The sequence below is a fragment of the Mixophyes fleayi genome, chromosome 8 (assembly GCF_038048845.1).
Source record: "Mixophyes fleayi isolate aMixFle1 chromosome 8, aMixFle1.hap1, whole genome shotgun sequence".
NCBI lineage: Eukaryota > Metazoa > Chordata > Amphibia > Anura > Limnodynastidae > Mixophyes > Mixophyes fleayi.
This window is the reverse complement of record NC_134409.1, coordinates 32373594-32434541: the sequence shown is the minus strand read 5'-3', so window position 1 is coordinate 32434541 and position 60948 is coordinate 32373594. Positions and strand designations below refer to the sequence as shown.

The 60948-nt window shown below is 39.4% G+C and overlaps 1 protein-coding gene across 3 annotated transcripts; it reads left to right on the top strand.

The window, feature by feature from the left end:
- Positions 1-7204: 7204 nt before the first annotated feature.
- On the top strand, positions 7205-40854 carry ALG14 (ALG14 UDP-N-acetylglucosaminyltransferase subunit). Of its 3 annotated transcripts, none has more exons than XM_075182323.1 (4): positions 7205-7383; positions 8693-8844; positions 15616-15715; positions 38431-40854. In XM_075182323.1, exons 1-4 carry the CDS (start codon positions 7239-7241, stop codon positions 38679-38681), a joined length of 648 nt encoding a protein of 215 aa, XP_075038424.1. In that variant the 5' UTR covers positions 7205-7238; the 3' UTR covers positions 38682-40854. The 3 variants fall into 3 exon arrangements, with proteins under 3 accessions (XP_075038424.1, XP_075038423.1, XP_075038425.1); XM_075182322.1 differs by having other exon boundaries at positions 15593-15715; XM_075182324.1 differs by lacking the exon at positions 15616-15715.
- The last annotated feature ends 20094 nt before the right edge of the window (positions 40855-60948 follow it).

Genomic DNA, 60948 nt, shown 5'->3' with positions numbered 1-60948 from the left:
GCTCGCAAGTTTACAATCTATGGGATGTGATATCCCCCAAACAAACCCCTCACATTATTGGTAAATCTGTGATATCTCAGGAGAGCTCAACCGGGAGGACAGTACAGCTGTCTCCTAGATAGATGTGAAATGAAGGGAAATAAGTACACATGAAAATGTCATATTTTCTCAAATGTCATACATTCAGGAGCCTTGTTTGGTATGCAAATGCAGGGAAACTTATGCCCTGCTGTGTGGGTGTAATATCATCTTTATAGAACATTCTGGTATAAAGTTAGGCCAGTGTAAAGGAAACCTGACTGAAAGGTGTTTGAATATAGGTCATAAACAACTAATTTGTATTTACACAGAATTTCTAGTACTGACATCACAGGAAGGAGGCTGTGGGTATCTACAGCATGTTAAAATGTTCTGTAAAATCTAACAGACTTGTTCACTTTTTGGAGTCAATTTCATATTGAGAAGTATCCCATTATTCCTGTTTCTCCTAACAAACAGAAAGCGTTTCATTCGTGAGTTTACAATTTCTGTTGTTTATTATTTTTAACAGAAACTATTGTATTATATCTTTGTATGTAATTTTCTTAATTGTTTTTCAAATGATCCAAATGATCTAGATTGTCCTGCGCAATCCTCACATGCAGGTCTCCACACTAAAGGTTTCATCCAACAAAAAGCAACAATAAATAACAAAAATAACAGGGAAGTAAGAATTAGCGCTTGTGAATAAATAAATATTATCAAAACATAAATGTTTAAACATCCACAAAAAATTATGTGCAATCAATACATATAACATAAATATTAAAACATCCACAAAAAGTGACTTAATTATGTAACTAATATTTATAACTACTTATAAAGTGTCCTTATATTGTCTATAGTGTCTTACTGGTAAGAGTCCACCTACACCTGGTGTCAGTGATTTTATGAAGATATGTTAATGAATGTCATGTTTTATATAAAGTTTCAGCTTTTGTCCGGTAATAAAGAATATTTTTATAGTATATAAATTAGTTCAATATAATGGATAAGGGCATAATAACAGATGTATCCAGATTTTTTTTCTTGTAATTTATAAATGCAGGTTAATAAAAAATACCCAGATCTTTTCCTGGTAAAAGAAATATATAAGGTAAAAAAAAATTCTGATTTTGGGATACATTGCAAATTATTTGATGACGCACTATAGTCCCGTTCACAATTGTTTTTTTAAATATTAGTCTATAAGTACATACCAATAGATGTATCCAGATGTTCATCTGGTAAAAGAAAACATACTGTATGTTTTATTTTTATGGCATAAGTTACATTTGATAAAAGAAAGATAAATGTTGTTGTTTTTTTAAGGTCTGTGATGTATTACATTTGATATAGAGAACCATATTATCCCCTGGTTCTTTATATATACAGATTAGACTTTGATGGTGTTTTCTCTGATATGTTACATGTCAAACTGAAAAATATAAGAAAAAATATATCATTCACAAACAAGATAAAGATTTCACAAGAGCTCTATGGATTCCATTCTCTGAACTACAGACTCTATAAAAATACTTTATGAGTAAGTGATTATAAATACTAACTACAGAAATAGGTCATTTTTTGTTTCAATATTTATGTTATATGTATAGATTGCACATTCAGTTATTTTTTGTGAATGTTTAAACATTTATATTTAAATAATATTTATTGATTTTTCACACTTCAATTTATGTTCCATATTTAATTACATTTAATAAGTCTCTGTGTTCTTACGAATTCACGTGTCAGCCTTAGCTTGGTTTTAGAAGACTACATACATTAGATTTATGGTAACTCTGGGTCAGGGGAGATCATTTGGTTTATGATAATTCCAATGAAAGTAAATTGTGATAGATTCGGAAGGCTCCCTGAGTAATAGTGTCATCTCTACAACAAAGAAAACCTTGGTGGTGGCATAAATGGTAAGACAATGTTAGTGTGTGGGATAGACAGGCAAAGTTTTAATAATTTTTAAACAGATCAGGTGGTTGTTTTTATTAACTCTTTGTCACACATATCACATAGATTCAGGTAAGTGCTGGGTCGTGACAGTCCTCAAGTTTAAATTAGACTTCCTTCAGCCCCCTTTAATGTTTACATTTGCGTGTAAGTCCCGGCTTTTTAATGGATCACAGCAATCAGAGGTGTGAACAAGCGCTATAAGAATGAAGGTGTGAAAGGGCTTTTCATGCCTTCATCTATCGCCATCTCCTACTCACTTATCCTCAAGCTCCTGCTCGAGGATGACTTATTATCTACAGCCTTTATCAATGGGAATATATCAAGATTAAAACCTTACTACATTTTCTTTCATATTTTCTTTTTACTGTGGGGAATAAATATTCTTTTATATTTTAAAATGAATTTCAGTTTATGCTTCTCCCCATCACAGTTCTTCACACCCCCCCCTTCTCACCCCCCCCCAAAAATATATTGCTCCCTAGGCTGCAGCCTTGTCAGCCTATTTGATAATCAGGCCCTGTGGTAAAAGGCAAATTGTTGGACCTGTTACCAAAAAGTTTGATAACTGGGAATTGAACCATACAATGCAAGGATGAGGCATCTCTTGCTTGATATTTAGGGCATGTGTTTGTTTCTGATAGTCCAACTAAAGACCTACATTGGGGGGGGGGAAATAAACCCCCATTTATCTACTATCGGTAAGAAAAGTGAGTGGTGACTATTGACGTCAGTAAGGGATTGATTGTCAACCATCTTCAGCGGCTCTTGCTTATCATTATGCAGAAAAGGTTACGCTAATGTTAAGTAAAAAATATTTTTTAATTGAAGTGTTAGCATACAAATCTTTCATATGCAACCAATCGCTAATAAATCTGTATATTCTTGCACATTTTTTCAGTTTTTGGGGTAATTAATCCCTCCCTGTGTTGCAGTTTTTCAGAATTCCATATTAATTATTTTTTTCATCCTTGGGAGTAAGTATAGGTAACATCTGAATTGGACATAATGGGCCTGATTCATTAAGAAAAGAAAGGTAAAAACCATGTTACAATGCAAGGGGTGCATGTTAGTTTATTATTTTGCACATAAATTAAATGCTGGCTGTTTTTTCATGTAACACACAAATACTTGATAGCTTTGTTTTTACACTGAAATTTAAAGTTGATCTAGGACATGTCCTAACCCAACTATAAATATGTCCCCACATTTTAAATTTAGCTCCCCCTCCAATCCAACATGTTTTTGCTCAGGTGCAAAGTTACTCATTTTTTTGCTTTACTTTCCTTAATGAATCAGGCCCAATGAGAATATGGTCATATTACTACCTTGGCCCAAATATGACAATAAAATGTGTTTCCAACTAATCATCCTTTATATTGCTGCTTTGGTTATTTGTCTCATGTTGAGAACATAAAAAATATGTTCCCCCAAATGTGTTATGCCCTTTCCTCTCACTATTTTATTTATGTACCCCTTTACGTTTAACTTATGCAGTTAAAAATATAAATAAAAAATATGGATGCTTGTTGGTAGTTGAATTTGCCAAAGACAAATTAAAGTTGTACTTCAATTTGTTTGGGTTGTTGGGCAAAGGGACTTAGCTATTGATTTCTCTTGCTTATATGTAAAACATGATATTTCCACAAAATTTCTGATTTTATCAAATAGTGGGTGTAAAGTTTGGTGAGGGTTTTATATATATATATATATATATATATATATATATAGGAACATTGGGGAGATATAACCTGTGATTTAGGGAATGGAAGGGTGTTTGGGACCCTTGCTACTGTCATTTCCCCCCCCCTTGGATGCTCTTAGGGAAAGATTTAACTCCTTGCTCAAGAATCTGTACAGGTAGAGGAGTTGTTAGGATATTGGGATTGCCTTGTTCACTGGAAATGATAGAGACCCGAAGAGAGATTGTTGGTTCCTTCCTGAGCTTTTCACACTAATAGGTTAAAAAGTGAATTGCACCAATATTTTCTAGGAAAGCCTCATTATGGGTCCCATGACCCATCCTCAAGGGGGAGAGGGGGGGGGTAGGTACTATAAAGATATTGGGAATGCCTCTTCAACTCTGGTGAGTATGAGTCATTGACTGTGTATGTTAACATTACTTCTCTAGCTCTGGTGAGCATGAGCCATTGTACACCTGTCTCATTAAATTAAGGTGTGCTTCTCTCCTGACCTGATTGGATATTTGGAGTTTAAAAGTCTCTCCTGTTCTATGCAGCTTTGTAAGTAATAGGGTTTCACACCTGTACAGTTTTGTGACGATAATGGATGAGGAATGGAGGCTACTTGCATAGGGAGCCCTGTAAAAAACAGGCAGTATTTAACTTGTGTGCAAAACAGAAAACTAATTTGCACCACCTTGCATTGTAACATGGTTCAGGAGACTGAAATAAGATACCTCTTCATTTAAGATCCTTAATGAATCAGGCCCCTAGCAATGATTGGAATACAAATCACTTTTAATATACTCTTTGCATCCACAATGGGCACAATATTTCTTCAAGTCACCAGAAGGATTGCATAGAATTCCCCACCCTGCATGCATTATATAGCTTCTCAAGTCTCATAGAAATTATTCAGATACAATACTAACTTTAGACAGTAGATGACAGTAGTACTTTAATACAATCTAGTAATCTAAGTAAAAAATGTGAACTGAAGTGTCATTAACACACATTTAAAGCTTACATTATAAAGATATAATGCTTACATATTGCTTTTTTATTGTAGAACAAAGAATAATACATTCCCTATTACTATCTAATTCTAAGTGGTCTTATAGCATTTTAGTCTAGTTTATGTTTACTACATTGTCTAGGATGTGCAAATATTTACTTATTTTATCCTTTTAATGCCTGTGTTGCAGAATCTAAACAATAAATTAAGTCATACATAGAGTAGCAATACATACAGTAACAATGCATACAATGTATAGATGTATATTATTTCATCATAATTTTGCCAGCACTTGTTGCATAAAACAACCTGTGCTTAGATTAAAAAAAACTTGTTAGGGTTAAAGCACTTTAGATCAGCTCTGTGTCCTACCTCCCATATAATCATCTTCTCACTGATATAAAACAGTGGTAAATTACAAGATGGAGCCAAGGAGTGTTATCATACCAAAGACAGGGCTGTTTCTCTTGTTTCTCAGTTCAGCTGCAGAACCCAGAGGCCGTACTGTCTTGTACTAGTGATTATTTAGAAACATTGTTAAAAAAATTAGTGTCTCAGAGACAGGACCTCATTTTAATAATAATATACTATCCAAATAATAGTTATCCAATCAATGTAAATACCAAGTTAAACGCCCCTTTGCATAAGGGTGCCACAATTATTGCTTATAAAACATATGTGCAAATATATTATCATTACCCTCTGATCTGATTAGACTCTTGGTCCGTGTACACCAGAGTTAATAAACTTGACTCTATTTTTAAACAAATTATCTGAGAGTCCCTTCTTTTAAAGTCAGCTACGTCACCCCAAACCAACTATGCTGTGTAACTGGATTTTATAGTCCCTTCAATACCTAATTACACTGCAGTGTTGCTGGTCAGATATGCAATATGAGTCACTTAACCTTGTGTATAAAACTCCTATTTTCCTATACATTATAAGCCTGCGAGCAGGACCCTTTTACCTCTATGTTTGTTAATACACAGTCTTCTTTTATTACTATGCTTTTTCCCAATTGTAATTTGCTATGGAATATGATTATGATATATAAACAAATGTAAACAATAAATGCATGCACAGTAGTGGTCACACCTTTGACACAGGTGTAACATTGATACAGCGCATGCAACTGCATGTCCGGCTATGTCGCCTACACTTTAGAGTCTGTGCCAAACTAGTAAGACTTGAGGATCCTAGTAACCAGGGCCGGAAGAATGCAGTAAGCGGGGTAAGCAAGGCGGGGGAGCCATGCTGGAGAGTCGCTTCCCATGCCTGCTTTCCCTCCTTATCCACTGGCCCAGCAAAAATAAAAAGATCACTGGTTCAGGCTCCCTTTTCTCTCCTCCATGTTCACTGACAGTGTCGGGCGTGATGTCATCATGTCACGACATTATCAGTGAAGAGCCACATAGGGAGCAGCACTGAAGAGAAGAAGACAGAAGAAGAGAAGATTATAGAAAGGTAAGTAAAGAATGGAAGGCACAGTGTAATGAAGGAAGACACAGTGTGATGATGAAGGTGGGCACAGAATAATGATAAAGGAGGGTATAGTGTGATGATGAAAGTGGCACATTGTGATGATGGAGTATGCAGAGTGATGAAAGAATAGGAGCGGTGTGATGAAAGAGGGGGCGCATTGTGATGAAGGGGCAAAAGTGTGATGAAGGAGGGCACAGTGTGATGGAGAGGGCATTTTTTTGTATTCTATATTTCTCACCAAATTAAATTGCTAAAAATGCAAATTTTATTACAAAGAATAAATTTTCTTCATTTATATTATTTATAAGTATTCGCTGTTTAATGTTTTTATTTGTATTACTATACTAATACTATTTGTATTACTATTTATTAAAGTTTGTTATATGATTTGTATTAAAAGAAGAAAAGCATTACTGAATTAACAAATCATTTATTTTTTGCAGGGGGGTATTTCAATGTATTTCAAGGAGCGTAATGTGTACATGAGGAGGAATCTAGGAAAAAAGCAGCCTGCGATCCCAGGTAAGGATTATGATACATATACTCATTTCACTTAGTAGGGTCAAGGTAATATCCTTATTTCAGCGGAACTAAAACAAAAATACGAAAATGCACTATGTTATGTGCTGTCTAAACACCTATATGAATGTTTTACATGGCTAAAAAAAACCACACAAGCATTATCTTGCCTGTGTAAATTTGTGTTTATCTAGCACAGTACAATAGGAGGTATTGGTCTATATTTTCCTTAAAAACTTGTACGCAGCCCAACATACTGTTCTCTCTATGCTATATTACGGCATTTGGCATCTCTGCAGTAATAACCCGCCTATTGAATACCACTATGTTTCTGTTACAGAACTTTCTGTATTACGTGTACATCACGTATTTGCTAATCATCAGCGCAGCGTATAATGCTCTAATGTTATCGCATTCTGTAAGTGGGCGTGCCATTACGTCACAGACAGCCGCCAGCCAATGACCATCGGCGACTGTTTCCATGGCAAGATGCTTCCATTGTGACGTCACAAAGACGGAAGTGTCTTACTTTACGGAGCGGCCTGGTTGTGCCAGTGATGGAGTGTTTGCTCCCCGTGGTCACCGGCTTCCTGCTCACTGTCCTAGTGGTGGGGATCAGGCTATGGCTGGTGCTGAAGCGGCCCTGTGGGCTCCGACCTGGAAACAAAGGTCATGTTAGCCTGCTGGTGGTTGCAGGCTCTGGTGAGTGCTACAAACGCGCTGGTGTCCTGCCACAGAGCTGAAAGATTAGGTTAAGGACATGTGACTGTCCACATGAAATCACCATCTGACTGTTTACCTTAATGTCACTCAGTGTAGGTAACCTATGAGCCAGATATTAGAGCTAATTTAGGAAATAAGCAGAATTGCAAGTACCAGCATGTCTAACAGACTGGAATATATCTCAACAACACCTAGAGCCTGATATATGTTGCCTGCTTATGTGTTTGGGTCATGCTGAGTCCATAGATGGAATATCAAATTTGTAGTAAAATATAAGGTGCTTTAGCTTAAATGTTGCTTCTGGGCAACTGTATGAATAGTCAAATATAGATTTTGTGGAGTTTGTATGTTCTCGTGTTTGCGTGGGTTTCCTCTGGGTGCTCCAATTTTCACCCACACTCCAATAGCATTCTAGTAGGTTAATTGGCTGGTTACAAAATTAACCCCAGTCTGTGTGCATGTTAAGGAATTTAGACTGTAATCTCCAGTGGGGCAGGGACTGATGTGAATGACAATTATTCTCTGTACAGCGCTACGTAATTAGTGGCGCTGTATAAATAAATGGTGCTGTTAGATTGTAAACTTGCAGACAGGGTTCTCCTACCTCTCTGTCTGTATTATCCAGTAGTGCTACGGAAGTTGCTGGTGCTATATAAATAAATGATGATGATAATGTAACTCTTCTGAGGTATGAAATATTTATATAATAATAATGTACTGTATTAATGTTTTAAAAGTCCTTCTTATCAATTTAATGAATTCAGCCCAAGTAACGAATAGTAAATAAGCGGAAAGTTCCTAAGTAAAGCATTTTTTATCCGGTTGGAGAAGGTGTACTGGTACAAAATAATCATGTTATTAAGAATTGAAACAGTGACAAGTGACTGCAAGTGTTACAAAAGAGCTAATGTCACAGTCAATGTTGAAAGCAATTGCTACTAACTCAAATTAAAAATATTTGATATCAGCTCAAGGTTCCATTTCCTCTGTGAATTTATAATCTACTGCGAGATGGGGTTTATTTTTACTTGGTTCACTTTTTTTCCCACATTTTACATCTTATTCATTGATGTGTTTGTACCTTTGTCAACAGTTTGTTTAATTATCAAAATTTGTATGTATCCATTTGTGTTTCATATTATGTTCAAGCTTTTAGCGATTGCAGATTTTTATTCTGAGCTGTAATTATTGTATCTATTATCTATTTTTGGATTATAAGTACATGCATTTGTGTATTCTGCATTTACATTCCAGCTATAAGGAACTCTTCTGTTTATCTGCTTTTCAGGTGGGCACACAACTGAAGTCCTGAGACTATTGAGCAGTCTGTCCAAATCCTACACCCCAACTCACTATGTTATTGCTGAAACAGACAAAATGAGTGAGGATAAGATCCGATCTTTTGAAAATACAAAAGATAAGGGCTCCTCCCACCCATTGGTAAGTAATCTGTTTGGGGCACAGTGACTCCTATGGTTTAATTTACACAACATTTACATATAAACTCTGATCAGAGCTGGATATTAAAGATCAAAGATGAAAAGAACAATTATTTGTTTTCAATATACTTGTAATTAACTCCATTTGCCTTTGAATAATATTTGTCTTCTTAGAGGTCACAGTTTAATTTTCACTAAAGCTGGGTACACACTACACGGTTTTCGTCCAATAATCGGCTCAATCAGCCGACATACGACCGCTCATTCAAAAGTCGGGTCAGTGTGTGTAGTGACACGATGGTCGAAAGTCTGCCCAAATGGACGATTGTCGCCTCATTTGGTTGGTCGTGCCGTTTAATATTTTCATTCCAATCTCGTTTCCGTTGTGTAGTGTGTATAAACTTCCGACAGATCCACGACAATCCTCCGATACTTCCTCGGCCTTGGGGGCGTGTGTATGTAAATTTTTGATGTCTGTCCCAGTCCCACGTGGTGCGGAATCCGCACATCACTGACTTGTGTTTTGTATCGCTGTGTATTGCACCTGTCTGGCTGCAGACCATATGTATAAAGCACGTTTGTTATTACCCTTTGCATCTATATTGGCAATCAATTCTCATTTAACCTTTATAAAGTTTATAAACTATTAAAGTTATAAAGTCATATTAGCCTTTATTAACTAATATTGGTAAAATACTCTGAATAAACCACACAGTGTTAATGCAACAGTTTTATTGATGAGAGGGGTTACTAGTTGGAGCAGTTCCTGAAAAGTTGAATCATTCATATGAAGAAAATTCCTAAAGTCATCTGGGTTGTTGTCCCGTATCTCCTGTAGCAGGGGCATATGAGAGAACCTGTCTCTCCTCTTGAACCAATCTTTGCTCCAACAAGATCTACTCTTTCTCCTTCTTTCTCTTTGGTTCCGTACCTGCAGTCTTCTTACCACAGCAAGCAGGAGAAGTGCAGTTGCTTGTTCTTGTACTTCTGTAGCCATTGTAGGTTTACAAATTGGAATGAATGAAGAGACAGTGTAGCCTTCTGTTTTTATGCTGTTTTGGGAGTTAACTATAGCGAAAGCTCTTCCCCTTTATGCTAATGTCTTTGGTATCTCGTTACATTCCCCGCAAATGTTTCTTCAGTGTGTACGAAATTGCAATCATTGCTCACGACAACATGGCTGTAAAAAGTCTCTAAAGGGACGTCCGCTCTTTCCTTTATTGTCCTAAACAAGGCTAGTGTGTATGCAGTCCATGGACCGAACGATCGGACCATCGATCGCATGTAAAATCGCTCTGCATAAAAAGTTGGTTGACATTTCTGTAGTGTGTACCTAGCTTTAGGAATAGGGATTAGCATTGAAAGACAGCATGCAAAACGCACTCATTATATTATCAGACTCTGTTGTAGAATTAGTAAAAATCAGTTGAACATTTTCTCATGATTTCCTCATGATTTGATATAAATTAATCTGTTTTCAAAAACTCTGGCTAATTTGTCCTGAACCTGCATTCTACAAAGGTTTAATTATTATATTACTACACGTGTACTATTTTAAATAAGTGCATCATTTTTCACATAAGATAACGTACTTCCCTCACTAAGGCCCTACTTTGCATTTTAAAGTCCCAAATCTGTATAAGATCTCATATTAAGATGATCCAGACAGCTCGCATGTAGTTTTCTCACTGATTTTGTATTTTTTATTTTTTTTTTGCAGTGTGTTTCCTAAAAGTGGCATATCTATTTTACTTTAATGCAGTGAGTGCAACATGTTATCCTAAAGAGGCTTGCCATCAGTCCTCCTTGTTCGTTATATTGTCCCCTATGGCATGAAAGTGCCAGCCTGGTGCTTGTTCTGTGATAAACTGGTGATGTCCTCTTGCCCACTGTTTACCATACAGTGTCAATTATGTATTACTCTATTAATTGGAGAGTGAGTAACCCCGCCATGTAAACTTAATATAGACTGTATATTCGTGTAATATACATGAAATAAGTGAAGGGTTTATACTTAATATGTCCACCATGCTCTTTAACTCATCTGCAGCAGTTTGCTGCGTTATGAAGTGGGTGCTTCTGCAACTAAACAGGCAGAGACTGACTGACAGATTGGCAGACTTACTTTGTAGTAATGCATAGTGTGGGCTCAGTGATTGATATGTATGACCAGTGATGTCACAGAAACTCAGTCTCCGGTTTTTCACTTGTATCACATCCCATCAGGACACCGTTGTAGTGGTCTGTAATGAAGTGGAGTTTGTTTGACCGCTTGGCAGACTTGCTGTATAGAAATGCTCTGTGTACATTGGTGAATTCATACAGAGGGTTAGGATTTTCACAACTAAGATAACTGCATTTTTAGTTCTTCGCCCTATAAAAGATCTCATCAGGATTGAGTCTTATATATGTTCTAGGAGCTTCAGCCGTCTGTAATGGTGTGGGCCGCTAATCCTTTTTAACAGCGCTGTATTAGAAAGTCAGAGTACATCTATAATTCATATATGATCATTTTTAATCTTGGATTTGATTGTTTATTTAAGGTGTGAAGCTACATTCTTAACAGAAGATTGTGTATAAGCACCTTTGAAATGTTTCTCTATAAATGTAACGTTTAGCCCTGTACATGAAACCTCCATTTGTCTAACACATCAATCACTCATATGGAGCCATTTCCATCATAGAATTCAAGTGTTGTAGTGGTAGAGTAGCTTGTCACATAGCCTAACAATCTGGCAGTATTTATTAATAAAGTGTATTAAGTTTACTATTTCCCGTAAAATCATTTATGCCAATGTACAGATGGGATTGTGCAATAGCTGCTAACCCTGGAAGTTTTATTAAAAACAATTATTTGCATCCAAAATGTTTAATTATACAATCTTTATGTAATTCTAAAATGCAGCAAATAAAAATTGCAGCATCCATACTATGAAGTGTTTGTTAGTGCACATAAGGGCGTCATACTCTGATCTACTCTTGCAGTAAGTGATATGTGTATTAATATTCTAATTAACCTTTTTTTTTTTTTTTTTTTTTAAATTGATTTGTATTGTTTATCGGTAAATGTACTTATGGTTGGTAACAGGGTCATTTACAGCAATGCAAAAGCAGTTTTGTGACATCACCAGTTTTCATGAGTCTCCCCATAGGCAAACCAAGGGGAGTCGGGGGGTTCCTAGTGCCTGGAAACCCCCCTCCAAGCCTGGGGCACTGTGTGATTGAAGTGGCTGGACCCTGCCCTCACTTCACACGGCTCTGCTCGAAAAGAGAGAGCTGCATGCACCTAACAGTAGTGCATGCAGTATTGGCCATGTATATTATGGGGATAGGGAGAGTTGGAGAGCAGCCAAGCACTGTAAAATTATAGCCATGCCCCCATGCATGCTGGTCACACCCACTGGCGGCGTGGTGTGGAAACGAAACCCCTCTACAAATCCTGCGTTTGCCCTAGTGTGCATTCATTTGCGGAGGGCAGACATATGCAGTGGTGGAAAATTGAGTCCCATTTGATGGGAACAGCTGAGCAGATTGGGGGGCATGTCTTGCTGAGAGCAGGCCAGGTGTTTGAATTGCATGACGAGACAAAATTTTGTTTAGCAGGCCAAGGTTATTTATATGTGATAAAGGGGTGAACAATACAGTTTTAGGGGGGTGCTTGCAGCTTTCCAGAGAGTGCACAGATTTTTGTTTTTATTTTATTCCTGCAAAAGAAATATATTTTTCCATGTCCTCAAAGGTGTTACAGCTCAGGCCTCCTTCTATTCTTTTAATGGAATGCCCTTTGTTCCTTCAAGGTGACTTTTTTTCTATAAGAACACTCACTTGGACCAATGCAGTAAAAATATGCAAATGTACGTTAATGATGCAGACAAACAAGGCAGTCCAGATGTTCCCTTTCAATTAAAAAGACATAGGATGGGGTTTGTGCATATTCATATTAAAATGCCTCTTGATATACAAATAGATGCGTTTGCATAAAAAAGAGTACAAGTTTGTTTTTGTTTGTTTTTTTAATGCGGTTCATAAATTACTTTTTTATTTTGCAGATAATTGCACTGTTTAGATTGCATATGCTGTGATGTATTTACCTCTAGGTGGCGCACCACTCTAATATGTAAAATTGACTGTGTACACTGAATTTAGCCTCCAGTGTTCATGACATCACACTCTTACGGGAAGGATACCAATAGTGTAATAGACCACAATAGCACAATTCATAAATAGTTGTTAAAAGCAGTATAAACATGATATCCCAAGGTCAGATTTTTTTTAAAGCCTTAAATAGGAAAATAAACAAGGAAATCTAATGTTAATAGTGTTATTAAATACAAAGCTATTCATAGCATACTCTTGATGTGTTGATGTCTTCCCTAGTGACACAGTTGTTGTTGGTTTTATTTGCTTTTTTTTTTAGCAGGTTGACTATTTTGATTGAATGTCAGCATTTTGTTTTTTTATCTCTGGTCCTAATTAACTTGTTGAATAGCAAGCACTGTAATATTTGGACCACAACAACATATAAAAGTAAAACAAACATATGCCACAAAACTATTGCTGCATTTAATAATAAGTGAAGCAGCGTCCAGTAGGATTCTTTGGATGTGCTAAAGTGCTTGATCCAAACTGCACTTGTAGATTCTGTATCAAATAAAATATCCAGTAAGATGGCATGTTCTCCGTAAAGTGTGTTATGGTCTCAAAAATAATTTTTATTTTTTATAAAACGTCCTATTTTTAAATATATGAAGTAGATTTTATTTATGGACATAAATCATTTTGCACACAGAATTTAACTTTTCTCCACACGTGCATTGGTTGCATGAGTTCGTGCTGTGTAATAATATCAGCATAGAACATTGCCCCTAGTGGCTGAATTATCATTACAATTTGGACACCACTTCTCTGTCTGTTTTTTTCAGTACATAGCTTTTGAACTATACTTCAGTGACATAGTTTTAGGCTAGGTACACACTATAGAAACTTTCTCCCGCTGCAACATTGTTAATGGAACAACATCGTTCGAGATTTTTAGTCCGTTTATAAAATCAAATCCAACTATGTGATGTACTTTCGAACGATAATCGTTCAACGTTAGTGCGTACACACTAATGCAACATAGGGCCAAACGGTTGTTTATCGTGTGATTTGCCCGATAATCGGGTGAAAAACCTGTACCCAGCTTTAGTCAACTCAATAAGTTCTCTAATTACACATTCTAAAATATTAACACATTCCAGAATTGACTCCCCTCCCTCCTAACCTGGCAATATACTGCCGAGGAGGGTAAGGGCATTCTTTTGATATATATTAATGTAAAAGTTTAGCTTTTTATTCTCATTAATAATGGAATGTTTTTCTTTTCTTTTTTCCCCAATACCATGTACATTTAAATCCTGTCAATTAAGAAAACTGACTAATTCACATCAGAACATATGTCAGAATATGCTCTGCATTAGTCTTTATTTAATTTGCAGACACACAACCTTTTCTAATGGTTCCCCGTGAAATATATTTCTTCCTTCCAACATTAATTATCTTTTGAATCACAGGATCCTTCTATTTTTTTGCAGTCTTGAGATATATATATATATATATATATATATATATATATATATATATATATATATATATATATATATATATATATAAATAAAATTTGTGGCAACTCTTTTTAATTTTGTGTATGCAGCTCTTTATGAAATAATCATAGTTTCCTGCTCTCCTGGAAGATCCAGGGGACTTATTAATTTGGGAAAGTCCTTCTAGACTCCTAAGAGCAGGCAATTCTCTGGGGAGGTGTGTAAGATGACTGGAGACATACCACAGTGATGTATGCTGCTTCAAATAGCCTAGCCCACCTCTGTGAACACCAAGTGAGCACGGATGTGATGATCTGCATGGGCTGCACAGTGGGTTAGTGTTTAGCACTTCTGCTCACAGCACTGGGGTCATGAGTTCAATTCCCGACCATGGCCTTATCTGTGTGGAGTTTGTATGTTCTCCCCGTGTTTGCGTGGGTTTCCTCCGGGTGCTCCGGTTTCCTCCCACACTCCAAAAACACACTGGTAGGTTAATTGGCTGCTATTAAATTGCCCTTAGTCTCTCTCTGTCTGTCTGTCTGTCTGTGTGTGTGTTTGTGTATGTTAGGGGATTTAGATTGTAAGCTCCAATAGGGCAAGGACTGATGTGAATGAGTTCTCTGTACAGCGCTGCGGAATTAGTGGCGCTGTATAAATAAATAGATGATGATGGGCTTTGTCCTGCCCACTGTTTAACACAAATCGTGTCATCAAATCCCCGTCCACATTGGTGTTTAGTGAGGTGGGTAGGGATTGATGATACAATTCGCATCTTCATACAGTTTGCTCCCGTCAATTTGAAGTTGTGAATGGCGTCGTCAAGCTCCTGGTCCCCTTCTTCTCAGATTTGATTCTGGATTTCCCGGAATCGAGGTATAAAATCCAGGAAAGTATGCATTTAATACATATATTCCAGTGACTGCTTTTATCCATAAGTGTAAGTCTAAATGGGGAGTACTGCACTATGCAGAATATATAGCCAATCCATAACATATCCATAGCATATAGCCAAACATATGCTCTTCAGTCTATCCTAAAACTCAAAATATGTTCTATAATGTTACAGCAATAATATAGTTTACTTATGTTTCCTCGATTTTTTTTTTTTTTTTTTTTTTTTTTAAACATCTGCCCCTGCTTCCTGACTGTGTGTATTATTTTATGCAGTATACCATTCATCGCATCCCCAGGAGCAGAGAAGTCAGACAGTCCTGGAGTTCATCCTTTCTGACCACCTTGCAGTCTTTATTTTACTCCATTCCATTAACTCTTCGGTTAAAGCCGGACTTGGTAAGTAGTACATAGTGCACTTATGCAATTACACCAGAAAGTAGCTCACAGAACTAAGTTTATAATTCATTTTTGCTATATAGCCTTGCATTAAATATACTCATTTCCTTAAGGTTTATATGCTTTTATAACTTTTAATATATCTTCGACTGATCTCTCATTATTGAGGTTGATTTGTAAGGTGCTGGACAATGGGGAAATCAGAGCGCACATACAAGGTAGACAAAATGCTCATGTGAAAACAAGGTTAAGCAGGGCCCCGATTATAAAAGACTTTAGAATATACAGGGAAAAGGGCAGCATGAGATAAAGGTAAACCTGAAAAGACAATATTGCTATGAAAAGAGATTAGTTTTTGATCCTCGAAGTTGGAAGGACGATACCAGAAATATGGCAGCAATCAGTGGGTAACTCTATGTCGTCAAGGCAATTCAATTAGCCATGATGTTCCATTTTATCCTCGTGTGTTATGTTTCTATTTGATGTGTAGCTAATGATCTTTGCTCATTTTAAAGTGCAAACAAAAATGAGAAATTTTATCATTATCGCAATCTGCACAGAAATATAATGTGCCAGGCTGCTTCGGAACCTCATGGCTAATTGAATCTCTTTTTTAGTTTCTCTCTTCATCTAAGGGATGAAAGAAGTTGTCATTATTTGCTTATTTGAATAAATATTTCTAAGAAAAAAAAATCATACCTTTTCTATAAAAAATTTACACAATTTGAATTTCAACTTGCAGTTTTATGTTCCAACATCAATTAAATTTAATGTACACCCTTCCCCCAACTGAAGAGTTATTGACTATACTGCTGTGCCAAATGAACAGCAGTCCATGCTTAAGTATTATACGGTGTGGCCGTGCTATTGTTCTGCAGCTGGCTGTAAAGCGATCTACATCAATTGCTTTGCAGGGAGAAACAGATGGGGTAACCTGCATAGATTTTTATTTTTTTATTTTTTTTTTAAATGACAAATGCATGGGAAATTTGTAGTATACATTTATTACTATAGCAGTGAACATGGTACTGACAGAATGAACAATTCTTCACCCATTTTTAGTGCTTGATATTTTATAGAGGAAAGCTGGGTGTAAACTAGCATAAACACGTCACACTTCTTTGTTATGTCACCACGAAATGTGCACTGCTTACTTTTAGAGAGTATAGTGTAGTCCTGGCTGCCCGGTAAATCATGGCACTCTGTGGGTAAGTGGGAATGCAATTTCACACCTTATAATTCATCTTCTAGCTCTCTATAATCCTTTTGTTGGGGCTTTGTCTTGACCTACAAAAGGACGCCTCTGGATTTCCGCATTGTATGTGTTCCACAGAAGTCTGGATTTTTCTGTTTTCAGGCCAACATTTAGGCTAAACCTATGTATGGTATTTCAACCAGCTTGATTTTAAAGAACTAAAATAACATCATGCTGTTCAGAGCACTAAAATGCAGAGGTTCCTGTTCTTGTACACAGAATAATACTTTTTGTAAACAAAGAATGTTATAAATAGTTGGATAAATAAGCCAGCTTCCTCTTATTATCCCTTTAAACACCCAAGGATGCAATTAACACCTTCAGTACTGTATCAGGAGACCCTCTTAACTACATCAATCCCAAGAGCACATTAAAGCACTTATTTCTATTTCGGCTTCAGGGGCAGAAATCCATTATAGTTGGGGCCTCTGTTAGTAATGGCTTCCTTACATACAGTATGTCATAAGTATTGATCGGTAAAACACAAAGCATCATCTTAGTCTGAGGTGTATAATTATCTATCTATTTATCATATATATTAGTAGTAGTATTTGCCAGCCCCTTGTTCATTCTCATACTTGTATCATTTTTGTTTGTTCAGTCTCCTTTGGCATTGCACTGGAGCAGAAAAGACAAACGACCCCTTACAAATGAGCCACATAGGGGCATATTCAATGACGATTCTTGTCCGCGGGATCGCGCCGGAACGGGCCGCCAAGTTAATCCACGGTACCGCAATAACGTGGATTTTCGTTCGCAGCCCAAAAGGGTTGTGTACGAAAATCCGCATCATTGCGGTACCGTATTACCGGCAATACTGCGCACTTTACCACGGACCGGAATCCTGATTAAATTTGCCCCAAAGAGTTAAAGTTACAGGGACATATGTTATGAGATATCTCTATACTGTTTACAGGTATCAGAAGCCTTCGTTACACCAGGTGTCTGCAGAGGTCACATTGAACAACTTCTGCATTCACTTGGGTAACTTCAGCAATACCACATTATTGCTTTATTTTTTTGTAACCTCTCCTTGGCCATTTTCTTAAAACCAGACTGTGATCTATGATTACCATCATGTATGCACTGTTGTATAGTGTTTTTACTCTTTATTGTCTATTCCATTTCCTTTTGCTAGTGTTCTCTCCTTAATGAAGACGCATAGAGGCTGCCCTATAGAGGAGCTTCTAGTGCCGCCTTAGGCAAATCGTTCATATGGCACAGTATGAGCCATACATGTGACAGTGTAAATGCCAACATACTTGTAAGAAATGTTCCTTGGTCACAATGAGAGATCTTATCTATAAGTATATTATTCTTTTATCCAAAACCTTGTAGGTTGGATTTAGTCCATCCATTTGTAACTAGGCTGGTTTCTTGTTAATTAGGTGATGTAAAAATTCAGTGGACATAATCTTGGACACCATAGTGATATACTAGAGGACCATGAAAGAAAACATTGGCTTGCAGACATTGTAATAATTTCCTTGCAAATTAATCTAAGAGCAAACAATAAGACCACAGTCTCCAGTACGGCACATTGTATGTCTGTTTGGCGACATTGAGGTGACGTTTCCAGGCTGCTGTAAATCCACGCTCTTCTATTACACCTGAATCGGCAATCTATAGGGCTCTGAGGCTGACCCAACGCTCTGTCTTATTTAAGCTCTTTATATACAGAGGATTGTTGTACACCTGAATGGCCAGAGCAATATTTACATTCTTGCAATGCTTTGAGTAGGCTGGGAATAAATTGTTTTTCTTTTTCTTTTAGCCTATTAAGTATTTTTTAATATGTTTCTAATGAACGATACAATAAATCTTGCAAGAGGTGATTTTTAAATAATATCCATAAAGTTTTTTCTGACCTAGAGCAAATCGGATGACCAGCATACATTTAGTTAAATATGATGACCGTGCCCTCCCAAGTGCTTGACTGTCACTGGACTCGACTGTCGCTGGATCCTCATTGTCCATGACAGCCTGAGGCTCAGTCTTGTGGCCAGAAAATATGTTTTAAGGTGCTTGGGCCTTCATCACTGCACACAGAGTTGAAACTCAGAAAAAGAATGTGTATAATGCAGCAGAGCATAGCGCTTCCACGTTGGTCAGTAGGCTCTTGCAATCTCACAAGTATGAAGCTGGAACTTAAGTGCTATACTTGCCAGCGTTACTCCTCCCCCGTCTGGGAGGTCCCGGAGGGCTGGTTAAGTGGCAAGTGTTAAGTACGCCTAGTTGCTATCTAATAACGATTGTCCACTTCCCGTGATGTGGTTCCAAAGCACAATGTGATTTAATAGCCAAAAGTAGCAGAATAACAAGTCAGAATAAAATAAGTACAGCCGTTAGTTTTAGCAGGTGCTCTGGATCCAGTGCACAGTCATGCAGGTCTGAAGGCTCTGGTCAAGTAGACTGAACACTGGTCCCAGAACCCCCACTTATATACAGTCAGTGATACAGTGAAAACAATACACATTATGTGGCTTGCTTCCATAGGTTCAGGCTTCAGGAATGTCCAGTGTAATGCAGGTCATTGGCCAGTTCAAACGATGCCATCCAGCGGTAGGGTCAGCTCTCCAGAAGATGCATACTTAATCTTCCCGCCAAGAACTGGTTTAAACTGGTCTATTAGCATTACACACACAATACCATTATAATCATTTATTCCCTATCATCCATAACTAGCTTACGGAATGGGCGTTCCTTTCGTCGAATGAACCGGATGACTGCGGATAAATAGGGGTTTAGAATGATACCAGACATGATATGTTTCCTGTGACCTGAACCTTAGATCTCACTAACGTGTATATAACATTATAATATTTTACCATAACTCTGCTACATTTCAGTACAAATAACTATGTGTTGCAACTACTTTTAATATGAGCTAATTACAAAGACAAGATCAAGGTGTTAGATATTAATTGAAATGACCATATCCAATTATCTGACTTCGACACAAGTGATGGGGGAGGTGTGGTGACTCAATTCGTACTGGTTTTCCCCTGCCCCCATGGTGCAATGTCGCAGTTGTGTCGGCTCTATGGAGATGGGGCCAAATTGACGCAATTCGCTGCCACTGGGAAATGGGCAGGTAGCAGGAGCATGGTCTGCTCTTCCGGGTGTCCAGGAGAATTACCCAAAACTTTGGAGTGTCTCGGACTTTCCAGGAGAGTAGTCAAGTATGCGGTAAGCCCTAGTCTAGCAGTCTTTCTATGCTGTCAACACATGGTGCAGTTTTGGTGTCAGTTTGATCAACATGTGTGGTGAAACTGGCCACTGACCTGGTCGTTTGGTCATGCCAAACCACCCAATCACACACTGTGTGTGGGGAACTTAATTTTCTGTGCGTGCGCTGTACTAAGACTGAAGATTAATTGAGCCTTGAACACTCCATTCAAGGACATCAAGATTACCACTGCTCTATTAATTAATCTTGTTTTGAGTTGCGATCATGAAACAAACAATAACCCTTCTAGAACATTCGGTGGCCCAGCAAATACAATTTGTGGTTATCTTGAGCTGTATGAAACCTTTGTTGTCCTACTGGAAAAAGACTGTTCTTGTTGCAGCTGAATTGATAATGGCAACTTGTTCTGTGTTCTGACATTTGGAAAATCTTGTTCTCCGGTGTTGTGGATAATAATTAAGTACTGTGTCCTTCCCAGAATAGTAGTGTTCTGGGGAGACTGTTCTTTTTTTTATTTATAAACTACAAGTTTGTCCCTGGTCTTTAAAAGGACAGTATTTTATTTAGCTTCTGTTTTTTCAAAATGATTGTATGGTCAGGTACATCTAGGGCACCATTATAGTCAATCGATTCTGAAACTGGCATTTTCTATTCCAAATCTTATAATTCAAGAGCAACTAATATTTTTACATGCAGTATGTTTATCTCTGAATGACAAGTTCCAGGGAACTGCTTGTTTTTTTTCACTGAACATTTTCATTGGACAGGTTTGTTCCTCAAAGTGCGGTTACACTAAATTTGCTGACGACTTCTGTCGAACATCTTACCAGAATGCTGTGTTTTCCGGCGAACATTACCTGCTTAACTTGACATATGTCTGTTTTGCAGAACAAGGTTTCTCAACATGTTTTCTTAAAAGTAAACGTTACTTATTTCCATATAAACGGTAATAAATTGCGTGATATTCTCTGGAACATCGCGGCCAATTAAATCTGCCACTTAGATTTACAAAAGCACAGGGGATATCCAGTTTGACACTATATACAGTGTTGGATTACTTGCCAACACAGAAAGTTGAACTTAAGTATCCTTTGAATCTGGCTGAGAATACTGAAAAAAATACAATAGCAAGTCTAAAAGTTCCTGCCTATGTAATCCACTATTATATTCTCTACTCTATTTTTGCAAATTAATGGTGCTATACAGGGACAAATTTAGAATAAGCACAGTATACCTGGTGTTACGCAGCTTTGGCTGAGAGGTGGTTTATAGATTAACTGTGCTTAGATTATAATGAACTCCCCAGTATCAATCAGTGACCCCGCAAGGTCACGATCCCCAGGTTAACCCTGAAAGCAGGAGTTGACCAGGAATTTGGATACATGCAAGCAATAGTTGTACAGATGACATGAGATGTGCGTTAGGGACTGGCCAGTATTTGGTGGGACTAAAACAAAGCTGTAGCTAATAAGTGCATTAGAACATTAGCAGGATTGTTTTGGACTTGGTGCAAATCTTACATTACAGAGCTCATTTAGAGGTAAGTTGTACCCTGTGTATTTGTGCCGAAAAATAGTGTTAGCTGCTCACCAGTGTTGTTCATCTGCACTTCTGACAACTACAGATCAATTATGACTCTCGCTGGAACCTCTGGGTCAGACTTGCGTATATATTTTTGTGGTGTTCATTGAACATTTTTTGTTTTTTATATTTATCATTGTATTTTCTCTGCTGAACCATAAATACTATGTTTTGAGTGTCCTCTCTAGTCTTCTGCATTTCAGATATTTAAGTTTATACTGATCTCCTGTTTTATTTTATTCATGTAAGGTGGTAATGTGCATGGAGGAGGAGGATTAGAATGTCATAAGTTGTATTTTGTAACGGAGTTATAGTCTATGTCTTAACACAAAGCTGCACATTCATCATGTTCACCAGCACTCTTGTGATATCACGCGTTTCATGTTAGCTGTGGGGAATAATGCTCGTGATACTTAGGGGATCTATTTATTATTGTGAGATGATTTTTTTTCATTTTTTTTTTTCCAATAAAATATCACCGGGGCAATTGAGCGATACTCAGCTAGGTAACTTACTGGTTTGATGGGCCAGACTCGGTGAATATGTGCATTTCTGACCCAACTAGCCAAAGTGGAACTGAATGCCTAGACTTAAACAAAAAACAAAAAAAAATTGATAAAAATTTGGAATTGGGTATTTTTCGGTGATAACAGAACAAGGATTGTGGCGGTACATGTATTTGTTGAATGATTGGCTCCCCGACCTTCTTGATGTACAGAGCGAACAACTGTTTTCGCCACCATATGGCTTTTTCACCATATAATAATATACCCCTTTAACACAGCCTACAACAAATGTACACCTTACTATATTGCTACTGAGTAAATATTTTGCGACATAAGAACACAAAGTTTACCTTTTAGATACAGTGGCTAGAGCTTTTGGGGTTCTAGGGTACCCTGGAGAGGGCAACGAGAACACTATTTGCCCACGTAGCCATTCCTTATATAATTTTAGTTCGAATTGACTGAAGTCATTATATGTCAGAACCAGAAATGAAAACACAGCAAACAGTCAACCTCTCGCATTGTTAAGATGTTGATCGGAACTACCTAAAATACAGCCGACCAATTATGCAGATTGCACTAACTGGGCCACGTGTGGTTACCTTGCTCGGCCTGAGAACAAAGCTAGCGGACTGTTCCACATTAAACCGATATCCAATTGCTGTGTGTCAGGGATGGATTAACCTAAGGCCTCGGGCATTTGGGGTGCCCGTCGGCATTCATCAGGTCTGGTGCATCCCCGGCTCTGACTGTCAGCTGGTCAAGGAGAATGGCAGGCAGCTAACGGCAAATGTTATGCTGTTAGCTGCCTGCTGTCACGGTAGTGCCTCTGCGGTGCGCAGTAATCTCCTTACTGAGGAGATCTGGTGAGAGTGAGACTGGGTCATAGTCTCACTCTCACGAGAGATCTTCAGTATGGAGCTTGCTGCGCGCTGCAGAAGCACTACAGGGAGTGATGGAAGAACGGAAGGAGGTAAGCGCTGAGTAGGGGGGCTCACAGGGAGGGAGGCCCTCACAATACCCTGAGCCCGGGGGCCTCCATTTCTTAATCCGGCCTGCTGTGTGTACAGGCTGTCATGCCCTGCTATGGGCACTTTATTTTTAGAAGCTAAAGTTAGTGCTGAAACATGGTGCATTTAATACTGCCATTTACTTGTTCTCATTGGTCCATAATAGCAGTGCCACATGTTCTTAGAAGGCATCAGGAGATTCTGTATCTGGCTCATTATGAGTTCTCTGACTACTGTTCCATAGTTGAATATTATCGCTCCTTCTTGTATTTGCCACCAGGCCGAAAGTACTACGCTTGCACGCCCCCCCCCCCCCCCCCAAACTCCTGTATGATATCCCATAGCAGTAGAGATTGACACACAACACACAGGTATTAACATAATAATACAGTATATAGTAAAACAATACACAATAAAGCCTTTTTTAACACATCTGTCTTTCATAGAGCACATTATGACAAAGCTTTTTTTCCCCCAGACACAGCGATTACATGGTTCATAAAAGTATCACTCTAACTATGCTTTGAAGTTCACTTCCTTACAGTAAATGTCTGAGGCAACAGATGGCTTACACAATTTACTGTCCATTTGTATTATACGTTCAACATTGAAAACATTTTTGTATTGTGTTCAGCCTAATGGACATATTTTATTCATACAGTAGATTTTTATTTTCGTTAACATCAGCAACTTCTGTGACTTCTAATATCAGAATTGTCTAGTCATTGTGGAAGTAAGTTCAGTACATGGTAGAATGTTGAATAATGGGAGATGCAATTGATATATTGAGTTGGGGCTTTACCACCTTTTGGGTCAAGAGACCAGGGTGGAAAAAGATGTTACGGAGAAAAGATGAAGTTTGTTGTGTGCCATGTTGATGTCCACATATTATATTGTCTATATACAGAGTCCGGACACCTATATTTTATCACTTGCATACGTGTGCCTTTGCAATGAGCAGTCACTCCAACTGGAACTGGGTTTTAGAGCATGCCTACAAAAGAATATGTGATTAAAAAATTGTTACAAATGTGGGACATGGTTATACAATCATTGCCAAAAGTATTGGTACCCTTGCACAATTTTCTAATAATGGACCATTTGACGCATGTGATTCTTTGTCACTTTGGACCTGACCTCTACTGTGGTGAAAAGCACAGTGCCTGCACTATAATAAATCACTAATTAAATGAGCTTAATTAGTTCAAAAAAATAACATTGAGAAAGGAGCGAAAGTCAGAGGTCAGATATAAGATTGTAGCCAAGCATGGACAATCTCAAGTTTACAAATCAGGCTCCAGAGCTTGATGTTCCTGTTTCCGCTGTACATAATGTTGTTAGGAATGTTAAGTCCCATGGCACTGTAACCAACCTCCCTGGATGTGGCCGCAAGAGAAAACTGGATCGAAGATTGCGGCACAGGATTGTTCAAAGGGCGGTGAAAGCGCCTCGTTCAACTGCCAAACAGATTCAAGTTGACATTCATATATGTGATTCCACGGTTACAACTCGCATAATCTGTCGCCAATTCATTGAAACGGGTTATATGGTAGGAATCCTAGGATGGCACCACTGCTGAGAGAGACAGACATGAGAAAGAACAACTGGAGTTTGCCAAAACCTACCTGAACAATCCAAATACCTTCAATGGGAATGACCTGTGGACAGATGAGACCAAATTAGAGCTTTTTGGTAAAGCTCATCATGTCTGTTTGCAAAAAGTAAAATGAAAAGATGACCTTCCTTACAGTCTAATATGGAGTAGGTTCAGTGATGATTTTGGGTTTATCTGGCACTGAGTCTTGAGCAGCGTGTTCATGGCATCATGAAATCTGGAGATTACCAGGCTTTTTTCTGAATGCAATGTTGTACAGAGTATAAGGAAGCTGGGTCTCCGTGGAAGCTCATGGATCTTCCAGTAGGACAATGACCCCAAACACACTTCAAAAGGCATGTGGGTTTGGTTCAAGTGAAGACTCTGGATTGTTCTGAAGTGGCCGGTGATGAGTCCATATGTAATTCCCTTAGAACACATGTGGAGAGATGTGAAAACAACAGTTGGGAGAAGGAACCTTAAAATCTGGGAGAACTGGAGCAGTTTGCACCAGAATAGTGGACCAAACTGCCAACAGAGAGGTGCAGGAAGCTCATCCATGGCTATCTGAAGTGATTGTTTTTGCGTTTTTTTTTACCAAAGTCTATGCTACCAAATATTAAATCTAGGGTGTAAATTACATTTTCTTTTTTCTTTTTCATTTCTGATTTAAAAGCATATACAGTATTCAATTCAGAATAAAAAAAACAAAGGTTCTGTATATTAGCAGAGAGAATTGTGGAGACCGGATTATATTGTTAATTTCACTTTGTTCAGAGGAAATTGTGAGTTATTTGAAAGTGCAAGGATGCCAATATTTTTGGCCATGACTGTATAACTGACATTTTTCTGTTAATTTTTCATAAGTTTCAGAGAGGCCGTTTGTGAGCTGTTAAAAGATTAATCACTGTAGTCCTTCCTTATGTTTGTTTTATTGGTTCACCTAGAAACCTTACACAAAATAGCTCTTTATCTTGGTGTATATTTATATACAAATATGATTTACCCCCTATGTGTAAGGTACAGTAAGTAGAGACATTATTGCTGCCACATATTGTTTTCTCCTTAGATTCCTCTAATATTTGGCCCTCATACAGATACTTTTATAGCTGTTTGTATCTATGTGCCTTTCTGACATCACATGCCTTAATTCTAAATTCTGTCCAGTCTGTGGTTGAGAAACAGGTTTCCTTTATATTTAAGTGACCTGGGTGATTCTCTTATTGTTTACCCATTCCTGGTCTGACTTGCCTATTGACTTTTTTATTTGCTTGTGATCTTGATCTCTGCTCCTTTACAGACACTGACTTTTTGTTGTCTGTCTTGGCCATTGGGCTATCCCTGACTACTCTTCTGACTCTGTCCTGAAATAATTGGGGCTGGCTTGTGGATAGTGACCCATAGGCATCCTTCAATAAAGGATGTCATGCCCATTTGACTGCATTATTTAGGTTTAACCAGTGTAAAGTGCTAAGGGCACAGTGGTCTATTATCTATCCCTGATTATTATTGCCTATTCCATTTACTGGTTGAATGAAAGATTGTCTTTTGAGGGTTTTTTTTTTTTGTTTTTTGGGTTTGTTTTTTTTTTTAAAAAACACCTAAATATTAGGCTTACCGTTCCGTTTCACAAATACTTTTTAACTGTTTAGGGTTTTAAATATTTTCCCCAACCTCCTCTTTACTGACTACCACTTCCAACCCTAAGTGGGCTGAAGGTACAGAGTTGGTTTCTGTGGGGTGTAATGCTGGGTCCATTCATCCACCGAGAAAAATTTGAGATATGAAAGTTCACTTGCGGTAAGGTCAGTCCTAGGATTTGACAAATGAGGTGGCAGCATGGTAAACTGTGGTGATACCTACTCATATGCTTATGTGACTAGCTTTGCACATGTATGGTGTCCTGACGTTTTCAGAGATCCACCAGGGCTGTGAACATGGGCTCTAACAAAGAAGCCAACAGAGGTACAAGGGGTGTGGCATGCATTTAAAAAGTTAAAGCTATTAGACAAAAATGGCTCCTGCTTATGTAAATTTGAGGAATATAATGAACTCCTCCTTATCTGATTTGTCCTTGCTTCCCTGCCACCACTCACGCATGGGTATGGCAAGAACCCTCTTCATTTCCAAATTCTTCCACCTCCTCTTCCAATAGCATCACGGCATGCTAAATGAATATAGACTATTTTAGGTTGGGAATTCTCGTGGGGACACAGTGTGATATCATCGTACAGCACTCCCAAACTCATCTGAAATGTTTTAATTCAGAGAGTGGATTGAGGTGCTAATAGAGTAAGAAGTGCCATGCAGCGGATCGAAGTCATCAACCCAGTTGAAACACAGCCATCTTGGCACTGTAGGTGGTGTGCTGTGCCCACTTTACTCCACATGTACCTGAAGCAGCACTGTTGCAAGACAAATATCGGGGGGAAAAATATTATACCAGCTTATAATTGGTGCCAACCTGGTGCCCTCAAGTAGCTATATGGCAAATACAGCCATAACTAGCAGTGCTGCCTCTAAGAGGTTATTGGGATCTGTAGGAATCAATCACGTTGCATATGACAACTGTTTGTCTGGATATTAAAAGTAAAGGTGAGGGAAAAACTACTCTCCCATGGGACACAGGACATAACCAATATGTAAGCTACAAGAATCTCTCCAATCTTTTGTTAGCGGTTTGTTTTAAAGCCACTTCAGGGTTAATTTATCTAATGTTTGTTTTGTTGAATTGCACCTGTGAAGGTTTACAGTGGTCCTTTGTATCCACATATACCAGTGTAGATACAAACTAAAAAAAACAAACATAGATCTGTTACTTTTTGGAACCACTACAGCTCATTCTTTCAGGCTAACATGCATTTAGAAACAAAACCAGAGAAAAATAAGCCCGCGCTCAGTATATCCCACATTATATATGGTACCAGCTGCTTGGCAACAAGCCCGCGCTCGGTATATCCCATATTGTATGTGGTACCAGCTGCGTGGCAATATAAATGCCCATATATGTATACAAAACAGAAAGAAAGTTGTCAGCGCTTATCCTTTTAAACTGCATATCTGTGTGTGTCTAGCAAAATGAAAACGTGAGGTATTAGTTCATATTTTGATCAAAAGACTTAAGCCTGCATCCCAACGTCAAGGGTACCTCATTATATGCAGGTCCTACACTGACCTATATGCTTTAAACACTATTAAAATGCAGTTCAAATCAGATGCACTCACCTCCCAGGTATAGGGGTTTACATCTAGCAAAGGCTGGCTTGTGAGCCACACCCAAATGTGCCTTAAATAGGCTTGATGGACAGCTGCTATGACAGAAAGGCAATATTTTGAAACAAAACCAGAGAAAAATATGAACTAATACCTCATGTTTTCATTTTGCTAGACGCACACAGATATGCAGTTTAAAGGATAAGCGCTGACAACTAAAAAAAACTCTGTATAGTTTTGTACGCATGAATCGCATGCTGATGGTGGCAGATACTTTATAAAGACCTTTTACCTGTCTGCTAATATCCTATCTACACAACAACTGTAGATTCATAGATCCTAATATTGCAATATATTAATGAAAAGGGGAATTATTTAATAGAAAGTAGTTTGCAATAATATAAATGCTTGTGTGACTTTAGATAGTTCCATTGTAGCTTGTTTTGGTGGTTGTAATTGAGTTTATGAGCCGAACATCTTATAGATGTTGTTTCATACAAAAGCTAATGTTTAGGACCTAAACAAGGTAATTTATACAGCAACATGGGGCATTTGGACAAAGTGATTTTGTTTTTACATTGTGATTTGTGTTTATGGTGATATAAATACACGTCTTCATTTGTCAAGTCCCCCTTTCTGATAGGATATATAGGGTTTGGAAAGAAGTGTTTGACCTGATTATCTTCTTTCCTTCATTTTGAAGTGCCCATGATTGAATCAATAATTCACTATATGTGATTTGCTTTACTGATGTCTGAACTGTGGTATAACTACTTTTCCTGTGTCTGTTTAAATGTTGAAATTCTTTTGGTCCTGGATCACTGGGTACTTTTAGTTTTAAAAAAAAAAAAAAAAAAAAAAAAAAATTTATTAAATGAAAAGATTTTGGTTCCATTTTGTTTTTATTCTTTCTCACAACCAAGCCTGACTGATATGTGAATTATTTAAGAACACAGAGCATTATTACATGGAGTTTAATATGCGGAATATGTTCATTGTTTTTAAAAAGGATACCAACATGACATGCAGTAATATAATTGCAAAACAGTCTCTGAAAATAAACACGTAATAAAAATAGTGGGGGAAAAAACACACATCTATTTTCATGTAACTGCTGCCTGGGGGATAGCACAGCTTCTACGTAGCAGACTGACCCCCCCCCCCCCCCCCCCCCCCCCCAAAACCTGATAGTAATTCAATGATTTTGTAAACATTCATTTGCTGCTCACAAACCCACGTCACTGTGAGCATGATAAAAAAAAAATGTCTGAGTATGCTGATTGGTTTTACAAACCTTTTATGGAATTTGTTCGCCAACACTCTAGTACTAAGTTCTACTAATATTTCTCGAGAACAGTACAAAAGTTAATAATTCCCTTAAGCCAAATATGAATTTACACACGGATATATATGCAACATTAATGTTGTTTGATACATGGTTTGGGCAAGTGCTTGAATCTTTCCACATATGAGGTGGTGTGTGGGGTATCATAAACCATAGTGGACAGGTCCTCTGGACACAGGCCTCTCTTGCATAATCAATTCCAACTAGCTGACAACAACCAGGTCTCTTAAGAGTGCATCAATATACATTTAACCCCTGGTTTACCTAGGTTAGGTACACACTGAAGAATTTTACGACCAACGTGTTATCTACAGCGATTCTACCTTCGACCGAAGGCCTAGTCACTCGGACGATTAAGGCGTACACACTAGTCACGTTTTAAACGATTAACGAAAGACCGACCATCCAGGCAGTGACTTTCCACAGCCATATTGTCGTGAGCAAAGATTAGAATTGTGTAGACACTGAAACGACTTATGAGGTTCATGTAACAATATCCCCAAGAAATTTATATAAGGGGCAGAGCATGTTCAATAGTAACCACCCCAAACCTCATAAAAAAGCGAAGGTAACACATTTTCTTCATACATTTGTACACAATAAAGTGACACATAGGTATAGTTAAGGCGGCAGACATAAGCAATACACATATAAATGAAACATTGTTGTTGTTTTTTAATAACACTACACTGACAAAGGTTTCTAATTAAACTGGCAGACATATGCTGTACGCATTAATGCAATAGACACTTGCTATTGCTTTACCGCTAAAAGCACCTAATTACCAAATGAGTGCCCTTCGGACACCACACCATGGGGGACTGGTACAGGCATCAGAAATTAACATACACACGCCCCCAAAGAAGTCACAGCTTGAGGAACTATCGGCAGTTGCTCGTGGATCGATCGGAAACTTATACATACTACATGATTGTTAGGTGGATTGGTCGGAAAATATTACACAGTATGACCAATCAATGAGCCAACAATCGACACTTTGGAACGACTTTCGACCATCGTGTCACTATACACACTAACCAGACTTCCGACCGAACGGTTGTATGTCGCCTGATTTGTCCAATTATTGGACAAAAACGTGTACCTAGCCTTACACATAGTGACTTCACAGGTACTCCTATCTGGGATAGTAGTCATAGCCACATTGATATATTAGTTTCCAATCTCCTGATTATGCCATAACCATGACACATTACCTTTCCTTTTTGGTTCTTTGTTCCTTGTTTGGCCTCTCTGTTCCTCCTCATCATATCTACTTTGGCTCCACCGCTTAACGGGCAGTCAATGTGTATTTGCCACCTTAACAGGAGTATTCCCTATTTTAAGATGGGTTTATTCTTCAATAAATATTCACCCTCATTTTGGAAGTGAATCATTTTACAATAAGAACCCTATTTCTTTGTATATTTAAATGTCTACATCGGCAACAGTTGTTTGTTCAGCCAAGATAAAATGAAATTTCTAATAGGCAAAGATGGGAAAGTGTCTTCTAGTCCTAATCATCATTGATATTGAACAGAATACTTGTATTATTAGTTATAACAAACATGGGTGTACTCCTCTTTTCTTATTCAACAGCTCTAAAAAAAAAATAAAAAAAAATACCTTTTGAAGCATAGTGATTTTATACAGGTCACCTGATTCCAAAGTGACTTCTAATATCTGCAGACAATTACAGTTGTGGGTGCCTTATTCTTTAAAATACACAAATGTATTGACAACATAATGACACTGTTTATACTCACAAAATGTACAGGAGTTTACATGTATAGTAACCTTCCTTGTGCATTCTATATAAATATTTTATATTGACATTTGGTTTTACAATGTCTGTCATCATCCTTTTATGACAGGGAACTACATGTGCAGGATAATGACTATATTTAGTTACTTTTGGTTACAGAGGAGGACTAGGGGGCGTCCGTCTTCCTTTTTTACTCAGGCACTAAAATGTTTAGTTACGGCTACATGATGACCTATCTGAAAGTCGCTGGTACTGTGCTGTAAATATGCAGATTATTGGGGGCTGCATTACACGGTGGACATAAACTGTATAATATGCTGCTCTGGTTTCCTCCCACACTCCAAAGACCTACTAGTAGGTTAATTGGCCTCTGACAAGATTAGACCTTGTGTGTGTCTGTGTGCTAGGGAATATAGATTGTAAGCTCTACTAGGACAGGGAGTGATGAATTATTAAATATTCCCTGTAAAAGCGCTTTTATAATATGTAGGTGATATATAAATAACTGGTAATAAATGAAAAAAGGGCTGTGGGCTAATAAAAATAAATGCAGCCTTAACGATAACCCTGTCCCTAACTGTGCGCTTTGTCTCTTTAAATAACAGTGCCCCCAAAGGCATTAGACAAATTTCCCTGAGAACCACACGTTTAAAGAGACTAGTTGCTGATCTACATACCTACAGAACAATTCAGTGAGATCTTTTTAATGTATACAGAACAGACATGTGCTTCTAATTACCGAAAAATGCTAAAAATGTATCCGAATTTATTCTATTCACCTTTTTTGTAATAAATAAAGAGTAGTTGAGAAACATTAAAATATAAAATGCATTTAGTTGTCATACTACAACATGCCTCCCCACTGTCCCTATTTAGATGGGACAGTCCTGATTTGGGAGATGGCCAGATGTTCCATTCAATGGTGGGTATACCAGTGGCTGGTACACATGTCATTCAGTGGGTGTCTTTAGCGGTGTAGAAGGGGCGGCCCAGCACTTTGAAGTAGGTACCAGACACAAACCGAGGGAGACGTGGCACTCCCCAGCATGATGTGGCCACACCCCTGTATGGCGTAACCATTCCCCCTTTGCAACATGACCATTCCCCCTTCGCATAAGCGCTCACCGGCTTTGCATGAACGCTCACCGGCTTTGCAGTAGCTTGCACCTAGAAGTTGGGTGATATTCTACAAATCTTTCAAATGAACCACTGTTTCTGCCTGGATTAAAGAATGTGAACAAAAGCATAGAAGTCTAGAGAAAAGGTGGGGAATGATTTGGTTATATCATTAAATAAATATTACATTTATAAAATGTGACACTTTCCGTGAGTAGCTTTGTATAAATTTCATAACGTTTGTACAGTTTTTTTTATCAGTTTTCTGACCATCAAGAAATCCTATTAAAAGCATTGTATGAATCCTTTTTTAATTTTTTATTCAACAGATGTCTTTCATTAGGGGCAGAAATGTTTTTTTTTTGTTTGTTTTTCCGGTTTCTAAAAATAACGACATGGGTCTCTTTGAGAATTGAGTTTCGTCAGCGCTTGGTAAAATATTGCTAACGCTCCCATGCTTTCTGTATTCCTCTGGATGCAATAATTCACATTCTGTGACCTGGCATCATTTGGTGCATCAGTGATCTCGCATAGCTGCTGAAAACATATTGAATGCTACTAATTTTCCTCGCCAAGAAAGGAAGTGTAGAGATTCTTTGCATTCAGTCACCACATGCAGAGTTAAATCATTACAAGTGATCAGGAGTGTCAGACGTTCATTCACAACACTTCACATATATTCACTTTAATCGCTTAACAGGTGTATTTCATCTCTAGAGAATTCTAGTTATCCCAGGATTTCTTATTGGACTGACCTTATCCCATTGGTTAATGTTTGAATGTTTATAAAAAGACCTAGCAGGGGTTATACATGGTTATTCGTTAACTTATTAAGTTACTTAAATATGTTTACAAAGAGTGACCGTACTATCACTCTTCCTGATGCATAGCTACCCCCTGCGGTGCTTAACTGTTTGTCAATAATGCATTTTCTCTTGCTAATTATGTGATACCTCTGTACAGGACTCCAGTTTACTTGTATCTTACGGTTTGTACTATGGAGGTCCTTAAGACTCCACCTTAGTGCATCTTATTGCGCTGGGTCAACCAGTTATGACCTGAAACAATAGCCTAGCCCAACTCACTTTGAAATATATCCAGACTTGGGGCTCAAAGTGGGAGAGTGCTGAGAATGACAATCCTTAAATAGTGAGGATGGCCAGATCCAGAGATAGTCATGTGTCAATTTAAAATCCTTGAGTTTGCTAGCGCCAGCCTTTACTTTCATAGACTGAGGGCTAGATTTACTAAGCTGTGGGTTTGAAAAAGTGAGGATGTTGCCTATAGCAACCAATCAGATTCTAGCTTTCATTTTTTTAGTACCTTCTACAAAATGATAGCTAGAATCTGATTGGTTGTTATAGGCAACATCACCACTTTTTCAAACCTGCAGCTTAGTAAATCTAGCTCTAAGTCTGTTTTATTCCCCCTGTTTGTTTTCTCTGAAACTTTCTCAAAACCGGATTGCTTGATCGCATTCAGCAGAGGGTGACGTGGGCCGACTTATGCCAGTCTCCCTGGCAACATGCGAGGTTTTGGGACAGATGGTGAAAGTTCAGACCTAGTTAACAACACCCAGCCTGGTCAGCCTCTTACTTGCTGTTATGCTGTTTTTTATCTCAACTTTATTTATAAAAACACCAACACACATTTTCCACAAACAAAGTAAGGACTGGTAGAGGACAAGACAATTTACATTGCATAAAGCCGGTAAGGACTGTGTAAATTGCCCAAGCCCAGTACACATGAAAACATAAGAAGAACGCGCAAGTTACACATACATTTCGTTGGTCTGAAATATACAGATAATTGTAGTATAATACCTTAACCGATGTATAAGAGGGTTAGGTTTTATTTTTGGTTCTAATGCTGTTTTATCTTTTAACAATATTAGTATAAGCTTTTATCATTTCAATAAAATTATCTATCAAGTGCTTTTCTTATCATCTTTTTCCTCCACTATTTGAAATATTCATTCCTGTTACTGGTCTGCCAGCATTGCAGGGGTTAACCCCCGGTTGGAGGTGCCGCTGACTGGTGCTACATACAGAAGCTTCCTGCTGGACACGCTCCCCGACTCGTTCAACCCTCTGTTAAACAAAGCAAGGCCACACGGGAACACTCGTTGCTCCTGGTGGAACCATCAACACTGGGCTGTCCTGCCTTTTATAGTGAGGACGAGGTGGGCCTATCAGACTCCATGAGGAGTTATCCTCTTCCTCATCTGTGGTAGCTGCACATGCAGCGAGAGAGAGAACGTAATGATGCCACCACAGGAGCATGTATTGGAGCGAGCACAACAGTGTTGCTTTGCGTGTAGCTGCAGCTACTATAAATTCAATTTATTTTTTTGTCCTCCAAGTAAATGTCTTGGAGGAGTAAATGATGATAGGATGTCTGTAATAATAAGGAAGCTATCACACTCACACCGATCAAAAGAAGTCATTGTTAGCTTGGATTAAAAAAAAAAAGTTCACCTGGAAGCCTAACTATTTTTGTTCCCGTAATGGCACATCCTCAAACACACAAGGCCTTATGTTTCTACATAAGAAGACTAACGGTGGCTGCCTTTAATCAGTGTGAGTGCTTTAATTTTCTTGTTATATCCCACATTGCTTGTGGGCAGTGGAGCAGCTACTGCCGCGTCTTACACCACAAAACCAGAGGAAAACCAAGCCTGCGCTCTGTACATCTCATATTATATATGGTGCCCGCGTTCGGTATATCCCATATTGTATAGGGTACCAGCTGCGTGGCAATATAAATGCCAATATATGTATACAGAACAAAAAAGACAGTTGTCTTACCTCATGTTTTCATTTTGCTAGATACACACAGATATGCAGTGCTAAGGATAAGCGCTGACAACGGTCTTTTTTGTCTTACACCACAAACCTTGGATCAGTAACCAAGGGAAGGTGAGGATTATCTCACCACTAGAGGCAGATAAATAGTTTACAGAGGACTTATGCTTTCTTACATTCATAGTATTTTGAAAATAGCTGGTCTGGGTGAAAGTGATATTTAATTTCATTCATATTATTATGTATATTCTGTTATTGAATGTCTGACATTTTGAGAATTCTAATCCTATAAACAACTAGTCTATAGTTGTCTAATATTCCATTAATTGGGAGTTATTAACACAAGTAGTACTTATGACCATACTGTCTATAGGTGTAAACAGGGCTGCCATCAGAAACTGTGGGGCCCAGTACTAATTAATCTGGCAAGGCCCCCCTCCTCATACATGTGCCCCCCTCTCTTTGCCATACATGCGCTCCCTATCCCTCATCACAGTACATTCCACCCACTCCCTCATCACAGTAAGTGTCCCCCTCTCCCCTCCCTGCATTCACAGTTAATGTCCCGTCCCGTCCCCACAATCACAGTTAATGTCCCTTCTTCTATTTGCTCCTCTCCCATAAAATGAATACCTAATTAACTTACCTTCTCCGCGACACTGCAGCTCCCGGTCACTGAGACACTGGGAGCACGGAGCGCAGTGAAGATGTCGCCACGTCGCGCTCCCAGCCTATCATAGCCTGGGAGGCGGAGCTGCAGCATTGCGGAGAAGAAGGGGCAGCACTGTCAGTCGGACTGAGAGGCCCGGGCAGTCCAGGGAACCCGGACAGACGGAGAGGTCTGTCCGGGTCCCCTACACTGTTCGGTCCCCTCGCAGCAGTACTGGCCGTACCCCCCTGATGGCGACCCTGGGTGTAAATACCGGAGTTAAAGGAATAGGTCCCAGTACCTGGTGTATATCAGTTCTGGCTTGAAAATGTAACACTCTAAGTGCCAAGAAAACATGGCCACTGTTTCAGTGTAGCTGAACCTTACTGTTGCTTGTTGTTAGTAAATGTCTTACCTGAGAAACGTCTAAGACAAAACTGCTATTCACACGGCCCATTTGAAAATAGGAATTTAAGAGGAAAAAGCCCAAAAGTGTATTCAGCTTTAGCTGTCTCCTAAAACAATTCTATAATCATTGCTTGTGGTCCAGAACAAAGAATGACTATACAGGTACTCCTCACTTAACGACCGAGTTCCGTTCCTACGACTAGGTCGTTAAGCGAATTGGTCGCTAAGTGAGTACAGTACTGTTATATGCACCTACATGTATTGTAATCATTTTTATTGATTCTGAATGAAGAAATAGACTAAAGAAAACTGTATTTTGTTAGTTTGCTTTACATTACATAACACTGCATAACAGAAAATAAACATGTGTACAGTAAAGCTCTACAAACAGCAGCAATTATAACAATGAGGACCCAGGGAGAACCTGGTTGTAACTCCGAGCGGTCATTAAATGGGTAGGTTGTTAAGTGAGGAGTACCTGTATACGGTTTCTGTCGTCTGCTGCTGTATAGTTTTATAAAAATCTAAAATTATATTGTTCCGAGAGCTCCCATTTTAGTGTATTGGGGTAAGCTTTGACTTTACAGAACCAGTCCATGGATTTAGAGTTTTAACTTTTTTTTTTATTCCTCGGATTACGATGATTTGGGGGAGGGGGCTACAGACTACTACAGAAAATACATGAAGCAAGACAATACATATGTGTGTGCATGTACCACATAATAACCTTATACGTGTTGGTATCGTGTTGTGTTTCTATTTTTTTTTTATGCTTTAACAATACTGATGGAAAAGAAAACACTTGTGTGCAGACCGTTTTTGTCCCTGTTTGGCTGTTTTTAAACGTTGGAGAGTAGCTGAATATATGTTGATATATAGGGAAAAACTTCATATATTTTTGTAATCATTACCAATGAATCAAGTTGTCGGTTCACTATACCTTTTTGAAGGTTGTCATTTGTACATAATAATGTTAATGATAGTAAATATTTATTCTGGGAGTTTCCTAGTTTGTAATTATTCTGTCATAGGACTCATGTTCAGGCGATAATATCGAAAGAATGGTGTCAATCATTCTACTCGTAATTATAGACATGTGAGGCTGTGCAAACTGAACCAGGGGCTTAGAACCATTAGCAATGATAGTGCTGACATTGTAATCCTATGTGTATATATAGGTCACACTGTATCATCATGTAAATTAATTCTGAGGATTAGTCAAAACAAGGCACCCGACATGAACTCAAGGCAAGGTCACCAGGAAGAAAATATCGATATCTGACCTCCTTAATGACAGTGTTACAAAGAAGAGCTATTTAGTTTCATTTCCAGAAAACAAAAATCTTCTTTTTTTTCTTTTTTTTTAAATAAAGCATTTACTCTGAAGATCCATCACACAGTACTGTGCATTTTGATAGCGAAGATCATAGCAGGTCCTGAAAATGCAATGTCTCCTGTACATTCTATCTTAATATAGTGCACAAATGCATTTCCTTTTTTTTTCTTTTTTTAATTTTTCTTTTTTAGTTTTATATTCACTTAAATAAAATGCATACCTCCCAACTGTCCCGATTTTGGTGGGACAGGCCCGATATGATGACCTGATCAGACTGAATGGTTAGGCGGTATGTCCCACTCACTGCTGCTCAGCATAGCAGAGTAGTGCTTAGTGGGTGCCGCATGCACCTAATGCACCCGCCATTAAAAGGGTGTTTTTAGGGAAAAGAAAGGAGACATTGGACACGCCCAAGTTGGGAGTTATGAAATATAGAGATTTGTTAAAAAAAATAAAAATAAAAAATATGGTCTCTCTACTTCCCACACTCACACAATCAATATTTATGCTCTGTCTAATATTTTAATGTGCAAGGATTTAATAGTGAATTCAGAATGTAAATGCACCTTTCGTTAATCTGATAATAGGGTATCATCTATTCATTACTTCTTCTGGCTGTATATCATATTACATAAAACCTCAGCAGTAAGCACACAGATGCTGGCATTGTATTTTCACCATTTAAACTTATCAAAGGGACACTTATCTTGTGCACGATAAAACTTCTGTAGATACTAGAGGAGTGCGTGTCAGTGGTTAGTACTTCACTAATTATATCATTAGTGTCATGCCAAGGTACGTCAAGTGATACAGAGACGTTTTGTAAGTGATATCTAAACTCCTACTAATTTCATTTAACTATTGGTGTGACTGATGGATAAATAACTCTTCTTCTGTCTGTGATTATAAGGAGTATGTGACTTTTATTTCTGCTTTATCCTTCTAGATCTTATGCAATGGGCCTGGGACATGCATTCCTGTGTGTTTCTCTGCACTCCTGCTCCAAATCTTGGGCATAAACAAAATCATCATAGTCTATGTGGAAAGCATCTGTCGGGTGGAATCTCTCTCATTATCAGGGAAACTTCTGTACTACTTTGTGGACTATTTCATTGTCCAATGGCCTCTTCTGAAGGACAAGTACCCAAATTCCATATATTTGGGAAGAATAGTTTAAAACACAAGCACAGAAAGTAGCACCTGCAGATGCCAAACATATTTACTGCTTGTGATCAAAGTATAATCTCCATTATACAACAAATCTGACTATTTGTCTTCATATGTTACAAATAAGCAGGTCACCACTTAGGTCTATTAGAATGAAACAAACGAGGTCTGAACCATGGAATTATCTTTCTCCTTTTGTTCTTTGCCTGCTTGTAAAATTGAAACCACATTGCAGGAGCACACTTCACAGAAATTGGAGCATTCTTGGCGCAATTGGCATCAAATATGTATATAATGATGGAACTGATGCCGTTGCAGGTTGCAGGCTTACAATGGATACGGGGCCAGGAGATGAGCAGGGGCCTGGAGCCAGGGATGGACGGACTCCAAATTTTGATCTAGGGCCCAATGATTGTGTGTGTGTGTGTGTGTGTGTGTGTGTGTGTGTGTGATCATCTGCATCATTGTTATGTAATATAATATCTGGAATAGAAATTGAGGCTCTTGCACATTTTATCAAATTGTTAATATCCATCAATCACAACAAGGTGACCTCATTCACATGGATACCTATTACATCAGTTTATTTCTGTAACAGGAAGGTTTTCCTTTCTAGTATTTGCATACATTCTACCAATAATGCAGGTAGGAACCTGGTTATATGGTGTTTTAATTAAAAACACCTATGAATAGACGCTCGGCAAAAATGAAAGCGGTCACAACTCTCAAAATAATGCAGAGATGCAGGGAGGTTTGGTCTGCACCCCTGACTTCTTCAAAATGTATGGAAAGGTGCTAGACTGTTTTGCATTTTATAGGACACTAGAAGTGCAAACTGCTTATAAACTGGGTATCTTTTTACTTATCTTGGTTTCTTGTAATTTAACTTCCAGTGCTCCTTTTGAGAGGTTTGTGCTTTTGGATCAGCTATGTGTCTTTTTCCAAGACGGATACTGATGATGATTTGTTACATGGTGGTATCTAAATCAACAGCGACTATAATACTGTATCGATTAGCCTCACTCTCACTGTTCAGTGCACCTTTGCAAAAACATAACTATTGGTATATTGTAACCCATGTAAATGCTATGGGGCTCAGTTGCAGGGGACTCCAAGGCCTGAACAGAAACATGCCCCTACGGGTTCCTTGGGGGGACAGAACAATCTTCAGCTGATGGGTGTGACTTCAGCAATGTAGCTTAACGTACAAAAGGATTCCATCAGAATTTCACTATGGACCCTTATATCTCGTCACCTCTACATGTGTCCTGTATAAAGGAAAAAGCCCTTATTATAATCTCCTAAACTTCTATTGTAACTGAGAACTGATATTTCTCTTCAACGTAGAAGTTGTTTTACATAAGAGATACTACAACTTTATATGTAGATAGCACAGGGACTAAATATTTGAGATCATTTTGATGATGAAGGCCTTGTTTCCTATGCACATCAGACTTCTCGTTAACAAGCCTATTAAGGGATACTGCATGGTGCCTTTCAGAGGTTATAGTGACATGGCAGAAGACACTAGTTTGTAAAGTGCTGTGTAACGTGGTGCTATACAAATTAATGATGCAAAAATAAATAAGTAGGTAGCAAGGAAGGTTGTATACAATGCCAGGTATTCTAACTCCTGGGGGTAAATTTATCAAGCTGCAGGTTTGAAAAAGTGGAGATGTTGCCTATTGCAACCAATCAGAGTCTAGCTGTCATTTTGTAGAATGTACTAAATAAATAACTAGGATCTGATTGGTTGCTATAGGCAACATCTCCACTTTTTCAAACCCGCAGCTTGATAAATTTACCCCCTAGCGTGGGAACTTGCACTTATATTTTGCAAATATTACAGCATTCCTTGTTATATTTAATTTGTATTTTGGTGGATTTTTACTGTGTTGTTTAATGCAACATCATAAAAGGTTCTGTGTTCTCCCTTGATATATGATAAAACACAATGAAATAGCTGTTTCTTTATTTTAGAGGCCGTGTTATGGAGAGAAACTAGCATTAAAATGATTGTAATGCTGTTTATGATTAAACACAGGCTTGCAGGTAAATTATACCTTATGTTTCTTTTTGAATCCTGCCAAAATAGACTTCACCAGTGTCTCTTTCTGTTTAATATATTTTTAATAATGCATTTTAAAATTTAAGAAACGCTTGTTGCTTGGGCATTAATCATGCCAAATAACAATGTCTAATGCTGATCTTGTACTGTAAATTACTGCTCAAGGTCACAATGGGGGAGCTTGTCTTACCATAGTATCACCAGATGCTTAATATTCCTATACAAAACTCTGTGTGACTGTCTGACATTTCAAAACAGAATTTAACTTGCCAGAGGAGGTGGTTGTTTTGAAAACTTACAGCAATGATAGTTTGTCAGATTTAACAGACTGTAACATACAGATAAATGGGCATACGTTTTTGTTTTTTATTTTTTTAATCTGAAGCCAATATTGGTGTTACCATCAATCAGAGGTTGAATGAAACCGGAAATTATTTATTGTATAACCTTCACCACATGCAGCCAGTTGGTAAATGTCTTTCAGTCTATCCAGCTGAACAGCGACTTACCTCCAACAGAGGTGGTGTACAAGACAAGTTACTACTTCCAGAGACACCAGATTCAACCTCACAACAAATATACTGCAATAAATTAAAAAAAGGTGCAAGAGTGTGGTGTATTTTGGTGTGTAATGTTCTACATGTAATCGCTAAATTTCTTTAGTAAAGCTTGTACGTCTTAAATTGTCCACATGCATGGCAATCCAGGTCGTTCCACCTAATTACAATGAGTAAGATATTAAGCCAATTTGCAGATTGGGACAATTAACTGAATCACAATGGAACACAGGCATTCTGGTCAGCAATTATCAGGCAATTAGATTAACAGCCTTGCCCAATGAAATCCGATCAGAATTTGATTATCTGGAAGAATTGTTTTCAAACTACTCGCACTAGAATATGTGTAGATTGTACCATGCATATCCAGCATTATGGACTATAATGCTGGGTATTTTTATTTTTTTTGTAATGCAAAAAAAATTCTTATGCATGGGAGGGACACCTGATCATGAATACTTGATACCTGCCAAATGAAGTCTTCTGCCACTGAATCTTTGTGCTGACTGTAAAAAGGGGAATATAAGAACTAAAGCCTGATAAACTGTAAATGTAAAATATATTTATATATTGTCTGTTTGGTGTATAGGTAACACAAATAATTTATAATAATTGAAATGGGTTATGAACATCATTGGCAAGACACGCTTTTTGGCACTAAACACAGTTGGCAGAATGGTAGTTTGGTTTTACTTTTCTTGTGCAAACTAGTCCAATTCTCTTAAATTTGATGAGTGCCTTCTCCCGACTGCTATTTTCACATCTCTCCACAGGTATTCTATGGTATTTAGATCTGGGGGTAAATGTATCAAGCTGAGCGTTTTCTGGCGGGTTTGAAAAGTGGAGATGTTGCCTATAGCAACCAATCAGATTCTAGCTGTAACTTTGTAGAATGTACAAAATAAATGATAGCTAGAATCTGATTGGTTTTTCAAACCCGCCGAAAAACTCTCAGCTTGATACATTTACCCCCTGGACTTATTGCTGGCCACTTCTGAACAGTCTCTAGCCTTTTGTATGAAACCATTCTTGGTGCTTGTTGAAGTGTGTTTGGGGTCTTTGTCCTGCTGGAAAACCCATGACTTTCAGTAGAGATCCAGAGTATTTTGTACTCCAAAATAGCCTGGTAATTTCTAGATTTCATGATGCCATGCAAATAGTTAGGAGACCCAGTTCCAGATGCAGTGTAACCCCAAAACATCACTGAACCTTCTCCATGTTTACTTATAGGGAAGTCAAGTGGCAGCAACTAAATGTATGTGTGTGTGTGTGTGTGTTAGGGAATTTAGACTGTAAGCTCCAATGGGGCAGGGACTGATGTGAATGAGTTCTCTGGACAGCTCTGCAGAATTAGTGGCACTATATAAATAAATCGTGATGATGATGATAAAAGCATGCAGATATGCCAAACACCTGAAAATAATGTGGTGAAAGGGGGGAGAAATGTGATCTAAATACGTGGACCATGAAATGATTGTTTTATGATTTGGTAACTATTCTCCCCCCAATCCCCCCACCCCCCATGTAGTGCAGTGTTAAACCTATTACCCTTATTACGGTAAATTTAACCCAGTTTTCTGCTCAGGGAGCTGCGAGTAAAAAGCCGGCATGAATCTACTGTAATAACTGTATTTAAGCTCACTATTACAGTAATAATGCGCAGGCCGCGTTATTTTTTACAGTAATGCGACCCATTGTATTTCCCCCTAAGTGTGTTAGATCAGGGTGGATAGAGTGGATTGGGGTTACAGTTCTACATGATAAGAAGTAAAGCAAGCAGTGCCTTCATCGGTGGGAAAAGCCAGTGGAATATTTGGTTATAGAGGAAGAGATATTAGTAGCCGGAGGAGGGAAGGGATGGAGGTGATATTATAGGAACATTAAAATATGTCAAAAGTATGAATACGGGAAGGCAGTATGTTTGTTTGTTTTTTTGTTTTTTTCGTTGTTTTATTTATTTTTATTAAACAGGATTTATAAAACATGAGGCCATGAAGAATGGAATGTACCATAAGGAAGAATGTTTTCACAGAAAGAATGATAGCACCATATAATAATCTACCAGCAGTTGTGGATTTCAAGAATGCATGTGAGAAACCTGCTGCTATTGTTAAGACAAGTAATCTTTCCCCCAAAAAATAAAGTCCAAAATGAACACACACAAAAATACTAGATGGACCTGCACATTCTTTTCTGCCATCAAATTCTCTGTTTTCCTTTTCATTCTGTGGAAGTCATCCAAGGCTGACCTCAGACCACAGCCTGCTGCTGGGACACAGAATCCGTGCCAGCATGAGCTCTGCTGTTCTGTTCGTGAGCCCTCTCCTAAGAGGCAAAAGAACGGGTCTGGAATCCTGGTCTCGTTAAGACCATTTTTAGTTTAATTTTTTAAAATGCTTCTTTAGCATATTTAGTTCTTGGTTGTTTGTTTCTTCTCGATACTCTTGTGGAGCCTGCTGGAAGAAAGAAGTCTTTCAAAAAGTATCCCTATGTGTGGAATATGTGGTAAAGCTGTAGCCGAGGATGGGTCAGAGCCAGTGTGTGTAAACTGTGTCTCTGGGCCTAAAGAAACCCCAGCTCAGGCTCTGATCAAAATAGAGCTATTATTTTATTAATATTGGCCTCAATACAGGAAAAATTCATATCTAAAGAGGACTTAGTATGGGTCATAGGGGACCCAGACCTCAGAGTGGGGACCTGAAGGAGCCTGTTCCCTCATATGCTAGTGAATCCCTTTTGGAAATGGACTCCTCATCAAATGAGTTGGGAAAAAGCATGGAAGATGCAAGATTGATTAATACTGAAGTAGTTAATATGTTAATTAAACAAACTGGGATAGATGATTCACCAAGATCCCCTCTTTAGGGATCAGCAAAAGAAATTCAGAGTATTTTTAGTGCAACAAGTGTTTAAAGATCTTACAAATAAAGAATGGGATTGCATGGATAAAATGCAGTTTAATCTTGAAAGACAATGCAGATCCCTTTCAGGATGATTAAGGTTCCAAATGGTGTTCAGTGCTTAAAATTGTGGCAACAGAGACTGGATTATCTACAAATATGCCTATAAGAAAGTTTTTCCACCTCTTAGAAATGTTCTGGTGCACAATAGGCATTCGTCCATGGGCCAGGTTGCATATGAGATCACCAACTGAACATAATCAATTGGATCACAGTCCAACATCTCTATATCGACAAAAAAATTGAGATGGTGGAAAAATCCAAGATCAATAGATCATGAAGTGTCCCTCTTGGAACCAGAATAGGTTGCAATGATCACAGGCTCCAGCTCCAGAGTTTGGGATTCTCATCAAAATACAAAAGTGGTGAGAGTGGTTACAGAATGAAGGACATCTACACATAAATATTCTAGAAATAAGGACAGTATAGCATGCAATTCAACATTTCAGGCACTAGCATCTCAACAGTATTCTCAGACAACTGAATAGTGGTTGCTTTCTAAACTACCAAAGTGGCACAAGAAGCAGAACTGTGATGGTAGAATTATCCACAATGTTGTGGACAGAAAAGAATTTGATATCCTTCTCCGCATTGCAGTTAGCAGGCAACAAGATAGCAGAGCATTTCAGTCTATATCAAGTCCATCCAGGAGAATGGGACTTATACAAAAAACTTTTCAAACTTTTAGTACATAAATAGATCTGATAACGACATCATCAAACACCAAGGTAACTTAATTTTATTTCCGTCACAGGTACATCAGAACAAATGGTGTAGATGCTGTATCAAATTCATTAAACTTTCAACTAGGGTATGTGTTCCCTCCTTTTCTTCACATTACCCGCACTCTGCGGAAGAGAAAAGCAGTGGAAGCCAGAGCAGTGCTTCTATTTTGGCCACACCACCCAGGATTTGCAGTGACATGGAGAATGCTCCTGGAATAGCCTTGGCCCCTGCCACTTTGGTCAAATCTTCTACATCAGAAACTAATTCTGCATCCCAATCTAAGTACTCTGTAAGAATGAGCAGATGTTGCTAAAAAATAAGAGTTTCTGATAAAGTCATTGAAATACTTCATAAAGCTAGAAAGCAAATTTATTCCTCCTGATGAAGTCAGAATACTGACGAAACGTGTTGATGCTGCAAACGAGTGTCGGCGCACTGTATTTGCTATACTGCTGACTCTGGTTCCTGTCGAGTTTTTTATTTAACTTTTTGTTTGGAAGTTGTGGAACAAGAACATCTACTCACCGAGAGGGACATTGCAGAAACCATCTGAGCAGATTGGGATTTCAGATAAGCAATATATTCTTTTATGCTTTGTAAGTGCAATATCTATATGTCAATGTGCAATAAAGCTTATATGTGAATATACTACTGTGACAGGATGGACCGCCTATGCCATCCTGTCTGTTACTGGGAACTGGCTGGGCTTACTTTGCCACCATTCCCTTTCGTTATCCCAAATGCACCCTCTTGCCGCAGTAGGATGGGCTTACTCAAGCTGCCACCACTGGACTCCTTACCAGCATCCAGAACCGGGTTTCTTCTGGGTAACTGACGCTGCTAGTGTACCTCGTTGCTGGTGTACCTGGGCTGGTACTCCTGACCTCTTACTATGGATCAGGGTTGCTGTGAATGGATCCCCCCCACCCCCCTGGCCTATCACACTGACCAGGGCTGCATGGGTAGCAGGCAGAGCGATGGTAGCGGAAAGCTTGGGTTCAAACCTCAGAAACAGCCGGCGAACGGATTAGATTTAGGGTCTAATCGGCAGGTCACAGGAATACAGCAATATTGAAGATGTTTTCAAGCAGGTCTTAAAGTAAGATGTTTATTTGCTCTCACACTGGTTGAAGGTACTAGTGTGGTCAGGTTAGATGAAAATCAGAAGAACAAGTTTCAAATACAAGCTAGTGCCTTTTATACAGTTCAGACAGAGGCTATTTTTAGCAGCAGGATGTACCCTATTTACACAAACATGGATTTACATGCATTGCAAAGCTAACAAAATTTGCGCTTATCTATGAGAGAAAAACCTGTTTGAAAGTAGGAATTCAAGTTGAGGACTATCTTTATGTGCAAAAGGGGAGCGCAATTGTATGTATTATTTTTATTTCTTTCATTCTATATAGATTACTGCTTAGCTCGGCTTAACCACCCGACACATTGAAAAGAAGGCAGCTGCTTCCCAAGAAGAAGTGTTTATTTGGTGTGAATGTACATTTTATATTGATCCCCTGGTCAATACTCTATTGAGCACCAGTATCTTTTGTATACATTCTCTATTCTGCTATTCCTTTTTCATAGAATTTTGAAGAGATTTGCTGGTAATCCGGCCAGCAGAAAATGGAGAGCTTGCTGGACTTCGGATAAGTATATTGGAGAGTCTGGTGCATGACAGTACCCCCCCCCCCCTCTTCCTATTTCTCAGAACACCATATAAAGGGTTTCCTGGTGAAGTATTGGTTAGAAAGGAAAACTTTGGTAGCAACAGATGGAAACAGTATGCAGTGTAAAAAGGAGTAGATGAAGAGGCCTCATGAAAATTATTGGGAGTAGGCGTTGGCGTGGCTACCGAAAAGAGGGGAGAATAATGAAGGTAATAAAGAAGGCTGAAGGAACTGAGGGGTCATGAGAAGGGTGAGCGAAATTGAAAGAGAGACAGCCCCGGGTCCCATGTCTTAGTAAAGGGTTTAGATAGTTGTTGAGGATACTGGTCGTGAACTCCATGTGATGCACGTGCCAGACTCTGTTATTTATTGCCTGGAGTGATGGGGGAGAGTGGCAGCCTAGAGAATGTGTCTAAAAAGTTTATTCTGATGTCGAGTTACCAAGGGGACCGCCAGTGGAAGCAAGAAAAATGTGGGTTATAGGGGCACATCAATTTGAAGTACTGACTGGATTAGATTGTTCAGTTCCAGCCAAAAGCGGGCCAATTTATGGCAGTCCCACCATATGTGCAGAAATGTATCCTCTAGAGAGCATTCTCGCCAACATCAATCAGAAGAGTCAGGAAGAATTATTTTAAGCCGGGAAGGCACATAGTACCAATGATGAAGAACCTTATATGCATTTCCCTTCATTTTGATGGAGATGGAGCTGGAGGCAGCTTGCTTGTGGATTTCAAACAATTCGTCATCAGTTTTGCCAAGATCCTTTTCCTAGACTAGCTCGTGTGGGTCTCTTGAGGCCCGAGGTGGATGGAGCAAGTTTGGAGTAAAGGATCGAGATTAAACCTTTTGTAGAGGATTGACAAAAGCAGAGAGCCTCAAGAGTGGTGAGAGAACGGGAGGATAGGTGTAGTTGCTGAGTTGTAGGTATTGGTAGAAACAGTTTGTGGAGATGTTGAATTATGATTGGATAGCTGAAAATTTGGGAAATACTACAGTGGTGGTCATGTCATTCATATATCTGACACCATGGGAGTGCCAGGGCAGGAACAGAGAGGAAGTGAGACCCGTAGGGAAGTCTGGGGAGTTAAACAAAGGGCTTATCAGAGAAGATTATATTCAGTCTGTAGGCCAATATCTTGGAGTAGATCTTCAGATCGACATTGAGTAGGGATATAGGCCTGTAGCTGGCGCAGAGGGAATGGTCCTTCTCTTGGTTGGGGATAATAGTGATATTAGCCATGGTGGTGGCAGCATTAAAAGAAGCCCCCTCCAACACTTCATTAAAAAAAAGTGGTTAGGAAGGGCCCAAGGTCCCCTGCAAACTTTTAATAATATTGGGATGTGATCTTGTCAGGGCCAGGAGCTGATGACGCTTTCAAGGATTTAATGGCCGATACAACCTCATCCAATGTAATACCAGTGTTTAACACAGACAGCTGTGATTGGGTAAGCTCCGTGAGGAGAGTGGAGGTAAGATATGCCTCTAGAGTGGCTGTGGAGAGGTCCTCGCTTGGTAGGGCCCAGGAAGGGTATACAGGGAGGAGTAAAATTCATTAAATTAGTGTACAATCACCACAGGGGTCATATTTCACACTGCCAGAAGGAGATGTCTGAATTTAAAAAAATGTGACCCAGGACTTGTTCTTTCCTCAGTTTTCTGGTCAGCACAGAGTCTGCTTTGTCATAGCAGCCACTCTTCGAGCAAGGAGGGTGTTTAATTGGCTGTTCAATGACTCTATCTGTGGTAGCAGGGCTGGGTCAGGATGTTGTTGATGTTAAGAAAGCAGCGCAGAGAGGTTGAGAGAGGAACTTCCTCCGCTTTCTTTTTCTTGGATGCCGTGGCTGAACTAATCAGTTGGCCCGTATAGTGGCTTTGAAGGCCTCCAAAAACGACTCCGGGGGTTACCTCAGAGGAGGAGTTTTCTAAGAAATAGTTGGTGAATGTTGTTTTAATATTTAGGAAGACAGTCTCATTCAACAACAAGGAGTCAACTAAGCGCTACCTGCGAGAGCGAGCTGGTTACCGGATGAGATCTAGTGCAATAGAGACTTCTGTGTGATCAGTCCAGGAGAGCGGGTGCTATCCACTTGGGACACATGGGGTGTAAGGGAATGGGAAACATGTAGCATATCAATGTGGGAGTAGAGTTGAGTTAATGAGGGGCTGAGAAGTGGGTATGGTCCTTGGCATTGGAATTATAGAGATGTCAGGAGTCATATAAACGGTATTGTTAAAGTAAGGCAGAGAAAGCTAAGGAGCCTTTAGAGGGAGGGAAGAAGTTATCTAAGGCAGGATCAATAACTATGTTAAAATCGCCTCTAACGACCATATGTCCACTTGTCTGCTGCTCAACGCATCTAAAGAGTCTTGTAAGAAAAAAGTCTGATTCATGGCATAGACCGATATGAGAGAGATTGGAAAAGAACGGACTGTGCCACTTACAATAAATAAGTGACCTTCTTGGTCAGCATAAGTGGTAGAATGCAGAAATGGGACTCAACTGTGGATAGGTATAACCACCCCTGTCTATACCCAACTTATTTTATTCTGAATAAGACTTACATATTACAAGAAAAAAATTATAACGGAAAAGGATTCTTCCACTACTGAAAAATGCCTAACTTAACACACATCTTGAGACAGTCTGCTGTATGGAGCACACAGTAATTCTTACAAGGGACGCATTTTATTAAACCAGGAGCCTGGACTTACATAGACCAGGAATATGGTTTGTGAATATTTACTGATTGTGCTACAAACATTTGAGAGAGTGACACAATTGTTTGAATGATTGTACAGCTCTGCAGAGTATGTTGGTGTTATATAAATTAAAAGTATTAGAATGTAAAAATGTGCAGCATGTTCTGCTTAGAAACATAAATGTCAAGCATTTTGTTTTCCTCTGTTTAAAAGGCAACACGAGAAAATTAATGTAAATAAACACAGCAGGTTAATATAAACACTGCTGAAACAATACAATGTTTATTTTTTTACTATTCTGTGCTATGTATTTTTTGTTAATTTATGACGCAGAACTGTCAGGGAATATCCTGGAATACCTAATGTGTATTTGCGGGTCCTGAGGAGACATGCCCCAATCATCAAGTTTCTCTCCATAATCCAGTTTCAGCTGTCCAGGGGGTAAATGTATCAATCTGCGGGTTCTTCAACACCCGCGTGTTCAGCCTCTTCCGCGATTAAATGTCAAGCGGCGCTGCATTGTAAAGGGAAGTTAACCCTTTACAATGCAGCGCCGCTTGAAATTTAATCGCGGAAGAGGCTGAACACGCGGGTGTTGAAGAACCCGCAGATTGATACATTTACCCCCAGATCTGTTCTAATTCCTCCTAGTTTGAATAGGACAGTACTTAACTTTGCTCCAGGGCCGCCGAGAGGGGGGGGGAGCGGGTACATTTTACCCGGGCCCGGCCATGCCAGGGGGCCCGGGCCGGAACCTTACTGTTAATTTAAAAAAATTATTATTTTTTTTTTTTTCATGCCCTGCGGATTCCCCCCCCCCCTCCGCGCGGGGGCGTGGGGGGTAGTGGGGTACGGGTCCTCCTCGATCGTTGGTGGGGGGAGCTGTAGGAAATAAAAATAAAAAAATACATACTCACGTGACAGCTGCGCTCCTTCTCTCTGCTTCATTCATACTGACTGCCGGGCGTGACGTCATCAAATCACGCCCGTCAGTCAGTGAGGAGCGCTGCAGCCAGGAGGACCAAGCATGAAGAAAGAAGAGGGAAGAGAAGACAGAAGAGAAAAGAACAGAAAGAAGCTGACATAAGGTGAGCAAAGAAACGGAGAGGCAAGGGGGAAAACAGAAAGGGACAGTGCTATAAAGAAGGGAGAGAGTCACAGAGGAAATATAATGGGGGAGAGAGGCACAGAGGAAAGATAATGGGGGAGAGAGTCACAGAGGAAAGATAATGGGGGAGAGAGGCCCAGAGGAAAGATAATGGGGGAGAGAGTCACAGAGGAAAGATAATGGGGGAGAGAGTCACAGAGGAAAGATAATGGGGAGAGAGGAACAGAGGAGGGAAAAAAAGTGGGAGAGAGGAACAGAGGAGGAAAAAAAAGTGGGAGAGAGGAACAGAGGAGGAAAAAAAAGTGGGAGAGAGGAACAGAGGAGGAAAAAAAAGTGGGAGAGAGGAACAGAGGAGGAAAAAAAGTGGGAGAGAGGAACAGAGGAATAAAAAAAGTGGGAGAGAGGCACAAAGTAAAAAAGAAGGGGGAAAAGCAGCATGGAGGTCGCAGTGTGAGCATAAGGGGGTACAGTGTAGTTGTGATGAAGGGGCACAGTATTGTGTGTGTGATGGCACAGGGGGCTTGTTGCAATGTAGTGTGTGTGAGGTAGGTGGCGGCTAATTAATAGGCGCTATTTTGTTTGTAGGATGATGGTGAGGCAATTTAATAGTAGGGACTATTAATTTAAGATGGGGTGGTTTGGGGGCTATTGAATCTTGGGGTGAGTTTAGGGAGAATGAGGTCTATTTATTAAATGTGACTATGAATTATTTAATGGCAGTGATGGTTGCGGGAAATAGGTATTGCTGGGGCTGTTTGCAGGAAGTGAAATAGGTTTATTTATTAAATGTGAATAGTATTATTTTAATGTTGGGGCTGGAGGAAGGCCTAATTATTAATCGTGGGTGCTATTGATTTAACGCCGGGGCTGGCTGTAATTTTCTAAATGTAGCCATTTTTTTTTTCAAAATAGGTCCTTCAACATTTCTTGATCCGGACAAGCCACAACTAAAGAAACCAGCAGCCACAGGTGGAGAAAGTGAGAAGAACAGGTAGGAGAGAGCAGCACAGTGTGTGAAATGTTGTGATTCTAGTAGGGACAATGGCAATTTTTGGTGAATGTTGTGCCCAATGTAAGGTGTAGGCCAAGACTGAACTGTTTGTGTACACACTGCATTGTTTGTAATCTACACTGTGGTGGTAGATGTCCTGAAAGTCAGGAGTGCTTGAACATATGTGACGCTCCGGCGAATTGAGAGCCTAGTGGTTTTTATGTTAGCCACGCCCAATGGCACGTTTGCCACGCCCCCAAATGCATGACCACACCTCCCAAAATTTTTGCACCGCCGTTTGGCTAGCTACGCCCCTGAATGTATGACCATACACCCAACGGCGGCGTAAAAATTTTTTGGGGCTTACTTGACTATGAGGGGGGGCCCCATGAATTTGTTGTACCCGGGCCCTGAATTCTTCTTGGCAGCCCTGCTTTGCTCTTATTCTATACAGCAGCCAGCACGTCAACAGTCTGATTCATACTAGTGATGGGAAATCTAGTTCATTTTGAAGATTAGTTCACACAAAAGATTAGTTCAAAAGATTAGTTAATTTCACTCATTTGACTCAGTAGTTCATTTCACTCATTTGACTCAGTAGTTCATTTCACTCATTTCACTCAGTAGTTCATTTAGTTCATTTAGCTCAGTTAGTTAAGTTAGATCACTGGCTCTGGAACACTGCTGAGAGAAGTGATTGGAGACATAGATCTAGTCTATTACACATACTGTAGGCATATATACTACTACCTCATTAGATGAGTTATAGTCCTGTTAAAATTATCAGATAAGTTTAATATGTCAGATCATTTTTAATATTTTAAAAAGGGCAATCACTTATACAAAAACTAGTAGTGACATGTTGAGCTCTGCAAAGTTAATTACATTTTCATTATTATTTTTTATTTTCATAATATGCAAATGAAAAAGACCCAAATTCAGAGTATTATAAAGTATCACTTTTTTGCTTTTAAAATTGAGATCAGTGCAATCAGGATATAGGGGAGATGTATCAAACCTTAGGGGGGAATTTTTACAGCTGTAAAAAGACCCAAAATAGGCATCCCGTCACTGGGGGCAGGGCCAAATGGCGCAATTCATGAAGCCCCGCCCCCTACGACCATACCCCTTCTCCAGGAACCCCCAGACGTAACCAACATAATGTTGACAATTATGACTAATCAGCTTCTCTCATTTATCTAGCAGAGTCTATAAAATGGCAGAAAATGATTAGTTGCTATGGGCATAATTTTGTACCCAACCCGGTTTGTCTAGTGTACCTAGCGTGATTCCGCACTGTGTATGCCCAGGAACAGACATTACGCCAATGAACGCAAATACAGGCAATTCATATCCGCACACAAGTAACACAACTCCCTACAATGTGAGAGGCGGAATGGAGGGTAGGGAAGCGGTGGACTAACAGACCCAATACATTAAAGGAGTTTCAATTTTAATGCGGCTGATTCGAGTCCCGTGGTTGTCGTAAGTACGCTTGTTTTCAATCATATCTTTTACAACCGCTACAGGGCAAGTGTAAATTCTGGATGATAGTGGTGACCAATGCAACATAGTCTTTGAATTAAAAATGACACGTATGTGTGCAAGTAGGTATCACAGAACAACGGTATGCAACTGTATACTTTCTAAAATCATTGTATTTACTGTATGCATTTAAGTCATCTTTATGCAAATAGTGTAAAAAATATATATTTAAAAACTTATATTTGATTAGTTTTCTTAATTATTATACTATTAACAGTTGTTAATTTAATTTATGATGAAATAAAAGTTTTATGCATTCTGATGTGAGCTCTTATTGTGCGTATACTGCAGTCTGTTATGTGTGTCTGCGTATGGCAAGTAATGTTTAGACAGAGCATACTTCTACCCAGAATCACCCAAAATGTTCAAACTTATGCTGCAAAATTAGTACAAACTTTTTTCCTTCAACTTCACACCAAGCCTGGGGCGCCTGGAAGTCGATCAGCAACAGCAGTCACAAGCAGCGCGGTTATCGCGACGGCATGTTCGTCCTCACTCTGGACATGTCGCACCTTACCTGTTTGGGCAAGCCAGTACTCACGGCTTGCCCACTTGTATAGTTCCTGGGCCTTTGCTGGGGTGGCTCATTGTCTCTGGCAGTGTCAACAATCCATATCTCCTTGCTGCTGATTCTGCACACTCCGTTTTGAGCGTGTCAATCTGCATCTGACAAGAATTATAAAAGGGACTCCTCTCTATTAAAAAGATTGGTATGTAATTGTGTTTAACGCTTCCTTGCTCCTTGAACTTATTTTCTGGCTAACCTCTCAGTCTACTGACCCGGCTTTGACTTCTGGACTTCGTGACTGTATTACTCCCTCGGTACCCTGCCTATATTACTTGTTTATCTGTGTGCTCATCCATCTTGACCTTGGATTCTGCTATCTGTATTAACCCATTGGACCCCTGTGTACACCATATTGTTTCCCTGTGTACCGACCCGGCTTAACTTTTGGATTTAGTGACTTTCTAACCTTTTGGCACTTTATTATATATTTGTCCACCTGTGTACAGAACTGGCTTAATTAAGGACTGTTTTCTGGATAACCTCAATGCTATATCTAGTTCATCATCAGAACACACCGAGGCATTGTGACTGTCAGTCTTCAGGTCCATCCAGCTACCAGCCTTGGGGATCCAGTCGCCAGATACTCAGGTAACTAAGTTTATTTGCTATTGTCACAGTAACAAAAAAGTAGATTGTTTGACTACTTGGAGGTGTTTGTTATTCGAGTACACAAAAGCATAACTTTCATAGCAGCAGGGGGGTGCAGCTACTATGGGACCCGCAGCTGATGAGGGCCCCCCATCCCTGTCAAAGCCCCATGTCTATATGTGAGTTTATTACTATTGGGTGGTATGTGGGGGGCCCTTCAAAAACGTTGCCATCTGGCCCACAAATGTCAATTGTAACTGTACTGACAGAGACATAACTAAAGATAACTCCTCAGTAATGAATAATCACATAATTTTGCCAATACATTTTTGCAAGGTAAATGGACATAACATTATATGAGCCAAAACAGAATGAAGTCAAATAACCTATATTACAGATTATAAAAAATACTAGCCAGCCTATAATAACATAAACTATACAATACAAAACACCATCTTTGTCACAATTGTCAGGCTATATTCTATTTGTTAAATATATTGTCAACATTCTGACTCACTTGTCCCTTTCATCACACAACTATTTATGAAAAATACCAAAGCAGATGTCGGGTCACAAAAGCTCAGGAAGGAAGAGGGTTTTCTGGCTGATATAAAGACTTTACGGTATTCCCTGGAGGGTACCGAGTCCTTGAAGATCAGAGCTACAAACCTTACAGTTATGTATTTCTTTGACCAAAAACACGGCAAGTGGTGAATCAACTCTGATAGTTTTTCACACTTGTCTGTCAGATAATATACACTGTGCAGAATAGTAATATTTTTTACCTCGTTTTAATCATACTTGCCAACTCTCCCGGAATGTCCAGGAGAATACCGCATTTTGCGAGAGTCTCACAGACTCCCGGGAGAGTGTGGCAGAATTCTGCCCACTTCCTAGTGAAGTGGGCAGAATTAGGTCCAAAACGCCGCGATTCTCGGTGAATCGCGGCGTTTGGCCCCCCCACTGTCAAATGGCGCGTTTGCGTCATTACGTCACATGGCGGGGCCAAAATGACACAAATTTTGTAGCCCCACCCCCATCATGCCCACTTAATAAAGTTGGCAAGTATGGTTTTAATGGCAGAATAATGTTTAACCGTATTCTTATTGCGACAACTACTGTACTGTATGTGGTTTGCAGTTTTGTTAAATTGTCAATAAAGTTTAAAAAAAGATATAGAAGATGGGAAACTAGAAACTGACAGTTGTCTGGGATGTCCGTTGCTGCGATGTTAGAAGCTGCTTGTAATATTTGCTGTAAAACACATCTTTAACTAGGACGGGCTCGGTTTCCCGGGAACCGAACCCGCCTGAACTTGAGGTATTCGAGTACCGAGCCGAGCGTCGAAATCGAGGCAAAACGTCATTGTGACGTTGTCGGATCTCAGTTCTCGCGATGTTTGAAATGCATAAATATCCGCCTCCACAGCAATTCAGCGCCATTTGACAGAGGGAGAGAGCAGGGTTAGGTCGCAGCATTAGAGCAGGGAGAGAACAGTTATTACAGCACTTATTACAGGAGGATAGAGGAGGCATTTTTGCAAACATTACCAACTGTTTGGGGTGTCATATTCCCTCCTCAAGAAACTATTTTCTGCCTGCAGAAATAGTATTCGCTCGTTGACATTTATTAGCTGTAGAATTACCTCACTTATCCAAGAAACGGGTGGAGCACTAAATTATGTTATTTTAGCCCTAAAAAATTAAATTAAATTTTTTAACAAATTGAAAAGCAAAATCAAACAAAACCAAAACACGCAAGGGCGGTTTTGCCAAAACACGAAGGTAATCCAGATCCAAAACCAAAACACTGGGGTCAGTGACCATCTCTAGTAATGATTGTCTCTAGGCAACAGCCACCACTCACCCGCTCCTGGGCAATCCCGGGGGACCAGCCCTGCTGGACCTGTCTCTGTCTGTGTCTCTCTTGCTGACAGCCCCTCCTCCTTCTCACTGAGTTTCTCACAGGGTTGGCTGGGTTATCACCACAGCAACCAGTTTGTGTCACTTTTCACAAATACCTAACTTGACCTCTAGGTAACCCCTCCCTCCTGTATTCACTGGGGTGCAGGGTTTACTTAAAACAAGGGGGCGCTTTTTACTAAACCCTGGAGGCACATGTACACACACCTGGCACAGCTGGGCTTGACTTGATTTTAGCTGGCACGCCAATAGAAAAAGGTTGCCTGCCCCTGCTGTAATTATTACTGACTGAGCAATACTTAAGACACATAGCAGCCACATAGCCTGACAGCTTCTATATCTAAATGGCAGATCCACCAGCTGAGTGACCATGACCTTGCTGTATATGTAGCTTAGGTAATGCGTAAAATGGCACTTGTTGTGAAAATATTCATGAATGGATTATTGAGGGGGAAGAATTAAGCTATTTTGATGGAGTAGGTGTAGTGCCCCAGAGTTTGATATATGTGTATGGTCCCTTTAGAAAAGATCTGTGCAAGCTCAGGAAGCAGAGGACCTAGGAGTTTCCCTGCTTCTGCTGTTCATTGGTTCACGCAGCTGTCAGTCAAGGAGGAACAGACTGAGTGAGATTACAGCCAAAATCCCCCGAGATTTGGGGTGTGTGTTGGTGCAAGAAACTTCTGTGTAGAGAAAAGAAGAAGTGTGATGTGAGGTGTTATGTAAAGTAAACTGAAACAGAAGACAGACCAGCGAAAGACTGGTTGGAGATTAATAGCAGCTATACTGACAAGTTTTCCTGACAGACAACGCAGCAGCCCATTGTGCTGGGGTGAGTCTATAAACTATACCCTATAAGAGTGGGACTTTGTACTGTTTGAGGCATAACAGTAATGAGTAACAAGAGTACAGCTCTAAGTATAAATCCTCAGAATGTATGTGGAACACTTGTATTAGTAGTCAGAGGAACTGAGAGAGGGAGTCACACAATGATAGAATCCGTGCAACAGAGTGGCACTACAAGTCACAGCCAGGTTCAGGATATACAAGCACCTAGTGATAAAAGTTTTTGTAATACATCACAAGTGAAATTAGTGAAATTACCTCACTAGCAGGAAGATATCATTGTTCCAGAACTGTAATTAAGACTACTCATCAGTTAAAGGAATTATGTTTGTTCACCACCAACATTTTGTGACAGCGAAAGCAGCATCAAGGGGCAGACATTTTGTTTGGTGCAGAGACTGAATGATCTGTCAGAACTTTATTTGGATTAGTAGGATTGCGAGTCTCAGCCTGCATTGGAGTACCACTTAATCACAGAAACAGTCATTTTGTTATGGAAACCTTGTGACTATTGGATATAGTTCAGTTCTGTGGACCTACAGATCCCAGCCAGCCCTGGAATGTTATTTGTCCTATCACTAGACTATTATATTACAATACTATGGCTGGCAAATACAGAGTATTAATCTGTACAACTATTGTGCTGATAAAGGAGCAATTATCTGTGAGGAGTTTGTATGTTCTCCCTGTGTTTGCGTGGGTTTCCTCCGGGTGCTCCGGTTTCCTCCCACACTCCAAAAACATACTGATAGATTAATTGGCTGCTAACAAAATTGACCCTTGTCTGTGTGTCTGTCTGTCTGTGTCGGTCTGTCTGTCTGTCTGTCTGCCTGTGTGTGTGTGTGTGTGTGTGTGTGTGTGTGAGGGAATTTAGACTGTAAGCTCCAAAGGGGTAGGGACTAATGTGAATGAGTTCTCTGTACAGCGCTGCGGAATTAGTGGCGCTATATAAATAAATAGTAATAATCAGTTCTTTACAGAAACGGCTTAATTTCATCCATTTGTTAACAGAATTAAAGACCGATTTACTTCACCTTAATTTCAAGTAAAAGTCTGAGATTTTGTGGGAAACCTTATTTTTATCTGGTTTGATTGCTAGGCTATCTGTTTATTGCAGTGAATGTTTACCTAATTTTTAAGTATCTATGCTAAATGCATTGTCTATCCCATGTATATCAATTGTATTATTTGTAAGTTGCCTTAACCTATTTAATCTAGAAATAAAAAGTTAAAGGTTCTTGCTGTTGATTATTGAGTTGCGAGAGAGTAAGTCCTACCAGTACCATTGCCCCTCTGTCACCCATATTCGTTCTCATACCAACCGAATCTAAACTGTGAGGAAGGAGGAAGAACAGCATCGAAGAAAAAGAAGTCAGTCCTTACATTGTAGTCACTCCATTCCTCCAGGGCGTTACATAGGGAGTATAGGAGTATGTTGGAGGTATGGCCCAGACCGTCCAATCTAGCAACAATGCTGAGAGACAACCGGCTACCAGGGGCGGATCTAGAAATCTACAGTACCTGGGGCGATTTAGGGGGGGGGGGGGGCGATTTAGGCCCCGCCCCTTTCTAACATCTTAGGCTGCCGACGTGTCAATCAGAGCAGCCGGGCAGCACACTGTCCCTGCCTGTCACGGCGGGACGGACCTGCACATACTGTGCAGCCGTCGGCAGCAAGTGTCTGCTAGGGGGGGGGGGGGGCGATCGCCCCGATCGCCCCCCCCTGGATCCGCCACTGCCGGCTACCTGAATCTGTAAGTGTTGCAGATATCAACTAATGACATTGTGACACTGTCAGTGAAGAGGAGCCGGGGGGTGTAACTGATGAGCAGTAGAGCATAGAAGAAGAGAAGCTCATTGGAGCCTTAATGTTAGTGCTGCAGGGACAACGGAAAGGGATGGGGTTGGAGAGAGACATGTGAGGGAACTAGAAATTGTTAATAAGATCTACTCCATCTGTGAGTTGAGAAAGAGGAACATTAAATTAGGTATTTGTGAAATCAAGTTATTATTGTTTGGCTGTCCAGATTAGTGCGGATATTATTTCAATTAAGCTTAATGATATGTAATGATCATTTTGAACTAGTTAGAAAAAATACATTGTGCAGGGTTACAAAGAACAGCAGATTTCCCTGATTTATCACTTTGGTATGTACCCACAACAAGCTAATTAAATAAAATAATGCCACCATACTTGTGCACATAAATAGATGAGATCAAGTTTAATATGTGTCATTCTTAAAATCAGCATACTCCAATTGCACCTCTCTTCGAGAATATCCATGCAGGCAAATGCATGTTTAATATCAGTCATGTCCAATTTGCTCCTGTTTCTACTTTTCAAAGAAACCTTTGGTCCTCTCTGGTGGCTGATCACTCCCCTTCAACAGCACTATTGCAGGGAGCCCCTATCATTGCATTCCCCCGGTGGGCCCTTCATGCCCCACTCCGACACTGCCTGTATCACACTTTGTGCCCTCCATTATGCTGCTCTTTGTCCCCCTTCACTTATCTCTTTATTGTTTTCTTCTCTTTTTTTTTTTGTTCTTTTCTGTTTTCTTTCTTCCATTCTTGTCTGTCGTGGCTCCTCTCACTGAAAAAGTTGGGTGTGATGACGTCACGCTCGACAATAAGTGGGAGCACAGCAGGGAGGGAGCCAGATCACCACGGCACAGGGTGGGAGAGGGCACAGGGTGATGAAGGAAGGCACTGTGGAATGAAAGTGACATCGCACAGTGTGATGAATGGGCACAGTTTGATGATGAAGGGGGATTACAATGTGATGAAGAGGGCACAGTGTGATGATAAATGGGCAGAGTGTGATGATGAAGGGGGATATGTTGTGATGATGAAGGGGAGCACAGTGTGATGTTGGAGGGGGCACAGTGTGACAGAGGGCAAAGTGTAACGAAGGGGGATACAGTGTGACGAAGGGGCTATAATGTGATGATGGAGTGGGCACAGTGTGATGTTGGAGGGGGCACAATGTGATGTTGGAGGGGGTACAGTGTAATGAAGGGGCTATAGTGTGATGATGGAGTGGGCACAATGTGATGATGGAGGAGGGCGCAGTGTGATGTTGGAGGGGGCACAATGTGATGATGGAGGAGGGCGCAGTGTGATGATGGAGTGGGCACAATGTGATGATGGAGGGGGCACAGTGTGATGTTGGAGGGGGTACAATGTGATGTTGGAGGGGGTACAGTGTAATGAAGGGGCTATAGTGTGATGATGGAGTGGGCACAATGTGATGATGAAGGAGGGCGCAGTGTGATGTTGGAGGGGGCACAATGTGATGTTGGAGGGGGTACAGTGTAATGAAGGGGCTATAGTGTGATGATGGAGTGGGCACAATGTGATGATGGAGGAGGGCACAGTTTGATGAAAGAGGGTGTGCAGCGTGATGAAGGGGGATACAGTGTGATGAAGAAGGGAGCACTTTTTTCTCCTCTATAGGGCTCACCAAATTAATTTCCCAAAATTGTCAAATTTTATTACAAGGAATACATAGTCTTCATTTATCATATTCATATAACAATAAATGTTCGCTGTTTAATGTATTTATTTGTATTACTCTCTTTATTAAAGTTTATTATATGATTTATATTGAAAGAAGATAAGCATTATTGAATCAACAAGTAATTTTTAAAAGAGAAGGACACAAATTACAAGATCCCATACAATTAAGCATTGTTTCCATTCATTTCAAGGGGAACAAGACACGGGGCAGCCAAGAGGAATTTTGGGCCCCATGAAAGCAACTTCTTGGGGTGCATGACCATTTCCGAGTGGTGACTCCTCCCACTTCACAGCCCCCCTCTCTGCGTCGCTGTATATTTCCTCTGAAGCATGGTGCAGGAATTAATCACAACATTGTAATAAGAGATTAGAGATTTATTTTTTTTGTGCTGTTATTATATTTCAAACCAGTGTAATGTTTGTTATACGATTGCAGTTACAGTAAGAATATATTTGAAACTAAAGCTTAATTACTGATTATAATGACAGGTACTGCAATGTTCTCTGTGCCCTTACTTCAGCCAATAACTG

Bases quoted from the DNA above. Each gene is read 5' to 3' on its own strand.
- ALG14 (XM_075182322.1), top strand. From the start codon at position 7,239: ATGGAGTGTTTGCTCCCCGTGGTCACCGGCTTCCTGCTCACTGTCCTA. The intron at 7,384-8,692 runs GTGAGTGCTACA...TCTGCTTTTCAG, and splicing joins GCTGGTGGTTGCAGGCTCTG to GTGGGCACACAACTGAAGTC. The intron at 8,845-15,592 runs GTAAGTAATCTG...TATTTTATGCAG, and splicing joins AGGGCTCCTCCCACCCATTG to TATACCATTCATCGCATCCC.